Consider the following 69,092-nt stretch of genomic DNA (forward strand, 5'->3'; position numbering starts at 1 on the left):
GGCCTTCCTGGGAGCAAACCAGACATGGTCTCTGCCCTCCTGGCTTCACTGTTTAGTAGGGGAGATACAAATGTTCACCATTTTAAATGTCTACTAGAAAATGGAAAACACACTGTGAAGGAAAAGTATAGGCCTCTGGGAGTACTGAGCAGTTGGGAAGAGCTTTCCCCAAAGAAGCTACAGTGGCACCGAGGAACGATCTAGAGTAAGGGGAGGGAAGTGGAGAAAAGTTCCACACTGAGGGAAAAGCAAGTGCAAAGGGCCTGTGAGGGGTGGTCTGGGGGTAGCTGCAGGCCTGTGGCCCCCAGAATGCAGAGAGCAGGCGATGGGTCTTGTCTGTGACTAAGGTGATGAATGTGGAGTCTGTCCTTGCAGCATGACGTCTCTGGAGCTTGTGAGCAAGGCTGAGAGGCACCATCAGGCCACCCAGGATGCTGGGAAAGGCACAGGGGTGGGGTCAGAAATATAGTATGGGAGGGCCAGCAAGGGGAAGTGACTGACATTCCAGCAGGAGACCAAGGTGGCAGCCTCACTGGAGGGAACTTGGAGAGAAATGGAGGGCTCTGAGGTAGCAAGGGACAAAGAGAGCCCAGAGGGGGAGGCTGGTCCCCACCTGCTGCTGCGTTTTGATTCCTTTGATGATTCATCTGCGAGTCATCACCCCCCCCAGTCTCGCTGTTTATCCCTTTAACAATAAACTTGTTTTTAATCACTGAGCAATTATGTTAAGGGCCAATGACTTTCATGTGAGGCGCTTTCCCAGCCACAGTCCCAAGGAGACTGTAAAAGCAGATTCTCCTCTCTGTGGCTCTCACCACCTCGGCTATGCGCAAGGCCCTTGCGTGGCTGGGGGCCAGTGGATGACCCTCCCCCCCGCCCTAACTCTGGAGCTGAACGCCCTGGCATGACTCCCTGGGTCCCAGAGGAAGAGAGCTGGCCTCGAGTGCCTTCTCCACATGGATCCTGAGACATCTCGGCAAGCCCAGCTCTGCCTAGGACAGAGGGCCACAGGCCAGCTTCCCCTGGCCAGCGCAGGCTTTCATCTTTGTTGATGACCTTGGGGCACTCACCAGCCCCTAACATGATGCCCTAGGAGCCTGAAATCTGAGGATCTGCTCTGAAGTCAGGTAGGGAAAGATAAGACACCCTGTTTTTATGCACTCCCCATCCTCAAATCAGAAACTGGCTCATTCCCACATCAGTGAAATCCCAGCTTCCCAATCACCTCCTGAGTATCCTGGAGCCATGGTGGCCTTTCCAGCCCTCTTCCCAGTTCCATCCGCCTGGAAGACCAAGCCGGCCTCCCTGTCCCCAGTCCCTGCGCCACACCCTGGTGCTGTTGCAGGATAAGACTGCTTACACCTGTGTCCCCAAGTACCCTCTCCTCCTCCCTTTTTCCTCTATCTGGCTGACATTTGCCTCTCAAGACTCAGCCAGAAGCCGCTCCTGTGAACCCCCACGGGCCCTGCCTCCTGGGGATCCGCCCAGCAGCCCCAGCTGGGCTTCACAGCCTTCACCCCCCCACCAGAGGTGTGCTCAGTCCGACTCAGCAGCCAAGCCCACGGTACAGTGGTGGGTGAGAGCAGCTCCTTGGCGCCTTTGGGGACTGTTCAGAAAAGGGGTTGTTGGGGAATCGGGGCATCACTAGGGCTGTGCCCCAACTAGTTAGCAGGTTCCAGCACTAAGGAACAGACAGCTGTGGGGCCCCAGGACACACAAAAGCCTGGGGCAACTCCTGCTCTTGGCTGATCCTCTGGCCCTGGGTTGGCTTGTTCATGTTTTCATTCAGCTACCCCCAGTGGGCCCCTCTTCCTCCCACCATATCCCTCCTGGGACAAACCCCAAGCCAGGCATCCCAGACTTCAAGGTCCTCAGGTCCAGCACTAGAGCTGGGTCTGGACAGGACAGTAGGCAGAGGGCTCTGTGGGGTGATGGTGATGGCGGCTAGGCCCCCTTCAATTCCCAGTTACCAAGGGGACTTGGGCCCCAAAACAGCATTTCAAAAGGACGTGCTCAAAGGGGCTGGCTGACCCTCCCAGAGTCCACCCGGACACCAGGGTGGCTGCTCACTGCATCTGCATCTGCTTCTGTCCATATCTAGAGGGGGTCTGTGGTGGTCAGAGGTGCTGGCAGGGTTGGGGAGTGACCACCAGTGACCACCAGTGACCAGTGTTTCATGGGTTCTGAAAGCAAAGACTCTCCTGAAGTGTTTGCCTGGGAAGGAGCTTCCTAAATCCACAGAAGCTCAGTTACTGGGGGGCTTCCTGGCCCTGCAACATCAGTGGGCTTCTCTGAGGTCCATCAGGAGATGGGGCAACTTCAAAGGACAATTAGGGCTAGCCCTCAGGGGGACAGGCTCAGCGTAGCCCTTGGGGCTGAACCTGCATGTAAAAAACTCCTCTCCCCAGACATCATGGGCACCAATCTGCGAAAGGAGTCAGATTCCATTTATTTACTTCCAAAGAGGGTGGGGGCCGTGTAAAGTTGCAGGGTCCTAATAGCCTGGTGCTGGGGGTCAGTGGACAAAGATTGACACACTGGTCGCCAAGCCTCTGCTTCCCCACGCAGAAAATGCCGGCAGCTGTGCAGATTAAACGGCACACAGTAGGTGCTCAGAGGGAGGCATAACTGTTTTGACAGAGGTGAGGTTAGGGACTGACCTCCAGAGACCCCGCTGAGTAGGGAAGGCCTTAAGACATCAGGTCATCACCCAGCGGGAGCTCACGCCAACAGCGACCCTCTGGTCTGTGAAGAGCAGTGCGCATGCGCATGGGTCATGTGGCTGCAGCGCTGCAGCCCCCCCATGTGGCCAAAATGAGAACTATGGCTTAGGGGCCTCACGGACGCTGGCGAGGGGTAGTCTGATCTGTCTTCCCTAGTGGTGGGGGGCTCCGGACCCCAGAGTGCCCACTGTGGTGGCTGGTGTGATATTGGCGGCATGTGACAATGGGAGGGTGTGACAGCCTCCCCAAAGTCACAGGTCCCATCTGGACAGTGATCACCTGAGGCCCAGGGCTGTGAGATTCCCAAGGTGAGGACTATGCTGGAGGCCTCTTAACAGTGTGGCACACAGCAGGTGCTTGATGAATGTGAGTGAATGAGTGAGCCATCTGTATGTGCATGGGGGTGGAAAATGGTGGCCAGAGACAGAGAGCTGTGCCCAAGGACAGTGGAGGTGCCTCTGACACAGGCGGGCCAGGGAGGCTCAGGTCTCGTATACCCCATGCTGGATCAGCCCAGTTCGCTGGTGCAGGACAGAGGCAAGACCCCCTGCAGGCCTCATCCTGGGACCTGGAAACTTCCATTAGGGTGGCCTCTCCACATGCCTCCAGTTTGCTTGCAGGAAGCCAGGCAGCACAGAGCAGAGGCAGAGGTGGGGGACCATAACCAGCCTGACCACACCCCTCCCCAAACCCTCCTGAGTGCAACATTGGTTTCCTAGAGAGGTAGGAGTGGGAAAGCCCAAGGCCAGGCCACTGGTGCACTGGGGAGGGGTGTGGGGTGCAAGGGCTTACCCTCCCCCTCCCCCATATACACCCTACTGCCCCAGCCCCAGGCACAGATAAGGCTAAGGGCTGAGGCTGGGAAGGGGGTCCAGGCCAGGCTCGCAGCCCACAGGCAGAGTGGCGGCTTCACTGGGCGGGATGTGGTGGGTCATGTAGCGCTTCCCCATGAAGGAGCCGATCCGAAGCTGTTCCGGGACCTCCTCAGGCCACCATAGGCTTGAGCTGGACAGGGAGAAGAGGAGGGGCTGAGTCCCTGCTGGGTGGGCAGGCTGCCAATTCAGGGCCTTCTCCCCCTCCCCGGCCCTCCTCTCCTCTGCTCTCCTCTTCTGCCCTTCTAGAGCCAGCCAGAGGCCTATCTTCTCCAGGTGGCCACCCTGACTACCCTGGTGTCCATTCTCTGAAATGACAGAGGGCATTCTGGAGAGAAGACGAGGTCTGAGGAGAGAGGGCCTACGCCAGACCTCCTGATGGGGCAGAGCATGGTGCTCCTTCCCTGAACCTACCAGAAAACCTCCCAGGGGCTCAGGGGGGTGCTGACACTCACAAGCGCGTGGTGGAGGCTGCCAGGAAGGCCAGGAGCAGGAGGCCAGCCAGAGAGGAGAGAATGGAGGCAATGACGATCATGTCCCCACTTCGCCGTCCTGGCCAAGTGTCGATGGAGTGTGGGGACTTCCCTACATCACAGTGGCTGCTCAGAGGCTGACATGGGATGCAGGGCAGTCCCCCTCCACCCATGAGTGCACAAAGGCCGGCTGCCTCATGTTCCCAGGCAGCCTCCTGAAACACCCAACCACCATGTCAGCCATGAGACCGCACTTTGCTCCGGCTTCTACCATGGTCTCACCTTCCAGACTATTCACCCCTATGCCTGCAGACAGATGTCTAAACCAACCATGTTGCTGCCCTGCTCCCTGGGGCCTGCTGTTCAAGGGCTTCAGACCCCAAGCCTCCCTTCACCCCCCACCCCGGGCACTCTGACCTGGTAAGTCACTGGGAACCTCTGGGCCTTAAAGAGAACAGACCCACAGAAGTCACAGCCCCTTCTCCTCCCATCTGGCAGTGCCTGGCACAGGGCTGACTCCCTGGAGGAGGGGAAGGGCTGTTTTTCTCCATGGCCTGGACACCCAAGGCCTGGCAAACAGACATTTGCGGATGGATGGAGCCAGTGCCTGTGCCGAGGAGGCTGGGTGCCCCCTGCCCAGTGTAAAGTTCTATTATAGGGGCAGCCTCGACTTGACACTACCTCCAGGTCCCCAGTTCTATGGCAGCAGGGTAAGGGGCAGCTGCGCATGGCCATTTTGCAGAGGCTGACCGCACAGAAGCATAGTAGGGCCAGTGCCCCTCTCCCAGCCTACCTAGATGCAGAGTGATGGGAGTGGACCACCTCGTCTCGGCCTGGGGTGAGCCCTTGGCATCCATAAGAAGAAACTTCACCCTAGAGAGAGGTGGAGTGGTGAGGTTTCGCTGCCCTCGGCAGAGTGACCACTGCTGGCTGGCCCTGCTGAGGGCCCTCTGAGGCCTCTCAGGTTACAGTGACCCTATCAGTTGCCCCAGTTCATCAGAGCTGCCCACCTCCAGACACTCCTTCTGGTTTCGGGGGCCCCAGGCCTCCCAGAGGAGACCCATGACTGCCTGGAGTCTGTGGGGGCTGTGGAAGCACCCCACTCAGGGCCAGATCCAGGGTAGAGCCCCAGAGAGGGGTGTGGTCGGGGTACCAAGATGGTTAGGACAGGCTCCGGTTATACCTGTGCAGGGGGAGGTCTCTGGACAGTTTCTGGGCCAGCGGTCAGGGAGGCAGTCGGCTCCAGTGGCTGACAGGGGTGGGGCAGGAGGTGCCCCTGGAGGCCGAGCGAGGGCATGGCCGCAGGCAAGGCTAGGTGAGAGGTCGGGGAGGTGGGTGGATGGGGAGCTGGTTCTGCCAGCTGGGTTTGGTGCTCGAGGACACCTACCCTGGTCTGAGCAGCCCTGTTCTGAACTTGCGCTCTCCCACCCAGCTGCGTTCTGACCGTGATGCACCACTTAATGTTCTGTGCCTCAGTTTTCTCACCTGAGTTTCCTCATCTCAGCAAGGGAGTCTTCTCTCCTGCTTTCTTACTTCATGCCCTCCTGACTGGATCCCCAGGCTGTTTCCCACCAGATCCACCCATGGGAGGGACCAGTGGGCCCCAGGTTTACATCCCAGCAGCCCCATACGCTGGGCCTACAGACACCCTCCCCGCCAGCGCCAGACCTTGCTGGCTTCTGTCCCGGAGCTGGGATGATGGCCCGACCCACAGAGGAAGCTAAGGCTTGTAAAGTGGCTGCTAAGAAGGGCAGAGGACAAAGCCATGATAAGGGACAGCCCTGGCCCCCAAGCCCTGCCTCTCCCAGCACAGCCCTCATCCTAGCCTCCAGACGATGACCCACCTGTAAGGGCCTGGGCCAGGGAGAGGCGCGTTGCAGAAGGGTGACTGGTCAGGAAGGCAGCTGGGGTCATTGCCCACCCGCAGCACGGGGGCAATCCTGCCACCACGCACTCGGTCCTCACAGGGCAGCTGGTCCAGGGACAGTGGCATGGTCATATAGTGGCCATAGATCCGTAGCTGCGGGTATGTTGGTATCTCGGCCAGCGTCCGTGGGTTCTGGAATCCCGTGGAGGCTGGGGGAGGGAAGGAAGGTAGGGCTGGGTCCAACCCCGGCCTTCCATGCCTCAGGGTCCAGACAGCCCCTCTAGACAAAGTACAATTGGTCACCCTGTAGAATTGCTCAGGATGAAGCTCAGGATCTCCCAAGGGAATTCCCTCAGGATAAATTCCCTTAGATAAATCCCACGCCCAGCTGACAGTGAGAGACTGCTCAGACCCTCAGTCCTACCCCACCCAGACCTGACGGTGAGGTGAAGACTCACCGTTGCTGAAGGCCACTACCAGCCAGATGGTGTCGGCAGCACTGGCATGTCTGTCCAGGACACAGCGCGGCTGCTCCAGGGAGAACGTGGAGGCTGTGACCTTCCCTTCCAGGTCCCAGGCCGTTATCTGTGGCGTGTAGGGGATCAGCTCTGCAGCCATGGAGACAGGGTGAGGGCCCTGGGGCCGATGCCCCTGGGCTGCCCCTCCCAATCTGATGGGTTGGGTTCCCAGGCTCAATCACTGCAGCAGGTGCCCCAGCCCCTTAAGTCCATCCATCGTGGGACTCCCACTCACCCAGGCTCCTGCAGAGCTGGGACCAGGCCAGTACCACCACAGGGAGCAGCATCCACGGCAGAGGCCACCTCAGGGGCAACCCCATGATGGCCTTCTTCCACAGCCACAGTGAGCTTGGCCACCTCCTGCTGCACCCCTCCCCCAACACCTTGGGCCTGGAGGAGCTGGTTAGTCAGGCTGGTCAAAAGCTGGAAAGACCTGAAAATGTAAGTTTACCTTCTCCTCCCCCAGCCCAGCCCACCTCTGGGAGGGCACTGGCTGGCTGGGGTTCTAGTTGGGGGGCAGGTCCCAGAGCTGAGGGACAGGGGCCATTGCACTCCCATGCCGATGGGCCCCACAGCTCAGGGCTGCATGCCTGGGATTCCTGTACCCCAAGTGCCAGGAGCCGCCCAGTGAGTGACCTTCCGTCCCTACCCAGGGAGCTGCAGCCGAGCAGGCGGCCCCACCCTGTCCAGCTCCAGCCCCATCAAGGCATCCTGGCCTGCTGCCAGCTGTGTGCTGCCCGCCCTGTGCAAGGCCACACCCTCTCCCACTTCTGCTTTCCTTCACCCTAGAACTTGGAGTCAGAGCCAGGATTGCCCACCCTTGCAATGGACAGCCCTTGCCTTTACATTCTCCCCTTGGTTCTCTTTAAAATAAGATATTCACATGCCCTTGTGCTGGGGTTCCATCAAGTGTGATTCTTGGGTTCCTCTGAGAACCATTTCAGCAGAGCCCCCATTCAGAGACAGACTGCAGTTCTATTAAGGAGAGTAACTGCAGAGACAAAGAGCAAGGAGCTGCGTTTGAAAGGGGCACAGGTGGGCAGCGTATGGCAAGGTCTGCATTTCGCCAGAGCAAGGGGTATCCTTTTGTAGTGTTCCTTGGGGGGAAGATTCATTGCTTTGGGGATTTTATCTATTGTGGAATTTTTCGCGACTGAGTTCTGACTGGCATCGGACAAAGGCTGGAGCTCCTCTTTATAATGACCCACCACTTGCCACAGCCCCACCTTATTTCTGTCCTGTGGACCCCCATGGCCATGCTAATGGTGCGTTAATCAGTTGTAGCCCCACTCTGGTTTCTGACCTTGGGGAAGATCCATCCTAGTGTTCTACTCTAAACTTGCATCACTAAGATCCATCCTCTTCAAGTCTGCAAACAGCTCTGTGGTTTACTCACAAGACCCTGCAACCATCACCACTAGTTCCAGACCTTTTCATCACCCCAGAAGGAAACTGTTACCCAGGAAGCCACTCCCCCCCCACCCCCTCCCAGCAGCGACTTGCCTACTTTCCGCCTCTGCGGACTTGCCTGCTGGTCTAGACATCCGGGTAAATGGAACCACACTATGTGTCCTGTCTGTCTGGCTCCTCTGCCTGCATGTGCCCGTGTGTAAGCCTTTCCCTTTCTGGTGGAATATTCCACTGTCTGGATGCACCACATCTTGTTTATCCACTCACCAGCTGATGGATTTGGGCTGTTTCCCCTTTTGGGTTATTATGAGTAACTTTGGGGTGAATATTTGGTACAAGTTTGTGTGAGGACATGTTTTTAGGATGTGTACCTAGAAGCGGAATTGCTGAGTCACATGATGGCTATTTTCTGCAGAACCACCGAAGAAGTAGCTGTTTCGCATTCTCTGTGCCTGGGGGAGGGTTCCGACCTCCCCACATCCTAACCATCTACTTTCCTTTCTTTTTCAGTAATAGCTACCCTGAGTGTAAAGTGGTATTGCTGAGGTTTTGTGCTTCCCTGACGACACCCCGCAGTTTGCTTGTGCTTGTCAGCCATTTGTAAGTCTTCTTTAGGAGAAGCTGTTTGAGTGCTTTACCCATTTTTCATTTTGCTGAATTAGAGTCCTTTCTGCATTGTGGATATCAGAGCCTTATCAGGTGCACAACCTGCAAATGTTTCCTGTTCTGATTCTTGCCAGACTTTAACTGAGCCAACGGTGGTGGGGCCCAGGGTTGCACCCCAACTCCTGTGCTGTCAGTATCATATCTCATGGTGGGACCCAGTGAGGTTCCTATCTAGACCTGCCTACCTCCTTAGGGAGGTAGAGTGGGCACGGTGCCCAGAAGCCACAACATTTTAGTTTCTTTTGGAATCAGAAGGAAAATTTAGATGAGCAAAAAGAAAAAAACTCTTACAGTCACCTTTATACCAATAAATCATAAAATAGAATTTTTAGTTTTTTCTCTTATGGAGAGAGGGTCCAGGCATAACTTGGCCCTGTGTCCCTCCAGCCCCAGGCAGAAAGCAAATCTGAGAGTACTTGATCCTCTTTCTGAAGGGTCGAGAACGACGGCTTTGAGGATGGCCTCAGACAGTCCCAGCTCGGCTTCCAGCCTTAACTCCACCCAAGCCTGGAACCTGAATTCCTCCAGCTGCGAAATGGAGAGAGGTGCTTCCGGTCCATGTGGCACTATCTAGACCAATATAGACCAGACCCCTGGGGAGGCCAGAGGAACCGCAGGGGAGATGGGGGTAGAGGTGGGAGCAGCTCAAGTCAGTGCCCAGGGCTCTGTGACCCTCACCACAGCCACAACTTCATTTAGGAAATGGGTCAAGTGGGCAGCCATGAGGCCCCCTTCCTGCTCCAATGTAGCAGGATATGCGTGTGCTGGCCTTCACACACCAGATCACAGACACACCCCAGAGAACATGTACCCCAGTTCCCTCTCACACACACAACCTGGATCCAACACAGTCTCCACTGACAGACACACCAGGGACTGGTGACTTTGGCTAGAGGGCATTTATTGCAAACAGAACATCTGAGGTATAAGAAGCTGATCCAGACCCAAACCTGCCCCTGGCTGGGGAGGGAGCAGTTTCTCCTGGCCCCACGCCAGGCCCCCGGCACTGAGGGCCCAGGCCGCCCACTGAAGACAGAAGGCTGTGACTGAGGTAGCTGCTCTTAAGCCCAAGTACAACTCCCTAGTCTTGCCCAGTTCCCACAAGATCTAGGCCTGAAGGGGGCGGTGGAGGAAAGGCAGGCAGGAGAAGCTCCAGCTTTCAGTGGTGCGTGCCTGTGTCCCTGACAAACATCCCAACCCCTCACAAAAGGCACCTTCCCGCCGGCCCATCCCAGGGGCAGCCCTGCCCTGGTGGTGCCAGAGGCAAGCATGACAGTGGGGAACGGGGCCAGCCAGGTAGTCACTGCTGCTCCAGGCAGTCCTCTGTTACCCCCTGAGCGGCCAGCTCTGCCAGAACGTTCTGCAGGTAGTTGGGGTCAGGGTAGCCATGACCTGTGACATTTCGGTCCATCTCTGTCTTGTGGTGGATCTCGTTCCACACCACTGTGTCCGTCTCGCCCGTGGTACTAGATGTCCCCACTGTGAATATGAGTCTCCTCTTCCAGGCCACCTTCAGCAGTTCCAGAACCTGGCAGTGGTGGTGGCGGCGAGTGGCAGTGTTGGAAGAGGAGGAGAGGATGGAAAAGGAGAGGAGGAAGAAAGGGAAGGTCGGTGAATATGCTGGCTGTGTCTTCTTTGGCTTTCACCCCTGGAGCAGAGGGTGGGGGCATCCACTGTCCCCCCATGTAAGACTGCTGTGGAGGTGAGGATTGCCCGGAGGTCAGGGACAGCAGCCACAAGCATCCGCCAGATAGCAGCGGTGGGCAGTGTAGCACTGGGCACTCACCTCGCATCCATACACCTGCGCTGCTAACCGTGGGCAGGACTGGGGTGTGGGGTCATTCTCTCTCCACTTTAATTCCTGCTAGAAGATCTCATCTATAGCCCCTGGGCCTGAAACCCCATCAGTGAGGGTCCTCAGCCTTGAACTCCAGCTCTGACTCCCTGGAACCCCAACTGCCACCCTAATAGCCTGGCAGGACATCCCCTGACTTGCCTGTGACTTGTCTTGCCTCCCATGTGCAGGCCTCTCACCTCAGCATGCTGCCAGCTCCTCCAGCCAAACCCCAAGCCATCTTGGTTCCGCCCCACTTCTGAAAACACCTTAGGCAAGCTCCTCCCTCCTCCTTTCTGCTCTCCACCTCTCCACCAGGCCACCTGTGGCCCTGCAGCCCAAGGGAGATTTTCAAACCCAATCAGCAGCTCTTGCTCCTGGACTGACAGAGTGCTCTTAAAAAGCTCTGTTCTAGGGGTGGAGTGGAGAACGGGATCAAAAATGGGGGGCGAGGGGGAAGTGCACTGGACTATGGTGATGGCACATGGGTGATCTGGTGATGGGAAGCCCACGGGGATTACAACTGAGATGGAAAAAGGCACAAAATGATGTAAAAATAAACTATTACTTAAAAGAAAAAGCCCTGTTCCCACAATGAGCTGCCTTCACTCCACCCACAGGCCTGGTCCTTCCTCTTTCACACCGGAGCCATTTCCATTTCCAAGTCAAAAGTTAGCTGTTTTCTCTGGAATGTTCTTCCCTGCCTTCTCAAAAGTTGGAAAGTCTTAACTCAGGTGTGAGTGCAAAGGCAGCCCCCAGCTCACCTGACTGAAAAGCACATGACCCAACCCAATAGCCAGTGAGTGCTGGGCACACCAGATCCTATTTCCTTGTATCCCCGGCACCTGAGGCTGCCTGACCCATAGAGGCCTCCAGAAGAACCGGTAATGCCCCAGTCAGTCCCCAGGGACCACCCCCCAACCCCTGCAGCAGTAAGAAGGTGCACAGGGGGAGATGTGAGTGTGGTCACCAGGTCTCCAGTGCCAGGCCAGCCGCACCCACCCTTCCGCCTGGCATTCCACTTGGCAGCCAGGTGCAGTCCCACTGGCCCAGGGGCCCTCCCCACAGTCAGCGGCCAGACCTTTACCTTGCGCCCCTGGGCATTGTCAGGAAGGTAGCACTGGCGAGGAAACCCTCTGGCGGTGAATGGCTTTCCAGGGTTGGGGTGTTCTGGGCCCTGAAGAAAGAACACAGACCTCAGGAATGAGAGTGCCAGAGAGGAACTCCCTCTGGTTCCTGAGGTGCCCTGCTAAAGCCTGGCACTAGACAGGACAGCCCTCTGTTTTGCTGAATCATATGCTCTTGCCTGGTTTCCCTATACTTCTTTCGCAGGACAGTCAAATTTAGAAAACATTCCAGATGGGAGTGAAGCCACAGGTGAGTGGAACATGGAGTTGCAAGTGGTTATGTTACAGAGATCTGGCCCTGCTGCCTAACCTAGCCCTGTATCTCTCAAGGACAGGAGTCCTCCCGACCCCGACTCTGCCCCAGGAAGCTGTCATGGGGCTGCCCACTTATCCAGCCCCTAACAAAGAGTTCTTGCCCTTAACACATAGTTCTTCCTGCTTACAAATGTGGTCTTCTGCCAAGAAGAAGTTCAGTTAGGATGTCTCCACCTCCAGGAAGCCCTCCCTTCAGGAAAGAACCGAGGGCCACCTCTCTGCCTCCACAGCTCTAAGAGATTACTCCTAGGCCCCAGCACTAGTGTCTCCTGTTTCTGGGAAACCGAGCCTAGCAGTCTGGGAATTCTCACAGGGAACAGGGTCCCTTACCTGAATGCCACTGGGAATGTTGTAAACTATGAGTATTGTTCCGCAGTCCTCATGGCCAGGGAGGGAAACTTGGAACTGGAACACATCCATCTTCCCCCTGGGTTGGGTCCCAGTTTTCTCTCCATAGATGGTTTTGCAGGCTGGACACTGCAAACTTCCATCCTGAGACAAGGCATAATGTAGACTGAGCCAGCAGTTGTGAGAGACCACGGAAGCACAACCACCTGCCTTCTAAATGGGAAAGAGGCCCACCAGGAAGTCGGTCAACTGCTGTCATCAGCAGGGACAGGGAGTGGGTCCTGTCACCACAGGAACCTCAGGCCACCTCCCCTCACAGAAATTCAATTCCAATCACTTCCTTTGAAAGGCAAGCTTTGCACTGGAAACTCATGAAGACATTTTCATTAATGGGTGAAGTAGCTAGAGACTGGTATCAGGGAGGGAAGTCAGGTTTGAGTAAATCTCTACAGAATAATCACATTTAAAATCAAACAAAACCCTCTACCAGATTACCTAGTGATGCTGGCACCCTGGCTAGTACAGGGTGGCACAGGGACACCAGTGGGGGATACAAAGCGGCCTAACAGCCTGCCGCGTGACTCCGTTCTCTGCACCCCCAGCCCTGTCCATTCTGACTAAACTCCACTGAAAGAGGAGCAGTCAGGCGTCGTATGCCACCCCAGCTGCTGACCCCCACCCGGGGGGGCAAGGGCTAGGAGCCTCTCGGGGCTGCCTCCAAGCCTGCCCCAGATCCTCACGTGGCAGCCCCCACCCTGGGCCAGTGGCATGGGCACCTTGTTCCCGCTGCAGTACATGGCCAGCAGGCAGAGCAGGTGGAAGGCATGGCTGCACCTGGCAAGGCGGCCCACGGTCACGGGACCAATGGCCTTGCTGTCAGCCACATCACTGTACCCTGACACCGCAGACAGCTTCTCCATGCAGATGATGCAGTCCTGGAGGGGACCAAACAGAGAACGCTCGTCAACGGCCGGCTGTGCCCAGCAAGACGAGTCTCCTAGGAAAAGGCCTTCGTTTGCTGAAATGCTGGAATTACAGTCAAAGTCAATTCAACAGTCAGTTCCTGAGCCTGGGAACACAGATGAGTCACAGTGAGCTGTGTCCTCCAAGGACTGAGTGAAGAGGCGTGACAGGCAGCCCTGCGTGCGGGCCACTGCCGGAGCAGCACAGACACGGGCAGCAGGGAGCAAAGCGCAGGAGGCGCCGCAGAGCTGGCTCCACAAGAGAAGGCCTGTCAGGTGGACAAGCGTGGAACAGCGCTCCAGGTAGAGGAAAGAATGTTCTGAAGCATGAAATAGTAACCTGAGGAGGAACACTGGCACCTACAGAGGGCAGGGGGGAAGGGGCATAGGAGATGAGAAGACACAGGGGAGAGGACTAGATTCTGGAAGATCTGGTCACCAGGCTCCAAAGTCAGAGTTTTAGCTTCCCTGTCAGGGGCCCACTGAGGGGCATTAAGCAGGGGGTGCCCTCACGGTCACTGCTGTTACCTGTGTAGATGCCGGCCCGGTGAGGAGCCTTTTGAGGCACAGCTGCCCAGCTGTGCTGGGTGAACACAGGGGTCCAGAGAAAGAAGCAGATTAAGTGCTATCAAGTGGGAGGACAAACAGGACTTGAGGAAGCCTGGGGGATCTGAGCATGACAGCCAAGGTTTTGTTCAAACCTCTGCCAACCAGATTTTTCTTAAGTGCTAGACTTGAACAAGAGAGACAAGTGAAGACTGCTTCTGTGCCGGCCGAATGAGCTTAACCCACCTGCTCTAGATTCTCCTGGTCTCGAGCTGGAGTAAAGTGGCCCTATAGTCCCCCACACTGGCCAGCAGCAATTCAGGTCCTACCGAAGCTGACACGACACGGGGTTCTAGCAGGTGCTATCACCACAGCAGCAAAGCACAGTTCTGCCACCTGGACAAGGTCCTTCCACTTCGACCTGCCCCAGTGTCAGCACAGGGAGGGAGGCAGGCTCTTCAGTCTCGTGTTTCCAGGACACTTGGCCTGGACAGCACAGGGTGCAGGGGAGGCAGAGGCCTGTGTGAGAGAAGCTTTGCTTGGGACCACAGCTCGCTAGCGGCAGAGTTAAGATGGGAATTGTGGGTCTCAGACGCCATGGCTGAAGCGTCTCAGCAATGCCTGCCTCCTACGGGAGACTGAGAGGTTAAACCCAAGGGTCCAGGCCTGGCGCCTGGCACTCAGCGGCACCTGGGGAAGTAGCCTTCCATCAGGACAGGTGAGTGTGCTCCTCATCTGGAGTTACCCCTCGTTTCCAAAGCAACCTACTGCCCATGACACATACCTCATCTGGGGGCGTTTTCAGCTCTTCAGTGTAGTTTTTTATCACCTGCTCTGGCTCTGGCTTTGTGGTCACTCCTAGAAGACAGAAGAACATAACTGGTGTTCCAAGGAGTACTAACTGGAGATACTGAAATCAGAGAGGAAGGAGGCCAAGGAAAGTCCAAGTTGCCACGAGAGATGTTAGAGGGTTGAGAAGGGAGGGTTAGTGTGCAAGAGATGCCAGACAAGGAATACTCCAGAGCTCTGACTGGCGAAAGCTCTCTGTGGGCCCCCCCACTGGAGGCCCATCCAGCCCAGGCCAGGAGCGCTGGGGAAGGCAAGCAGCAGTCACAGCCCCCAGGAGCCAGTGGTGGGCCCAGCCTCGTCCCTGGGCACAGTTAGTCAGGAAACTAGACCCCGGTTCCTGGGAAGACACAAAATTGTCAAACTGCAGTTTCCAAAAAGAACTATTCAGTTGCATACTCTGGCAGTGTTACTTTATTCAACTTTCATCATTCTGCACGAATGTCTCATTAAGAGAAATTTTACTAGCTGAGTGCATAGCGCTCACTGTGCCTGCTCACTGCAGAGAAAGATCACTCTGACAATGGTGGTAAACTGTAGTCTTCTCATACCTGTCCCTGGACTGTGGGTCAGTTACATGCCTCTTCCGCTCCCAGCATGAGCAACAGCTGGAAGCAGCGGAGATGTAGTAGGAAGGACTCCCTGCCTACCCTGCTCCTCTGCATACTACTCAGGCATGAATCTGGGCGGGTAGGTCCTGCACTGAACAGGCCCCACCCCAGAGAGAGCTGGGCTTTCTCCAGGAGGGGCAACAGCAGGACCAGAGGAAGGCGGCAAAACCTGTGCAGGAGCCAAGGAGAGGTCAGAGCCCAGCATGCCTGAGAAAGCCACCCTTGGAGCGCCTCATCCTGCCACAAGGTCATTGCTGACTTTCATTTTAACCCAAACTTAAAGTCACCAGCCTGCGCTGTGAGACTTCAGGCCAAAGGCTCAATGGCTGAGCTCCCTCTAGACCAGAGAAGGCCTGGAGCAGAGCAGTGGTTGGTGCTCACCGACAGCACCAAATCATGTGACCAAACCCTTCATCTAAAATGGGGAGGCCTCACACTGACCAAGGTGGTAATGGACATAAAGAAGTATCAGATGCCCCACAACACCCTCCCATATATACAAATACCCCCCCAACACCACCTCTGTACACGCACCCATTCACAAATCTACCAAATACACACGCACACACCTGTATCACACCCCGTAATAACACACATCCCCACATTCTGCCTTTACTACCCTCCCCATATACACACACACATGCCCACACTATTCCCACCTCCACACTCCCCAAATACATTCTTCTAGAACCCCAACTCTGGTCACTGTGGTGAGAAAGCCAGTGACCAGGCTAAAGCACAATGACCACTGGCACTGGGTGGCTGGGACTCTCCTCAGAATGAACAGAGATTGGAGACCACAAGTCAGTCTCCAGATGGACACCAGGCACCATCTGCTGAGGCCAGTTCCTGGCCCATCTCTGGTGAGTCCAGCTTTCTGTGAGCACTTTCCTCAAAGGGGGCCAGTCAGTGGCCATCAACCCCAGAGGGTCTGAAAGGTCAATGGGTCTCTGGTGAGCATAGGCCCCACCCCACCCCCACCCCCACCCCGGATAAGCTCAAAAGGCTCAGGTGGCTGGAGGCCGGCTCTGCCCAGAGTCCATCTCTTCCGCCCAGGCCAGGGGCTCCAAGGGCCGCCCTGACTGCTGGGGCTGGGAGGGGGTCTGGGTGGGCCTCCCTCCGGTGCAGTGACGGTGCCCATGACGAGAGCAGCCCCACCTGTGTTCGTCCTTTCCCTCCCACGCCAATCTGCTGAGTAGGAAGCACGGTGCGTGAAGAGTGACACGGGTGAGATCACAAAGCTGCCGAGCACAGGAGCTGAAACCGAAATGCAGCAGGGGCTGAGCCAAAGCTGGACTCCCGGCTCGCAGGCTGTCCGCACGATGACAGGGCACAGCTGGCTTCACAAACAGCAGTTTCAGAATGTACCACCCACAGACCCCGCCACACAGTCCTGTTAAAACTCTACATCTCCCATGGTTCTGAAACCCTTCCTCCCTGGGTGAGCAGTGACCACAAGAGACTAAGTAGCCCTACGTGGGCTAAAGGCCTTTCCTGAAGCACACATTGGTCCTAGTGGAAGAGACAGTCACCCCCTCATCCTGAGCCAGGCCTCTGCCACACCTGTGTGTTCACAAAGTCACAGAGGCCTCAAGACAAGCCCTCTCATTCCAACTGTGCCAGAAAAACAGGACCTGGTCTTACTCAGAAAGTGGATTCCCAGGGGGCCACCTCTGCTTCTGCTGCCCAGGGCAGGGAGAAGGGCCACTGAGCCAATCCCCCAGCAGGGAAAGGAAGCAGAGAAGGACCATGGGGGTCCAGAGAAGAGGCTCGATGCGGGACAGTCAGAAGCAGCAAGACTTGGAGGAGGCTTAGCAGAGGCCAGAGAGGATTTGTGAGTAGGAACTACCTTTCACGGACATTTTCCTCAATCTCTTAACTGAGCTGTGACTTTTAGAGGCCAGACAGGAGGCGGGAGGGCTGGTGGGCTGGGGTGCGCGGCTAAGACACACAGGGAGTCCAATGGCTGACATCAGAATACTCGTCATGCCTACACGGGGTGCGAGATCAGACATGCAGAGAGGGGAGAAACGTTAGCAGGAGTCATACAGCACATGACATCCACAAACCTTGGCCACATCCAGGTGGCGGCACTTGAACAGCCTCAGGACCCACCGATCTCCCACAGACTCCAACCACCAGGGGCTGTCTGGGCCCAGCCAGGCCAGTTGGACTAAGCTTCTGGTCAGGAACAGTGAAATGCCTGGCTCCTCAGAACCTTGCCCCAAGTCCTGCAAGTGTCCATATGTGCAACCCACTGGCCCACCACCCAGAGCATGTTGGCTTCAAGAGGGCAGAAGGGAGAGCCACTCAGGAGGCCCCTAAGCAGTTTCAGGGGTGTCTCCCTGTGCCAGGCACAGGAAGGAGAGCAAAAGGGGTGACATGGAAGGGCACAGCCAAGCTATGAAGACCTGGACAGGTCTCCACTCACAGCTCTAGGCCCTGCTCCCCTGACTGTACCCTCTTGACTCTGGTCACCCTGTCTCCAGCACTGTGCTATCCAGGTGCCTTCGAGGCCATCCCTGGGTTGGGCAAACAGGAATGCTGCTCCTGGGCCTGCTCCCCAAAGGTGTCTCTGCAACCACTCCTCTGGAACAGCAGAGGTCCTGGAATACACCTTCCTTCACTGATGCCTTCAGAGCAGGTTCAAGCCGCTCTGCCTTAGGGTGGGCATGTGTGCCCGCAGGGGCTGAAAGAAGCAGCAGGTAGCCACGGTGAGATGATCCATTTTCCCAGTGCCCACAGGCCATATTTCTCAGCCTGGCCAGTCCTCACCCCATGCTGCTGCCCTGGAACTTTGAGGATAATGGTTCCTTGAACACAGCAAGTAAAACTACCAGAGTTCCTCCTCCTGCTCCTTCTCCACCCTGACCAGCCTGCCCTGCTGTCCACAGCACCTACTCAAACCTCCCTGTCCCTAGTCTGGCTCGAAAGCACCTCCTCCCAAAGCTTTGTGCCATGGAGTGTGGCTTTCCAGGCAGAGTGGGCAGCGTGGGGCAGGAAGCAGCAACCCTGGCTCTATGGGGCTCTATGATCCACCCAGGACAAGCCAAGCAGAGAGCTGCCCCTTCCAAAGGTGACTAAGAAAGGGAAGGGAAGTCTAGACTTGGGGACTTGGGATCCATCTAGGCCAGAAGAACAAGGGCACTCTGATGGCAAATGTGCCCAGTCAGGGGAGAAGCACAAACCAGCCAACATCTTGGGCAACACAACCGTGCTGGACAGGGCAAGCTGTGCCTCCGAAGGCCGAGCCTTGCAGCTATCCCTAAACCCAGATGCAAGTTCCCTTGGGAATTAAGTGTCAGGAGGACAGAATGAAAAGCAGGAAAAAGGAGCAGAAAGATGGGGAGAAGGAAACAGGAAGAATTTTCCTTAGGAGAACCTGGGACTTCATGCTGACCTCCGCCCCATACCCATTTGCTCACTTCTCCAGACTCCTCCCACAAGACCCACTTCCCCGATGACCCTACCGAAAAGGCCTCATTCTTCTCCAAGCTTTTCTCCTTTATGCCTGTGATATCCTTACCCCAAGAAGAGCTCACATCTGTTTTCTGTGACTGTCACCCCCATGCCCACCCCACCGAACCCTAGGGCAGCACCTGAGCACAGTAGGTACAGACTCTCATTTTGGGGGAATGAAGATATCCCCAAGGAAGATATCCCAAGAAGCCTGCCACTGTCCATGCAACACCTGTTTCCCTGAATTCGGGGCACAGACACAGTACCTCAACTTGGAAGCGTGCAGAGAAGCAGCCAGTCTTTGGTCCTCCTTGTGGGTTCTGGATTCCTCATACCCAACACTTCTCAGAAGCAATGCTCAGTGGACAGAGTGAGAGGGGGGGCACCAAGAATGCACCATCACATCTTCCCCAGCAGCAAAGGGTAAAGAACAGCCCTCTAAACTCCTAAGACCCCCTGTCACAGTAGAGGGGCCTGTTCTCATTGCAGTAAATTCTCACTTTATCTATGAGAGCCCAAGAGCGTGAAGTCCCTGCAAGACACCTTTCTGACACTGCAGTTTGGCCTGCTGTCTAGTGCCCGGGGCTCAGATCCAAGAAGCTCCTCCTTTGGCACTGGCCTTATCAAGCTGGGTTCCAGCCAGCACAGCCCTTCCCTGCTGACACAGCTTTAACAGGTTATAGCAATGTAAAATGCAGAGCTCCCCCTCCCTTGAAGCTGAGGAACCCAGCCAAGCCTGTGGGCTGTCCCACCACCACGTCCACAAAGGAGTGAGCCAGGCCAGGCCACTGGAGGCATGGAGGTGGCGCCCCATAGACCTCCTCTGCCAGCACAGAAGGGTACACAGTCCCTCCTCAGCACAACCAGCCACTTGTAAGCCTAACAGCGAGTCCCGCCTCAGTGCAGTCATGCACTTTCTAGAAGGAACCCATGTACATCGCCCAGGTCCTGCTCCTTGAGGGGTGTCCCAGGAGCCCTAGACAACAATCCCAACACCAGGTACAACCAGAGCCCTGTGCTCAGAAGTGGCAGATGGTCATGGGCTACAGAATCTAATCTGTCTGGGCTGGGGCCAAGTTTCTGAACTTTGGGGGTCATTTTCCCCAATGAGCAAAATAGAGATTAAAATGCCCGTCTGCCTCCAGGATTGCTCTGTGAACCAAGAAAGGGACACTGAGGACAATCTGGGACACAGCCTCGAGTGTCCTCAGCCTTAAGAGCAGAGGAAAGGGAGCAAGAACTACTCAGTCCCCAGACTGTTTGAGATGTGTTTAGACGTTAATTTAAGATCTGTGGTGGAGCCCTAGTGATAAGGGTTGAGCAAAGCTGGGTCATGTGCAGGCCGGCCTGCTTCTCTATAATCTTTCTCTATCAAGACCACTGCCACACATATTAAATGCAAGCACACACATGTGTGCACATGTTTGCACCCACACACGCAGCGGTCTGACTCACCTATGTTATCTGATGCCACAACAACTAAACTAGGCAGGTACTTTCTAGTCATGTATTTGCTTACTGTTCTCTTGGCCCTAGCAGAGGCTGAGGGCTGAGCAGCTGAAGCAGGTTCCAGAGGACCTGCTGGGCAGGGTCTCCCCTGTGGGATCTCCTGGCCTCACCACCTATCTTTACCACCTCTCTGGCCCTTCCATTTCCTTCAAGGCCTCCTCTTCCCATTCCCACACTGTCCCTGTGAACACACACTCACATGGGGGAAGGCCACCCCGTTCCACCCCAGACTGCTCGTCTGAGCTGCGCACCCGAACTCTCAAGGCCTTGGGCCAGCTCTGCCTGTTGACACCTCACTCCTTCAAATGCCCACCTCCAAGACACAGAAGGGCAATGTGTGATGAGGAAAAGTCCAGATTCTGAAGCCAAATCCCAGCTCTCCAAGGACTGCTGACCCTGGAGAAATGTTGGAATTCTTTCTGCTTCAGTTTCCTCAGAGGTGAAATATAAATAAATGTTCCTCCCTCACAGAGTTGTTGCTGGAATGAAATGAGTTAACAAACATGCAAAGTCTCTAGCTATCTAGTCAGTTCTCATTACTAACGATTTATTATGGTACCACCATCGAAAATTGGATAGCCTCCTCCTACTCCTCCTATCTTCACAGGAAGCCATTCACAAAATATGAAGCTCTTCCCTCCAGTCTGCTGCCATCAGGCCTCTCTGGCTTACTTGAGAAATGAAGTCAGGCTCCATAGGCAGCTCCCTGCCTCAAGGCCTATACCTGCCCCCACCCCCGTCCTCCTGTACTCCAAAGCCACTCACCTAACACAGGAACTCTAGTTAATCTTATTCTCTCACTTCAACTAAAAATGACGAGGTTCACTAGCACTCTTTAGTCTTAACTTTCTGTGTATTTTACATTTCCCATAAGTTAAAAAGAAACCTTTCGTAGTTACTCTGGGTAACTATGAGATCACAGAGGTAATAAGGCCTCCAGCCCCACAATCTTCCCCCCTTTCCCCACCATCCTTCTGCATCATCCCCTTCCCTCTCCCCTCCTCAAGATTGTTCTGGAACAGGAGCCTACCTGCAAGGGCTTGCTGGACCCTGCTGGGCTTCGACATCTGCACGGGCACAGTGGTGGGGACACTCCCAGGGCTGCTTGAAGGGCCGCTGGGAAGGGAGGCACTTGGGAAGAAAAGAGAGCAAAGCTTAACGTGCGCAAGGCTCTCTGCGGGAACAGGAGCCAGAGAAACACCCAGTTAGGAATACACCAGAGCTGCCGAGACCCGTGAACGACTTTGCCCTCACGCCGCCCTTGTGAGCGAGAGCTTTGGCTTTTTCTGTTTTTTAAATTAAAGAGCCTGCTAAATATCCAGAAAGAGCCCAGCTGTCTGAATTTCACCACGCAGGCCCAAGCTAACCTAGAGAACCTGAACACTTCAGATGTTAACGCAGAGCCTGAGCCACCATCTAAGAAAATCCAGGGAGGAAAGTCAAACTTGCAGCCAGCACAGGGGGCTGGCAGGACAGAGATGCCTTCTGGATGGACCAGTGACAAGAAGGCACACTGTGGTGCTAGGAGTCTCGTCTTTTCACAAGTTATCAGGAATAAAACTTTGTGAGGTCAAAGAAATGTTATCCTGGGCCATCTAGGAGACTCTGAAGACAATCCTAAAAGTCTGAGTATACAAGCTCCCTTCAAATGAAGACTCTACTCCCTGCACAGAAGGGAAATGGGCAGAAACCACTCCCACCACAGTCAAGACAACATCACCAGTAACAGGACAAATCATATCAGGAACCTCAAGCAACGAAACTTCAAGGAGGACAGAGCTGTTTTTGTGGCGTCTGCCCAGACTACATAACCTTAGCTCAATCAGGAGAAAGTATCTGACAAGGAAATTAAGGCACATTTGACGAAGTAACTCTTCAAAGTATCAAAGTTAAAAAAGACACGGTACTGTTACTAATGAAGGAAAGGAGAAATGACAAGTGCAGAATGGGATTCCAGATAGGATCCCAGGACAGGAGAACAACAGCAGGGGAAATGCTGAAAGCTGGAAACCAATTAGTGAGGATCAGTTTACTAGCTTAACTAAACTGGACGCCTTGGTAATTTCCTGGCTCTGACAACTGTGGTCATGAAAGAGGTTAACATTAGAAGCTGGGGGAGGACGACATGGAAACCATATTACTTTTGCAACTCTTTAGGATACCTCAAATTAGTTTGAAAATAAAGGTTTGACTCCTACAGTGATACCATCTGCACCATTCCTTTGGTCTTAAGTCCAATTTTTAACATGGTAACAAATTCACATCCTTATGGCTTGAGAGGATTCCTGTACTGGAGAAAAATTGGCGGAGATGGCCTGAAAAACCTGCCAGCTCTCTTTTTTCTCATTCCTGTGCCTCCCCCACCCCATGCCCCCCATGGAAGCATGTCTACAACGGAGTTCCCCAAGGCGAGGGTTGGAGTACACTCATCTTTGTTCCACTGGGCCCAGCCTGGAGCCAGGAATTGGGAAAGTCCTTATGAAATGCTGGACAGCTCCGGTCCACTATGCTGACCTTACAGCTGCCAGCAACCCAACAACTTAGAGCAAATGTTTCTGGAAGCTACCCCAGATTTCTTCCCTCCCACCAACCGCAGGTCACAGATCCCATGGTGGAAACTAAAAGGACCTGAAGCAGCAACCTCATACTCAGCTGATGCTGAAGACAGGAGGGCCTTGAGCATTGCACATTCACCACTGTCTGTCTGAGTGGAAAAAGAGATTCACATATTCTCATTTATGAACTGCTCTCCCCTACAGAATAACCTGTGTGGAAGTGCTACTCAAACACGAGCTTCTTGCCCTTCTCATCTCCTCTGAACTCCGATGATGCCATGGAAGAAGGGCTGGATGTTCAGGACACCTGGGAGAAGGTTCTGGCCCCAGTACACTGCTCAATATGGAGCAACCCCGCCGATGCCTCCTGAGCCTGTTTCTCCTTTTGTTTTTGTTTTGTTTTAAGAAAGGTAAATCATCTCTAATGTTCACGCAGGGAATTCTCAGGTTCTGAAAGTAAGGTATCAGATACGGCCTATTCAAGCATCCTTCACCTCCCAAGTCAACTCATGGGGAGCATTGAACATGAGCTTTTAGCTGGGAAGTCAGGAAACTAAAACTTGACTCTACAACACTACAAAATTAATTGCTCCTCTGTGGGCTGGGCATCAGTGATCAGAGGGTCTAGGAAGTAGGGAAGAGAAATGTATCTGAGGGAAAAGGCCTAGTTTTAGGCCCACCACCAACAAGCAATGAGGCTTCCCAAAGTGCACAGGCTTGTCACAATGTTACCACAGCTCCTAAGACATATCCCAGCCCCCTCCCAAACATTGCCCTGTTGTGGTCAGGACTTTCAGGGTAGACAGAAACTCAGATATCACTGACTCCTCTCTATCATTCTCTGTGGGATTGGACTGCAGAATGTTCCCCTGTATGGGGCACTGTTTGCCCCAGAAAGTACCTTTTCTTGAGAATTCCCTATAGTCATTCATAGTTTTGGGTACCCCTCCTGCTTTCCCTGTTCCTGGGTCTACCTACTAGATCCCACTTGGCTGTCCCATCTGGGATCATCCTGGAACTCCCTACTCCTCAGATGGGATTTGACAGTCCCAGGTAAAGGGCAGAGATAGGAGGCTACAAAGTGAAGAAGTTCAAAGCCTCCCCCTCCCCCGGCACCTTCCTCCCCATAACCTCAGGATTCAGGATGGATAGCCAGCATGACCTGGAAGACTCTGAGAGCTTGTGCAGTACAAGAGAGGCCCCACTTTCTAGTGTTCTTGGGCATAGTCAAGTCCCCTTTCTGAGTTTCCATTTCTCGATCGATAAAATGAGAATAATTTCAAAAGCCCCCCAGAGTGGTTGTAAGGTTCAATGTAAAGCAGAATGGAGTGCAGGAAAGTCTGAAGAGCCAGCAGACACCATCCCACCAGGCCCTCATTAAATCCTCCAAACCACAGCAAAATGGCAGCCCAACTCCCACATCTTAGGAGAAAAGAAAGATGGAGAGGCATGAAGAGCTGACCCAAGGGATGACATAGTGGTCAGGCGGAAAGCCCACTGGAACCCAGGACCCCCATCATGATGCTGCTGGTGGAGGCAGGTGCTTTTAAAGGCAGGGAGAACAGAGCAGCAAGAACAGCTCCGGTGAAAGCACACTGGGACAGCAATTTCCTAGGTTTGTCATTAGGGGCAAGGTGCAGGTTCGTGGCAGAGCCACATGGAACTGCCACAGGCTGCTGGTCATACTCATCACCCCCTCCCCATTGTCAAAGCACCAACTGGGTTCGCACACCCTTCTATTAAAGATGACGAGAATGTGCATGACACATTTGGGGAAATTTTTCATTCAACATCATTAAACACGAGTTTTGGTGCTTAGAGGGATAGACTTCAGCTATCAGAAATTTACTTAAACCCAGCAGCTCAGCGACAGATGTCACACCTTCCCTGTGTTGTCACTGCCTACTCAGAAAGTCTCCCAGGCACAAGGAAATCAATCACCCAGGTTTTACCCAGATTGAGCAAGAAGTGATGTGAAACCACATGGGTTCCCCAAAACAACCCCACATGGGTTCCACCAATTTTTATGTCACTGGCTCACATGTTATTTCTAGTGGTTACCCGTAAACACTAAAGCACAAGGTTCCCAGACTCTCCTAGCCCCTGGCCCTGCAGGGCCCACAACTCCTGTATACAATGGTAACTTTCACCTAATGCTGCTGACTTTCACTTGGCTTCAGAAAGAAACCACAGCCCCTAGGGAGATCAAGAAGCAGAGTGTCCTCATCCTCCCAGCCCTGCTGGTTAAGAGGTCAGGGATTTATTAAGCCATGCCTGGCTCTATAACACCCATCATAGACAAGCTAAGTGGAGAGGGTCCACCACAAATGAGACATGGAGAACCCTGTTTTTCAAAGCCAGGATAGGCCCATGCAAGTGAATTACACCCCTCCCAGCTCCTGAAAAGCTGGAGGAGAACAAGATGAACAACCACCTCAGGAAGCAGGCCCCTTTGAGGCTGTTTCAACTAACAGAGCCGGCTGGCCTGGTTCCCCTAGCTCATAACGCAGGGCGAGCAGCAACATGCACAGGCAAGAAGGTAGGAATGGCTGCCCAGCCTCCCTCCCCCCTTCCTGCAACTTGCCTGGCCTGTGCCCCAAGGCCCACATCAGCAGTCTCTTGGGCCCACAGGCTGGGAAAGGGGGACCCCAGGGGAATATCCAAGAGACTAATGGGAGCCTTGTATTAGAAAAAAGAAACAAAGCCCACTAAGTTATCTGGCTCCATCCTAGTTCTCAGTTCCAGAACTTCCTGAAAATCTGCCTCAAGATCCTTTGCAAGAACTGAAGTCCATGAGGCCAGGTGATACAGACTGAATATAAGCTCCAGTCCTGTTGATAACCATTCTGGGCAGAAAGAAATAGCACATTTTTCTCTGAGAGACTGGCCTAAAGATTGGAGAGGACTGGACAGAGTCCTGCTTACTTATGCCTTGCCAAAAGTCTACAGCATGCCAACAGGGAATCTCCATATACTCTCAATTCCCAGAAAGATCTCAGATCCACCTGCCCCAATTCCCAGAAGAGGCCCTGACCAGTCTAGAGTCCTTCATCCTCCTGTCTATATGACTCCTCCCTCAGCACACTCCCTCCCTCTTCTCACTTGCCTTCAAAAGAGCTTCAGGAACTCCCATGCGTTTTGGGTTGAATCCCAGATCTGCCACTTGACTGTTGCCAGCCTCATCAGCCTCAGTGAGCTTACCTGTAAGTTGAGGAAACCACCTACCATGTGGTTGTTATGAGGCTTAATGAACTCACTTAGGCAGGCTGCTCAACAAGGGCTAGCTGTAACGTGTGCCCAGTGAATGGCAGTTCTGCTAATAGGTCATCTAGAAGCTGACAGGTGCTCTGAAACCTACCTTGGAAAAAATAACTAGAGGCCCAAGAAGCTACCAAGGAAGTCTCAGTCACCTTGGGAATCTTCAGCCCTTAATGTGGCCAAGTGGGCAGGGATGATGCTAATGAACAAGGTGGCACTAAGATGCTAACTCACCAACCCAAACTAAGTGACTCCAGGGAACAGGGCAACCATAGGCCTACCTGTCCAGTCACTACCTGCCCAGGTATCCCTCTCCCAGAAGCAGCCCCCAGTCCAGCGTACAGTCTGAATTTCCAAGTGTTACCCAAGCCACTCTGCATGTCAGCGGCGGGTCTCCAAGAACTCACAAGTCCCCACTCACATGCCAGTCTCACTTTTGAGTGTCACCCACTCTGGACAAGCCCTATTCATCATCTCTCTTATCGCTCTGAGACACTGGACTAGACCATGCCACCCAGCACACCCAGCCTTCTAGGCTCTCCCAACCAACCTCTAAGCACCAAACTGGGCTCACATCCGTCCCCTAGACAAGACCACAAGGGCTCAAGAGAAGGACTGAATCTTCTTAGTGCTTAGTACACAGGAGGAGTCTGCCAAATGTTGCTAGGTACGTGGCACCAGGTATGTGGCACACCCACACAGCCAAAGGTTTGTAACTTTGCTCTATACATTCTGTCCCCCTAAGTAATAAAAAGATTACTGTTTTTAACCTATGTGGCATCTGTTGGCACTCAGTACCACATCTGGTGGGGCCATAAGGCTGTCTGACACCCCAGCATCATGTGGCACAAGCGATTGAGACAATACAGCAGAATAACCAAAGGGCAGGTGCCAGGCCTGCAGGTATGTGGGTGAGGCCTCCAGCTACATAAAAGCAGAAACCCAGGGCTGCTGACAAAACCACCCTCAATCACACACAAGATACCTGGCTCCACCGGCAGTGGACGATCCTGGGGGTAGGTGCTGCAGTCCCAGATGGGAGAGGCTGGAGTGGTAGAGGGGCTGGTTCCCCAACGAGGGCGGTGCCCCACCCCAGGGGTTGGTGGTGTTCAGCCTGGGAGCAGACCTCGCCCCAGAAAGTGAGGGCTTGTTGTACGGGGCGAAGGCCTGGTGGGCCCCAAAGACAATGGTGGTCCTGTGGGGGGGCTGAGGGACAGGGTATGCAGGGAGGTTGGTCATGGAGTGGCGGTAGCGACCTGACACAGGGCCAGTTCCGCTGCCGCTGAGGCACTGGTGGCAAGAGCAGGCGACTCCCATGTGGCCCGGCGGAGCAATGACGGTGGTCACCGGATAAGGGGGTCCTGCCTGGCGCCGAACTCTACGGCAGAAACTGGAAGTCTTGTTGGTCTGCGTGTGGGTGGTGTAGTTGACAGTGTAGTTGTACCCAAGGGGAGCCAAGTCCACGAGCTGGTTACCCCGGGCCACCTGCTGCTCCAGATAGTCACAGACACTGGCTTCGTAGGCCGTCCAGGAGCCGTCATCACTCAGCCACTCCCAGGTGATCCCCAGGCCTGGGGCTGAATGCTGGGGGAACAGGTGCCTCCTCACAGCCCGCATGGTACCTGAGTACAGGAGTATAACACATAAATGGTTAATCTGCCAGTCTCCTCAGTTTAAAAATTCCTTTATGCACAACCAAAATAAACCAGTGTGATCACAGTGGATATAGGATCACACTGCTATCTGACCTATACAGTGGCTTTGGTGTTCTTTCCTAACTGTGAATGAAAGGGAAAGAGTTCTCTCTAGGTAAAGAAACTTCAGCCTAAAGGGACCAAGGAGCAAAAGGGATCAGGGCACCTCAGCAGAAATACAGTACAAAGAATAGCTGAGTTTCAAACTGGATCAGGCTTTTCAAAATCTTTCTAATGATAAACCAATGTTAGATTCACTTAAAAACAATGAAAATAAGAAAGTAAAAAGAAAATGAAACCACTCATATTGCAACCACCAAGAGGAAAGCACGACACTGGCATGCAACAGTCTCCCCCGTCTTCCAGTCTTGTGAGTTCAGTTATCTGACAGTAGACTGAAAAAGGGTCCTGCTACTCTCACGTTCTTGCCAGGAGCACTTCTTATCTCAAAATTTCATAAAATGCATTATTAATGGTTACTTAATTCTCTCATATGACTATACCATTCGCTCTGACTTCTTAAGTAGCAACTACTGGCAATCACCATGTGGTTAGCTTATATTTTTAAATAGCCAAACCTGAAGATTAAGAAAAATCTATTTGCACCAGGTTCCTAAGAGCACTTGCTGGAAGACAATTACTGCAATTACCTTCTACTAGTCTCAAGGTCTCAGCCCTTGCCTCCATCCACAGAAGCCACGGGGTAACTTTTAATCCCCTAATCAGATTCAGATTCTGACATCTTTGCTCAAATCCTCCTGCTCAACCTGCCCTCCCCCCCCCCTCCTCTCCAGTCTCACCTTCCTGGTGAAGTGGTCACCTGACCTCAAATTTCACATGGACCCTCCCCACACTTCCTGCTTCCTCTCCCTGAGCTGAGCACTGTTGCCATCTAATACACACACAGTTCCAAGTCACTTGTCTGATCGACTTCATCCCAGTGGACTAAAACATCACGAAGGCAGGGACCTTTATCTGCGAGCAAATGACTGGGAGCTTTCATCTTCACACACCCAGGGAGTGTGCTCACAGGGATGAGAGCAGGGAGACACTCTGGGCCATCACCCTTTGTTGCAGAGCTAGCCTGGTGCGCTGTAGGATCATTTAGCGGCATCCCTGGTCACAGTGACTAGATGCCAATGGTAACCTTCCTTCGCCAAGTCATGATGATCAAAAATATCTCCAAACATAACCAAATGTTCTGGGGGACAAAATCCTCCCAGTTGAGAACCACTGGGTTAGAGGGGCAAGGCACAGCTTTGGGAGGAAGCTGGTGGCTGGCCCCATTCTCAAAAATCCAAGGATGAGTGCAATGAAGAAAGTAAAATTTGCCTGTGTCGCAGAGCTACTGAAGTGCAACCAGAACTTATCACTTGCAGGATGTACCACCTGCATGAAAACTTACCTACCAGAAGAACTCCTGGAACTCTGCAGGTGGAGGCAGGCTCTTTTGGTTTGGGAGACCCGGGGGAAAGGGCAGGGAAGGACCTTGTGTTGTGGTCCATGGAGCTTTCTATGCAAAGAGGTTTACTTCACACTATATGGTACAGCACCCACGGCCTGATCATGAGTGTGTCTCAGGATGGAGTTCTATTTTATATCCCCAACATGATACATACTGGAGGCAGAAAGCATCTTACCAGTGTCCTGGCGGAACTGAGTCCAGCTGGGAAGGTCAATGATATAAGGGGCCAGGGACGGGTCAGCCTGGCCCAAAGGGATGCTATGGGCCAGGCTTCCTAGCCCAAAACGCTGGCCCTTCTGCTGGACAAATTGCTGTTCAATATAGCTGCAGACAGTGGCACTGTAGGGGTGCCAGGTACCCAGTCCATCCTGCCATTCCCACACAGCCACTGCCACGGGGTTGGTGTACACTTGAGGCAGGGAAGGACTAGGGGCCATGGCCATCTTCTCCAGAACTTCCTCTACTTCCCCAAATGCCTCAGACCACTCTGGCCTGGAGTGTCAGGTTCATTGCCCAGCACATGTAGCAGACCTGTAAATAGGACAAACAAGCAGTTATCAACCACACAGCAGTCCACCAGAAGCAGTCTTAGTGCAGGGGGGGAAAGCAAGCATTTCCACATTTCACCTTATACTCTGAGGGTATCGTGAATCAAGTACCTGATTCTGCCTCTCTGCTCAGTTAGGAAGCATTCAGTCAATCAAACAGCCTACCTCCTTACAAATATTCTAGAAGATACAGTGAATTTTGAGTGCTAATTACCAGCCCAGCTTCTACCTTCTTACCCATCATTCTGTGACCAAGGACTTAACAAATCCTTCTATACTGTATGTATGAGTTACCCCAAATCCTTCGGGGATGAGGCCATGATGATCCCTTATATCTTTCAGGTTTCTAAGGTTTCCAAAGCAGGTCTGTCTGTGAGACACTAACAATACCCAATATGCTATACCTCTGGGGGTAGGAGAGAGTATGTTTCAGAAAAGACCAATGGTGGAACTGGGACTCAAAGCATAGGTCTGGCCCTAGACACTAAAATCCAGAGATGCCAAAGCCCTCTCCCCACCCTACTCCCTGTGCCTGGAGCTTGCTGACTAAAGTCACAGAGAGCTGTTGTAAACTACTCATCCTTCAAGTCCAATCTGTCTGTCCCTCAGGAACACTTTACCTGGCCACCTTGCACATGAACTTCTCCACAGGGCCAGTCAGCACTGTTAAGGACCACATGCACCGATGAATATGGTGAGTCCTATAACCTGACCCACACACTAGGTAATAGCAACCCAGGAGAGGGTCTGGTCCACAGAAGTATGACCAGCTCTCAACACGGACATTGTCACATGGCTGACTGAAAGTGGATGATACACCTGCAGCTGTAAAAGGGAAAAGAGGCTGTATCTTGGTATCCTCAGGCTGCCAGCTCAAGCATGCCAGGTGAATGAGAACCAATGTTTAGTGACAAACACCAAATGCACAGGTCTCATTGAAGCCTAGCAAGCAAACAAAATAACATTTCTCCTACTTTATGGACAGGAAGCCAAGGCTCAGAAGGTCAAGGTCTTACTGGAGAACACACTTTTACTAACAAGGGGCACACACAGAGCAAACCCAAATGAATCCAGCTCTGAACACCTGTTTTCTTAGAAAGGAACTCAGTCTGAACTCTACTGTGGGCTCCATTTATAGGTCCTGCTTAAAGGAAGAAATAGGAAGGCAGAGAGAACAGCCAGCTCCGAGCACCTTCCAGTGTCATGCCATGTCCATGAAGGGCCCTGGTGCTAACCGTGTTCCTCATCAGACCATCTGTTCTGATTCCAACCGCCCCTCCCCGCCGAAGAATATACATCAAATTTGATTCTTACTTGATTCTTACTTTGCAGATGAGGAAACCAAGGCCCAGGCAGTTATAACAACTTACTTACTTAAACAGTTAATCATAAAGCTGGGACACTGGACTTTTGCTGTTGTACTACGTACTACACCATCAAGATTTTAATGAGGGGACCAAGGACATCTACCCCAAAAGAAAGAAAGATCTGGAGTGTCACAGAAAAGGTGCCAAAATGCTACTTACTCAAATCCATTCACTACCATCTGATGGTGGCCTCTCTGACCAGGTTCCTTTCACTGGAAATGGAGACACCACATCTATCCTAAGTGCTTTTCATGGGGGTTAAGACAGGCATGTCTAAAGCACCCAGCACGGCACCAGGTACACAGCAGATACTGAGCAAATCTTGGCCTCCCTTCCTCTCCCTGCCCCCTCAGCCCCACACCTACCCACCCAAGTATGGTGAGGAGTGGTGGCCCAGGGCGGCGCTGAACTGCACAGCATGGGAATGCAGGGGGTGAGTCAGGCCTGCAATAACTCTGAACACCTGCCACTGCTCCAGTTGAAGAGCACCAACTGCTCCAACAAAAGCACATATACCGCCCCAGAGGATTAGACCGAGATGCCCTTGGGAAGGCTGGCTTAGCTCAGAGCCTGCAATTAGAAGTCTCTGTAACCACATCCAGGTACAAATCACAGGACTGGTTTCAGTGCCAACTACTTCTAAACCGGGACTTCCCTCCTGGCCCCTCCTGACAGGCATCACTCATTTCTCAGGCATCCAGGTCTCCCATATATCAGCACATGGGGATGCTCCAGCAAGTCCACACAGCCCCAGATGAACCAACTCACAGATTTCTGGCAGACAACCTCAGAAACAGAGTCAAGAAATTCAGTTACGGGCCTCCCTGGTGGTGCAGGAGTTAAAGTCTCAGCGCTATCAAGCTATCACTCAGGCTGGCCAGAGAGATGACCTACAAAGCACAGCAGACCTTTTCTGTCTCACCTGCTGCTCTCTTCAGCAGTGTATTTCAGTAGCTCTGCCTGTTCTGCAACCCATTCTGTCTCTGGGGAATCCTCTCACCTCTATACCTCTGGCCTACACCACAATTCTTGTATGCATAAATAATTCTTTTTAGAAGAAAAAGAGGGCCCTCCCTGGTGGCAGAATGGGTTAGGACGCAGCACTGCAAGCTAGCCACAGTCACCTCAGTGAGTTCGATCCCCACCCTAGAGGTGATCCACATGGCCCAGCAGACCTCTCCTGTCTCATCCACTGCTCCCCTCAGCAGTGTACTTTGTCAATCTGCCTGTTCTGCTCCCCACTCTGTCTTTGGTGAATCTTCTCATGGCCCCTGCTCCTCTGACCTATACCCCAGTTCTATGCATAAATTTAAAAAATCTTAAAAAAAGAAGAAATTCAGTTAAAGCTTTCACAAACATCTTCAGCTTCCACAGACAATGGGCCTATGAGGCCCCCTGAGGTAACGGAGACCCAGAGATGAGGAAGTCATGGCCCTCCAAGATCACCACTGTCCCATTCAAATGCCTTCAGTAGCTATGTCTAGTCACATCAAATTCTAGTGCTATTTTTCATCTCCCAGTCATCAGTCCCATTGGTGCATGTGTCCAGACTCCAGTCCTCTCGCCACACAAGGTCCCAAGCAAACCTGTCCATTTTTCCAGACTCAGTCACTGCACTCCCTATCCTGAGTCCTTTGACCCACACCCTCACCAGAAAGAAAGAGTGGACTCCACCCTCCTGGGTGGCTTCATCACATATTCTACTCTCTGAACTCAACTGCATTTATTGGTTTCAGTGCCTGCCTCCCCACTAGAACAGGAACCCCCTGAAGGCAGAGCTTATGCTGACCCAGATAAAGTCTACAGCTCCTCAAATCCCAGAGGGATTTCCAGAGAGTATGAGTATCTCAGAAGGTTTGAAACACCAGAGGACAAGAGAGGAGAACCTTCTGCTCTGAGGGCCTGGGGCACATTTGAAGAAATGCCTAGAAATGCCCAGTGGGTATCTGCTTGACCACAGCAATTATACACAGCCAGCAGCCTCTCAAGGCACACATTCTCTGCAACAAGCTAAGCTTTCAAGAAACTACAGTTCAAAAACCTAATTTGTTTCAGTTCCTAATGAGAAGCTATTTAAGGTGTTCTTAATTATGAGAATTATTACTATTATAATTGGCCACGAAAAAAAACTTCAATATGGAGGCAACCTAAACATCTTATAAGAGTTCTTAAATAAATTATAGTACATCCTCCTAATGATGGAATGCAGAGAGCTTAAGGACTCTTAAGACAATGTTTGTGTTAAGTTAAAAATATAGGCTATGTTGCTGCAGACTGTACTCTCAGGCAGTGAGTGTGCCGTGCACTGAGTACCAATATGTGCCAGGTATTCTAGTGCTTTCACCAGTTTTCTCACTCCTTGACTGGCATCAAATACAGGGTTTATCCACCCATGTTACAGATGATGGAACTGCTTGCTTTGGCAATACATACCCTAAATGGAACCCCACAGGGAAGATTAACATGGCCCCTGCACAAAGATGACATGCAAATTCATGAAATGTTTCCCATTTTTGTCTGTAATCTGAGTGATTATTGTCTGCCTCTTTTTCTTCCATGAGAAATCTTTGCTGTGAACTGCCTAAAAATATTTGTCCAAGGTCTAGCAGCCAGTCTGTGAAACCATCAAATCTGTGTTCTTTCTACCTCATATAACCTTATCTTTTATTTTTAAAAGATTTATTTATGCACAAAAGAACTGGGGTGCAGGCCAGAGGTGTGGAAGGTGAGAGGATTCACCAGAGACAGAGTGGGGAGCAGAGGAGGCAGATCGACACTGCTGAGGGGAGCCACAGATGTGACAGGAGAGGTCTGCTGCACCCTATGGGTCAGCTCCCTGGCCAGGGATTGAACTCATGCTGCAGTGGCTGCAGATTGCTTCATAGAGCTGAGACTTAATTCCTTATGCTACTGGGAGGCCCTAACCTAATTTTTTAAAGTCTGGAAAGAACAACTCTAAAATGAAATGTTTACTGGAGTGACGAAACCATAGGCTATTTTATCTTTACCTTTGTTTTAGTAAATGCTGTACACTGATCACAATGATGGTCAGTCCAAAGTGGTTTTTTTGTTGTTGTTTTAATATCAACAACTTTGACCACAAAAGGGGGAAGAAAAAAAAAACACTCCTGCTGTCCTTTGCATTCTCTGGTCAAATTTAGTTGTAAAGTCCTGTTTTTAACTTTTTTAAAACTGTGCCAGGCAGGGTGTTGAAGGGCAGGGTGCACTATGCCTCACAACCAGAGATGTTTTCACACAAAAGAAACAAGTTACATGTGTACAAGAGTTTTTCTATTCCCAGAGGATTTACAAAAGCTTTACAACAAGATCTGAGCTGGCACAGGAATCTGAGTGAAAAGTATCCTGCCTAATTACGAGCCTCCGGGTGGGTGAGCCATACAAATGGATCCCAGTAGTGCTGCAGCCTCCGGGAAGAAGGCCTCTGTGTTTTTAATGGATGTTCAGACTGTCAACTTGCCAGCACAGGAGAAGCCCATCCCACTAAAGCCCACCAAAATCGGGGCGAGGCTTGGCCTTAACCAGAGTTAGCCCACAGCATGGCAGAGCTGCACTTCCTTTGGTGCTGGAGGTGATGAAGACCATCCATCAGGCCCCTCCCCTGGGGCTTGATGCAGGCTTGATGTTTCTCTTAGTCCTGCACAAACTGACCTTGGGAAAGTCACCTCCCCTTCTCTGGGCCCACCTGCTGAGGTGGTTGGATGGGTCTTCTGGTCTTTTATGAAACATAAAACCTTTTCCAAATGTGATCCTATAATGCCCATTGATGTAGAAATGCAGAAACGGAGTGCTCTTTTTGACCTAGAGGTAGCCTCCATTCTTATTTGTTGAGAGTTCCTGAATTTTGCAGAGCAAAAGAGTTCCACAGAACATGGATGGGAGATCAGTAAGGTCTCAAGTCCTATTTTCTAAGCTCTCTCTCACAGGTGCTTTCCAAGAAGCATGGGCCAGAAACTCCACACCCTACCAGCTGACATGGGAATCATGACCTTCAAAGACTTCTTACAGTGCAACTGGCCACCCTGGCCTCCCTCCAGAAGCCTTCCCAAAGCCCTGGGAAAGTTGAAACCTGTGCACAAACACTTCAAAGAAATGCTCTACTTTACTAGAAAAAAAAATTTTTAATACATATTAGAAACAATGGAATACCATTTTTTGGCTATCAAAAGTCAAAACAACTTAATTTCAACATTCAGTGCTGGCAAAGAGTACACTGTAACTTCATACTGCTGGGAGGATAAAACTTTTCCAGAAAAGTGTTTGGTAATATGTATCAAGAGATTTGCAGAAAGTTCACTTCCTTTATCCCAATAATTAAGATTCTAACTTAAGAAGATTATAAGGAAACAGCAGCAGATATTCACAACACTATTTTAACTAAAAGAGGAGCATGAAGAAACCCAGGAAGACACTATCAATGCTAACAACACTGCCTTTCAGCAGAGAAACTACAGAACTTTTGTTCAGCTTTCTTATATATCTGAACTTTCCAGTTTCTAGAGAGACAGTATCATTGTTGTTATGGGGGGGGGTGGATCTTTTAGATGCCCTACACTTTCAAAGATCATATAAAGTAAACCACCGCCACTGACCATTATTACTTTCAATGTCTGCTATTATCCCAGTGGTTTCTCTTATAGCAGGCTTTGTCAAGGCAGGCCGACAGCCCTCAGACAAGAAACACATCCCTTGTCCTCAGGTTCCAAGAAAATATGTAAAACACACCAACAGGCGCTACAACTATGAGCTCAGCAAGACCGAGGATTTGTTCTGAAAAGAGATGGCTCAAGCCAGTGCTACTCACACTGCACACTGTACTCGGTACCTAAGAAATGGGAGGAGCTAACATACCTGTCCCCTGCACACTGAGCTTCTGGAAGGAAACGTGACAATGTCTCATAAGACTGCTACCCACCCTGAGGCCTCCAGGTCAGAGCAGAACCATCCAAACAGTGCTCAGAAAACCACAGGTGACCAGGGTGCAAGCTGGAGTAACCCTTGCTTCCTTTGTGAGTAGTCTCTTCCACCAACACCAAGAACTTGCTGCTCTTTATTCACCAGGAGCAACCTGATGACCGCAGGTACTCAGGGCAGAGCCTTGGATTCCAGACCTACCCTGAAGCCAAACTGGGGGTGAACAGAGAACAGTGGCAGATGCAGTAGCAATTAATAGCAGTATTCACTACCGAGAGCTCACAATGCAGCAGGCACCTTCAGTTGTTCTCGTTTAGTCTGCACAATTGTGGGAGGCAGGTAGTTATACCACCTTATTTTTTTTAAGACTTATTTATTCATGCATACAAGAGGTGAAGTGTAGGCCAGAGGTGTGTGTGGGGGTGGAGGGTGGGGTGAAAGTATTCACCCTAGGGGGTATGAATTCACCCAGTGGGGAGGAAAACAGGTGGGCTGACTGAAATTCACTGCTGAGGGGAGCAGGAGGCAGGTCAGAAGAGGTCTGTTGCCCTATGTGGATCAGCTCCCTGACCAGGGATTGAACTCATGCTTGCTTCATAGTGCTGAGACTTTTTTTTTTTAAGATTTATTTATTTATGCATACAAAACTGGGGTACAAGCCAAAGGTGCAGGGGTGGTAAGAGGATTCACCAGAGACATAGTGGGGAATAGAGCAGGCAGATCAATGAGATGTTTACTGCTGAGGGGAGCAGTGGGCCAGACAGGAGAGGTCTGCTATGTCATGTGGCTTACCTCCAGGGCCAGGGATGGAACCTGTACTGAAGTGGCTGCAGCTAACTTGCAGTGCTGTGTCCCAACCAGTTGCACCACCAAGAAGGGCCCAGTGCTGAGACTTAACCCCTTGTACCACACCAGGGTGGCCCAGGTGATACCTCTATTTTGAATGAGAAAAGTGAGGCCAAAAAAGACAAGCAATGTGCCTAAGAATGCAGAGATATAAGGAAATCCAAATCTGTTTCCAGAGTCTAAGGACAGAGAATCAAACTAATGCTGTACAAATCAGCCAGCCAGACATGTTTTGCTTGGCTGACAGTTTTCAGCTTTTTTTTAAACTAAGCTTCCATTTTAAAACTGGGATATTAGCCTTTTTTTTTAAAATCCAGATTTCAAAACATATACCTGAAGAGGTGTGATCCTGTATCTCTGACTCATACAGTGTTGTAAACCAATGCTAAATTCAATTAAAAAAAAAAATCCGTATTTCCAGCTTCTCAAAACCCAGAAAAGTTAGCAACGTTTTCAGATCTGACCTAGATTTATTATCCACCGAGCAACAGCAACAACTGTGGGGGCTGGCAGATTACCAGTTACCTTGACTTGCCATGGTACAGGTGAGCACTTTCTTGCAATGGGCCAGAAAGTACGTATTTTAGGCTTTGCAGAAGAGAAGGTGTCTATTGCAACTACGCAATAGACTCCCGCTTTAGCTAGAAAATAACCATAAACAATGTGCAACTAACCAGAATGGATATGATTCAATAATACTTTATTACAAACAGGAAGTGGGCTAGATTTGGTCTTCAGGCCCTGGTTTGCCCACTGCTGCTATACTGCCATCCCAAAAGCTATCATTGTGCTCCTGCTGTCCTAGAATAAGAACACTTCTCTGAACCTACTTCCCACCAAAAAGTGGGAGAGTGCTTATACCTCTAGCTAGACTCCCCAATGCCATGCCCTGCACTCCTCAGAAATGTCAGTGTTTGCTCAGCAGCTGAAGATGAATTATAACATCCAACAGCACAGCAGCTAGTATGATCTCAGGATCACCCCACAAAAAACCCTAAAGCTTCCAAGTCACACCTGACATTGATATCATTGTCCAAATCAAGAAATCAGGTCCTGGCTGCTGTCTCCTCTCTCTCCACACTCCCCTGAACCTACTTATCTGTCCCCAAGGCTTCAAGAGCCCATGCTTCATCTTCAGATGCCTTTCAGAGCCCCTCAAGTTCCAGTTACAGGATCTCAGTAGCTGGGGGTGGGGAAGAATTGGCCAGGCTATTTCATGCCCCTCACCATCCACTGAACATGTTCATCGCAACTGCCCACTCACTTATCTCTTAAGTCCCAGTTTGAGAATCTCTGCCCTGTGAAATTTTTTTAAGATTTATTTTTATTTATTTATGCATACAAGAACTGGGGTGTAAGCCAGAGGTGTGGGGGTGAGAGGATTCACCAGAGACAGAGTGGGGAGCAGAACGGGTGGATCTACTGAGGTACACTGCTAAAGGGAGCAGCAGGCAAGATAGGAAAGACGTCTGTTGCACCATGTGGGTTAGCAGCTCTCTGGCTGGGGATGTAACTTAAGCTACAGTGGCTGCCATAGCACTGAGTCTTCATAGCACTGAGACTTTAATCCCTGCGCCACCAGGAGGCCCTGACCTATGAAATTTTCCTACATGTACTCCTGGCATGTAGGGAGAAACAGCAACTTTGAATGATCAGTGCACTGAGTGCAATTACCAACCATTCCTTTCACTAGGCAAAGCTCCTTCAAGGCAAGGATGATAGTCAGAAGATTAAAACAAGACACAGAAAACTGACTATAAATAAATTAAAAAAAAATTTCACTATGTTAAGATTAAGAACGACTGTTCAACAAAAGAAGTCTTAAAGTAGAAAGATAAACTACAACTTGGAAGAATATATTCACAGCATGTATAATATGCAAGAAGACAAGCAATGTGCCCAAGAATACACATGTATGATAAAGCCAAAGTCTGTTTCCAGAGTCCAAACATTTGAGGATTTTCTTGATAAAATCAAAAATATTAAAGAACTCTCACTACAAATCAACTAAATAGAAAAAGAGCACCAAGAACCTCAGAAGATGTAACAAAAGATGTGAACAAATATTTTATTTTTTAAACAAATATTTCATAGGCAACACAAATGCCTATAAACATATAAAGAGATGGTCAACACGGGCTCAGAAACAGAAATCAAGATCCCAAAGATCTCACTTCACACGTACTAGATTGGCAGAAATAAAAATGTCTGTCTGTACCAAGTATTGGCAAGAGTGTGGAACAAGTGAAGTACCACGTACTATGTTGGAAGGGTATAAAGTGGCAAAAACCACATCAGAAACTAGTTTACTAATATCTGTGTAAGTTGAACACTTTACCCTTGTACCCCGCAAAATACCAAAAATACCTAAGAAACCTGTGCGCATGTACCACAGGAAGAAAGGTCTGGGAGTGTTCACATAGCATGTCCACAAAAGCAAAATCCTGACCACAACTAAGTGCCTATTCATGGAAGAGATCAGATACATAAACAGAGGTATGTTCACACCAACTATTTCCTTAGAAACCTACAGATAGAGTAAAATTACATAAAAATAAAAGCAACAGGATAGTGATTAGAATGGAAGGGGAAAGAAAGGTTAAATGATGAGGTGTATTCTTTTGTCGAGGTACTAGCTTTCGTTTTCAGTGGCTGGACCACAGGAGCTTACTACATTCATTAAAAATAACTTAGAAAATACATAAAAGTAGGTCAGACACGAACAATTATGTCTATTAATCTAGGTCTCTGTTCAGCTGGAGTAACAATTAAAACAAGCACACAACAGGCTTTCATTCGTCTTTGTCCACCAAAGTGCCAAGACTGCTCAATGCACAGTTTCTATAGGCATGTGTGAGATGAGTGAGGGATTTCCCCCAGACCAGTCTCATTCCTGTTGGAACCATCTCCTAGGTACTTTCTGTATGTCAGAAGTCAGACTCAACCTTCCTTCCTAATTCTACCTTTCCTCCTTGATACTCAGGCTCCTGGGATTCTTGCTTTTCCTCAACATTCATCCAACAGCCCGACACTCCCCTCCCTCCTCGGCCCATGGCCAGCATCTCATTGGGACCTTCATGCCTCTCATCTTGGTAAGGAATCTCTCAACTAGCTTCTCCCACTCTTGTCACCCCAGTTCACCTCAGAGACTAGACTGAGTTTTCTGAAGTATAGCTCTATCGCATCTCTTCTACAACTCCCCTGGATATGCAGAATAAAATTAATAATTGTTCCAATTTCTTCCACTGACAATGGAAGTCCATCACAGTCAGCTCCCTCTCCCTTCAGCAGTATTTGCCAGTGCACTTCCCTTCAGTAACCTGCTACCCCCATAGCCCTCCTGTTTCCCACCTTCAAGCCTCAGCTCTGACCACCGTTCTCACCTTACCCACACTCGGAAGACCCATTTTCTCCATGATGCTCCGACGTGCCCCATTGAAAAAAAAAAACTTAACCAACATCTACAGCATCCTTCCCATCCTTTACCGTTCCTTATGTCCACTCTATCCTTTCAATGAGGATGTGGGCAGAATCTCAAGTCTATCTCAGAACCTGGTGTGATGTATTTCTACACTTGAAAATGGCCCAAAGGGAATTCTGCTAAAATCCTGCTATTCCTCAAGCTTGGCATAGTCCACAAAACCGGCTACACACAGTCCTCTGCCTACTTTGCCAGCCTTCTCTCTCCCATCCCCCACACTTATAGTTCCAGCCACACTGAGATACTTACAGTGGCCCAGACACAACATGAAGCTTCACAACTTTGCATATGCTAATTCCTGCACAGGCTACTCCCCATACTTTCCACTTCTCCCTCACAACTGTCTCAGCTGTCACTTTCTGCAAATCTTCCCGACCTTCCCTCCTATCCCCTCCTGGAGGAGTTGGGTGGAGGGGCTCAGCCCTTCTCAACACATATCACACTGACAACACTTTGCTGTTGTCTATGGTTTGTCTGTCTAGTCTACCAAAAAAATGAGTTCCCAGAAAACAGAATTCTTGCTGTGTATCACTGTACCCCCAGCACTGAGCATAGGAAGGAAGCACACATAAAGGTTCATGCAACGAAATTAAAAATTTATAGTTTAAATGCAGAAATCATGACTTGTGTCCTTCACCCCATACATCAGTGTGAACCATGTGGAAAGCATACTCAAAGACTAGTTAAACAAAAGAAGCTGTTGGCAAGAGGCCACTTGAATTTGAGACAGTTGGCAATCAACAATTAACTCCCTAGGCCCATTTTCATTCAGGAGTCCTCAATTCCACCCTCCCCAGTCCCCACTTTTTCTACTGCAAGCCAGACTGTGAAGGCCTCAATGTAAAGTCCCTACAGCAGCACTCACCTCTTCTCTGGAGAGCTGGCACAAACAGTCCCTTCTTGATGGAGACACCAGATCCTTAAGAGGAATGACTTGTTTGAGTTCCCATCTTGATAGAAAACGCAAACAACAAAAACTGGGCAAATCTGAAAGCCTTGCTGACTCAGCGACACAAATTCCAAGGCACCTTTGCCAACAAGGAAGAAGATGATCAGGTTTTAAATTGAGAAACAGCAGTTGGTGAAAATGAATGCACAGATGTTGGGTTGTGTGCTGTGGCTGGGGATTGGAAACCACGAAATTTATTTTCCAATAGCCTGGGCAGAGCATAAGGTACAGTACTCTCCCTCGGCCCACTGAATAATCAAGGGGGTAGTTACAAATACCTTGAGCCATTTCACAGAAAGACCTAAAAGGCCTTCAGAAGCCAGACTGCAGTGTAGGCATCCAGAAAATCGACTCACTAAAGAGGGTAATAGTCTGGCCAAGGTCACCCAGCAAATGAACAAAAGGCCTAATTACCTGATGATTTAAGTAAAGCCTGGCTTTGGCTACCAGAAAGCCTCTTCTAGAACTCTAGAGGAGCTAGGATGGCACGCAGAAACAGTCTGAGTTTCTTAATGGCCAGTGTCTGTACACACCCTATTTCCATGAGGTTGGCTCTTAGGGAAGTGGAACCAGGGTGGAGGGCAGTGGCTGGCTGAGAGACAGGATGAACAGATCACTACAGAAAAAGGAAGTCTTCTCAGTGTTATTCAGCGTACACCATGTACCCCCAAAAGTGACCCAAGGCCCCAAGAAACAGGAGCTTCCTGGAAGGGAGACCATCCTTGAGAAGGGGGGAAGGGGAGTTAGCAGGCAAACTCCTCCAAGTGCAGCCCTAGGGTCCTGTGAGTCCTTCACCTGGAGACAGACCCAGCAGAACCCCCGCCCAGTTATAACTGCCCGGTGGCAAGGTCGCCAGCACCTCCTTCACGTCCTGTGGGAGGGGTACGCGCCTTCCGACTCACCCAAACTGCCAGGGTCTGCGCCCCTCCCCCAATTAGACTGGGGCTCTCACCCTCTCACCCAGCGCCCAGTTCTGTCTCAAGTTCCCAGAGCCTCCCAGTTTCCCCCAACTCTAGCCTCCGGGAGTGCGAAGGCGAGTGTTCCCAATCCCCCACACACACACCCCTCACACTTCACCCCGGACTCCTCTCTGGCCCGGCCCTGCCCTCCCTCACTCCCATGCCCGCCCCCTTCCGGCCCCTGCTCAGCTGCCCCCCTGGCCCTCGGCGCCCTCGGGACTCAAGTAATAGCGAAGAGCAGGTGGTGTGCCCGCCTCTCTCACCGAGGCTGAGGAGGGCGAGGGGGCAGGCTGAGGGCACCGCCAAGCTCGGGCTGCAGCTCCGGCTCGGCCTGGGCACAGCTTCGGCTGTGGCTCCGACTCTGAGGAGGAGGCAGCTGGAGTGAAACTCGGCGTCGCAGCTTCCGAACGCTCCGCTGCGCGTGCCCAGGACGCGATGCCTTGTGGGAAATGTAGTTCGGACCGGGCAGGAGGGTCGGGTAGGACCGCAGAGGGCTGGACTGGGCACCTGTGCAGGTGAAGCTCTTCTTCCTTGGCCTGTTGGTTTTAGACTTACTCCTTCCTTAATTTACTAACTCATTTGAAATAGTTTTTACCTAAACACACATGGTGCCAGGCCCTGTGCTAGAAACTAGTACCGAGTTTCCCTCCTGGGAGAGCTTTGGAAATCTAGTTGATAAAACACACAAACTCACTGTGTAGGTCCATAGATGTGATAAAGGAGTAAGAACACAGAGGGTCGAGTCTGGTTTTCAGGAGGTTAAGAAGTAATGTTAGCGTCGGATTTTAAAGCTATTATGGGGGGTTTGCTAGCTGGAGTACAGGGAAGTCTTTGAAAAGGAAAAAAAGAGATGTGAAAATGCCAGACGTTTTCAGGAAGCACTGAAATGTTCCCTACGGCCAGGGTAAAGAGTACATAGAGAGGGTGAGAGCATAGAAAATAGATTTGAAAGTGAGAGGATATGCATATGAGGAGAAAGTTGGGTAAGATATGCTGGACTTGCAATGCCATGCGGGGAATTTAGGCAACTGGAGCCAAAGAAGAACTTAAGTAGGGGAACAACAGTACCAGCGCTGTACTTTAAAGATTTAGCTCGTGTGGTGGGTGGAGGATCAATTAAAAGGGCAAAGAAATGAGTAGAGAGATCAGAGGTGGCTGTTGCTATAGTTGCTGTAATCCAGATCAAAGGTGATGAACCAGGCTGAAGACTAATCTTTGAGGATCAAAGATCTCCTATATACAGCTAAGCAAGCTACTCCCAGAATAATGCTCAGCTCTCAGAGTCCATACTCATGTACTACACACATGTACAACCTTTCGTGTGGTGATAGTGGGCTGAGTCCTCTGATCTTAGAGTCTGGTTAAGCTTTCTTAAACAATCTAAAGTCATTTATACTTTATCAGGGATTTGAGGGTGACTCAGAAACTTTTGGAGATGAAGGAAGAGAATTACCCCATCATTCACTTCAAACATTTTATTTCGGGCTCTCCCTAGTGGTGCAATGGGTTAAAGCACCACATGATGAAGCTATCCAAAGCCACTGCGGCCTGAGTTCGATCCCTGGCCAGGGAGCTGAACTTCATGGCACAGCAGGCTTCCCCTGACCCGCCCATTGGTCCCCTCAGCAGTGTACTTTGCCAGTCTGCCTGTTCTATTCCCCACTCTGTCTCTGGCAAATCTTCTTACCCACCACACCTCTTGGCCTGTACCCCAGTTCTGTAAGCATAAATTAAAAAATCTTTTAAAAAATAAAAACATTTCATTTCATAGAAGAAGCCCAGGAGAGAAGGAGTAACCCACCCAGAGTTAGTGAAGAAGGTGGATGAAAGTCCGTTGTCGGGTTCTCCCTGGTGGCACAGCGGGTTAAAGCACACCACAGAGAAGCTAAAGCCATTGCAACATGAGTTTGATCCCCGGCCCCAGAGGTGACCCACATGGCGCGGCAGACCTCTCCTAACCCTCCTGCTGCTCCCCTCAGCGGTGTACTTCATCCATTTGTCTGTTCTGCTCCCCACTCAGTCTCTGGTGAATCCTCTCACCGCTCCTGCACCTCTGGCTTGTACCCCAGTTCTGTACGCATAAATAAAAATCTTAAAAAAAAAAAAAAAGTCCATTGTCAGCCCAGCCTCTGGTACCCTAAGTCAAGACTTTTACAATTGGGAAGTTCACTTAGAGGATACAAGTTTTGAGTCTGGACCTCATTGTCAGATTCTTCCAGTTATACCCAAAACCAGAAAAATGGAGGGTAGCATTCTACCTGTGACTTGTACTGGACACTTACAGTGTCACTGATCAAGATGGGAACTTTCCCCTCCCCTCTCCGGAGCAGCTTTCTCAGCCATCACCATGTTTAACCTTTCTAAGCGCCTAGGATGTGCCAAGCACTTGACATATCTCACTTGGAATCCTCTTGAGGTAGGAGCTATTGTCACCCGCACTTTAAAAATGAGGACCCTACGGCACAGAGCATAGGTAATATTGGCTAATGCCACACAGGTGGCAACTGGCAGAGCTGACCTTAAATCCAGGTATTGGCTAATTCTGGACATGAGCACCCCCATATAACTGGCCTCGTGGTGGAAGTTACAGAGATAATGGATGGAGAATTAGAAAAATCTTTCAATATTCAAAAGATATTTTCTCAAACGTTTCCTTTCTCCTCAGGGAAACTCTTGAATGATAGCTAGTGTCCAACACACACACACACACACACACTCATTCCTGCACATACCCCTATACCTGGAGACTCAAACAAAACAGTAGCGGAGGTTGGCTGGGAATGTTCTGGAAGATAGGCTGTGGAGAGGGGAGGACCTCTAAACCCAGAGAACTGGAGGAGCTGATGCTCCGGGGGAGATTTGCTAGGGCCAGTAGGGTTGGGGACCACTATGGGAGTCAGAGGGAAGGTCTGAGTAGAGAAGCTAAACAAGGACAGGAATCAGGGCCTGGCCTGGAAGACAGGGCACATGGAAGTGCCATCCATGAGGCAGAAAATGCTAGAATGGACTTCAGCAATGTGATGAATAGAAGGTCAAGGAAGGAAAGAATAGTCCAAGTGTCTCAGCTAGAGATAGGGGTTTTGGAGTCACAGGCATTTATAAAATCACCTGTGAACACCACAGAAGATACCATGATTTCAGTGACCAGGAACTTTTAAAAAACAGGTAAGAGATGGAAGTGGGGAAGAAGGAAGGAGAGAGCAAGAAGCTGGAAGGCTGGACTCAGGAACATGGGGTTAAGTACAGTGGCAAGGAAGGGTCCTATGGTGGAGATGCTTGGTGGTGACAGACACTCCTCAGAGGCCTCCTCTGAGAGAGGAGTCTCAATCAGAACCCAAGGCCCCCGCCAACCTGTTCTCGGCTCTCTCATTTTTCCAGTTTTTCAACCGACTTCAAGAAAGTTGTCAAATTTTTAATGAGCTATTCATTAGCTATTTCATGTTGAGTGTTTTCCACGAAAATCTAGGGGCTGGGGCAGCTGTCTATGGTTATGAACCTAGGAATGGTGATCAGGAGTAGACAACACTTCCAAGCACAACCTGTGTGTTGCATATATTGGGGACAGAGAGTGAGGAAGAGCAATAGAGGGCAAATCCACCTATGTGGAATGATGCCAGTTACAGAAGGGTGCCCAGGGCGCCTGGCACCTGGAAGGACACTAACCACAAAGAGATCTCCATGGGTGGGATTGCAGGTGATTGCACCTTCTTTGTACTTTTCACATGTTACTGAGTGTGTCCCAATGAATAGCTTCCATTTTTATAACCTGAAAAGAATGACTATTTTTATTTAGGGAAAACAGAGTTCTGGTCATGTAAAGAAGCAAAGTAGGGCAGCAGCAAAGGAAAATAGGGGGCAGGACTGCTCGTTTTCAGACTGCAGCGTGTGAGTGTGGTAGGCTCTGAGGCTGCAGCAGGATGCCCCTGGGGGACCTGCAAATGAGGCAAACAGGACTGGCCACTTCTAAACTGCTCTTAGCAAAGGACCCAAAACAACCCAACTCCCCCGCCCTGCAGAAGGGGCCTGATTAAATAACCCTGAAACACTGGGTAGAAAGAATGAGGAAAACTCACAAGTGCTGATGGAGGTTGAGGCCGAGATCTATTGTTTAGTAAAAAAAAAAAAAAAAGGAACTTCCAGAGCAGAGGGCAAAGCTGAATCTGTACCTGTTTTGTGTTGAAAAAAAAAAAAAAAAAGGCACCCATGGGCCTCAAGGCACAGAGAGTTTCTGGGAGGAAACCTAAGCACATCCCTTCCTCCCCCCACCCCAGTCCCATGTATAAACAGTAGGGCTGGTTAACTTTGCATCTCGCAAAGCCACACAGGCCAGGTGGGAGTGGGAGCTGAAACAGCCTAAGTTGTCTGCCCAGAAGGGAAACTTTTTTTAAAGGCTTTATTTATTTTTGCATATCTGGAGTTAGTGCCCTCCATCTGTCCAGAGCCTTACATGGTTTCCAAGCACCTGAGAATAAATAACACAGCCCAAGAATGTGGCTTGTTAACTGAAATAAAACCTCAAGAATAGTTAGGCAGAGTTTATAAGGTAATCAAAGTGAGGATTTGAACTAGGGAAGCAATCCAAACTGATCTTACTCCATGAAGGCTGTTCCAAGTAAGCATAAATTTGAATGTAGTTTATATAGCTAGGAATAGTGAGTCACTGACATTAAGAATGTAATTATTCTTCATAGGAGGGGCTGCTGGTTCTAAATTGTTCTTATCTAGAGATACTCTGAGAAGCAGGCCCAGCAGTCTACAGAAAGGACTGTGGGTGCTTTGCTGGTGGGGGTGGGGTGATGACCTATATTCTAGGAGGTGTGAACCTACTCCTCTAAATCTTGTACACTGTTGTACACACATGTTACATCAATTAAATAAGTTTTTTTGAAGACATGCAGATACTAGAGGAACAATTTAATCTTTTTTGAATAATGCCTTACAACATGCAAAGGCGAGGTTCCCATTGGTAAATCCTTATCTGAAGACATCTTTAGACAGGAGATTTCTGTATACAAGATGGAGCCTGTGAAGATAAGATGGCTTGCTGTTTGTCCACCAGAGGGGGCAGAAATATTTACATATGTTCACAGGCTGTTGGCCATGGAATGGGGAGGGATGATGGTCAAAGATTTTTTTTAGATTAAAAAAAAAGTTCTTCAGCTTCACTACAAGTGTCAAAGCTTACTGTTTTGGAAGAGTCCAATCCTGGAATCAGCCCCCTGCTTGCCCGGGAGCAAGAAAAGATCAACCAAACCTGAGAAAAGGCCTCCTACCGGCGTGGGTCACGGCTAAGGGGCAGGAGTACTTTCTGATGTTTTGCTGGCAGAGGCAGAATTTTGTTGCTTAGTACCCCAGCTAATTGGCCTCCACATGACACTCTGGAGAAATTGTCTGCTGAGAAGCTACAGCTGCCTCACTCATTATTTCTGATTAATAGACAACACCTGGCATTTCCAGGCCATGCTAGCAGTTCAGGACCCAGGTGTGACCTACACGACCAATAAGAATGACATGCTTTCAGCCTTGAGGATGCTGTCCCCCCAAATGGCATTGCCTAAAGTCCTGCCCCCTCAGAGTGTGTTTTGAACTGGCTCCACCTCCTTGCCACTTCCCTTGCTGCAGGTCCGAGTGAGTTACTTGCAGTTAATTTAGAGAAATTTGTCTTAATACTAAACAATCAGTCAACCTGTACACCCCTCCCCCCCACAATCGCACACACAGTTATTGTTCTCATTGTAAATGAATACTCCAGCAGTCTGGTTTGGGTTCCCTGTGTGTTGCCAAATCAGCCTTCCTAGTCCAAAGGCTGGGAACAAGACTGTTGAGGGTACCTACCCTCCCCCGCAAATTTGCCTGAGTTTCTTGGAGCTGCTTAGAATGTATTGCTTAAATAGCTGATAAATATAACACTTGTCAGGAAACATTGTGAAAGACTTATAAGTAAGCAAAAAGATAACTGCATGTTCTCAAGGCTGATCCAGATGATTCAATTCCAGAAGACTCTCCTAGCTTTACTAAGGAATTCTGCAATCCTATAAATTGTAGAAAACTGATAGTAATATAAATGACTCTTGCCTTTAAGAGATGCAATTGATTTCTTCTCTATAGAATTGGTCATTTTTGTATCAGCAACTTCATTTCTGCATTCCTGATTACCTTTATAGAAGTTTATTCTTTGCACTCTCCTTTGAACCAGTCTTCCATCTTAGTTTCCCTCAGTCAGTTGAAACTGTTAGGGGGAAAAGATGTCCTGAATGAACTCTACAGACAGGTTTTGTGGACTCCACCTCACCCCAGACCAAAGAGCTACAAATCTCATCACCACTGATGGGAGAATTACTGGGACCTGAGACTGGAGTTAGGCATCCTGATTTGTTATAAAACCAGACATGTTGGGCCTCGGGGGTCTCTTGACCTCTTGGTTTGACTCTTGGCTTTCACCAGCTCTCAGTGTGCCATCAGGATGCCAGCTAAGTGGAGATGCATTAACCAATTTATCTCTCTCTCTCCCTGAGTTATTCATTTCTTTTTCTTTTTTTTGTAAATAAACCCTTTTTAACCTTTTTGTATGTGCCTGCAGTAAGCACATGGGTGAGGACCCACAGTCAGGCAGCCCATTTCACATTGGGGTTGCCTTGTAACAGAATAAGATCTTTTACATCTTGTATTCAGATGATCACGGTTTACTTTTCAAAACTGTCCTTTGTCATACATCTACCTTTTCCCCCTGGCTACCAAGAAGTACAAAGTCTTAAAACTTACAAAGTATCACAGGATAGAATAGAAAGCTGCTCCAGACACAGAGAGTGAGACCACAGTAAGCAAGGGAAGTTGAGACAGCCTTGAGCTACCTGCCATCCCTCTTCCTTTCCCACTCAAACTCCACCTTGAATCTGGAAAGCCACTCTGATGTTACTGCTGGAGGCTGTCTTTCCTTTCCTCCTCAGGGGGCCAGATTACACTGAGCCGAGACCCATCTGAAACTAAGACTGATATTTAGGGTCACATCCTTGTCACACTTCCTCCCCACATCAGACACAGTCACTTCCTCTTTCTGCTGAGAACAGAAGTTGAATGAAAGATGAATTCCCAGGATGTTGCAACACCCAAGAACATAAGGGCAAGTGACAGATGGGCGTTGGCAGCAGAGACAGTCCTCCAGGGTGTCTTGGGAGTACCTGAGCTTACAGGGCAGCGCCAGCTGAGCACAGGCAGGATCCCAAGCTCCACAGGAACCTGCACAATGATCCGAAGTCAAGGACGTGCCCTCTGAAATGGGGAGGAGGAAGCAGGTTCCAGCCTTCGTGGGTGGGTGGGATGTGAGACAGTGCCGCCGCCGCATGAACCAGGACTCTCTCCTTTCCCTCCCGTTTGCAGCCTCACAGTCCCTCTTCCATCGGAGGGACCTGCCAGGTCAGAGGGCAAAGGAGCCTGGCTTTTTCTCTACCTCCTGATCCCGCCATGGCTGTTCAGTTCACCCTGCTGGCAGGAAACGTCCACTCGTGCAGGCATGCAGTCCTTCCGTGTCACTTCCCCAGACACCTCCCAGCCCACTCCTACACACCAAGTCCTTCCATTTCCCTAGAGTACAGGTTGATCCCACTCTCCCCTCCATGGCGCCCACCTCTCCCACATTGCAGGCCATTCTTTGAGGACTCGCTCTAAGAAGCTCTCTTCCTAGCCTTTACTTCTGTACCCAGCTCATTGTAACTTGCTTGAAAGGCATGATTCTGATGCTTTCTTTATGCAAGTCTCTGCCCAGTGCTCAACACACATCTGATGTTAAGATCAAACCGTTCAGGCTGGGGGCTGGGTGACACCAGATGTGTTTGCAGGCCACATTTGAAAAGGTGAGGACCTAGGTCAAGGGTCTCCCTATACTTCAGACCCAGAATCACACAAAGCCTTGCTCTGAATGAATTTTAGACACCTGCCTCCACTCAGCCAGATTCTATGAAACCATTTCTGATGCTGCATTTAAATGCCTTTTGGTTCTGATCAGTTTGTGTCTAATAACCCTGCCTGAGAGGTACCACCCCCATTTTGCCCACAAGGACCCTTGTGATCACAAAAGGGAACTAGTAAAGGGGGAACTGTAAAGTTTTACAGTGAAGGGAAACTGCTCAGTTAGGACAGGAGTCAAGTTGGGAGTGAGGCTGGAACCAGCTGAGGGCCAGCCTGCAGTGAAGGACTTCATGACCCTCAGGTGAAATGTGACCACCTGCCCCTGGCCCTCATCCCTTGGTCACCCCCAGAACTGTGGCCAGGATGGGAAGGCAACGGATGTGGGAAAAATGAAGTGGGGGGGACACCAAGAGGATGCTCCCCTCAGTGAGGTAAATCCCAAACTCAATCCCAGTTCTCTAGATAACCAGCTCAGAGTCATCACCTAGCCCCAGTATGCTTGCAGGTCCTTCCTCCCCGACCTCTACAGCAGCTTCAGGCCCAAGGTGACTATTGCCCAGACCCCAGTCCCCTCTGGCCCCCAGCCCACTGCCTCCAAGTAAGGACTAAGTTCCTTTCCTCCCTGTGACCAGAATCAGGGCCTGGGGACCAGACACACAAGACCTTTTGCTAGTCTGGAAGTGGAGCTGGTAGGGCTCACCTGACTTCTAGCCTCAACAGCTTTCATCTTCCTAGGATGCTGGAGGGTGCAGCATCCTAGCCTGAATGGAAGGACATGCCACCCGGAAGTGTCTGGCCTCCCCACCCCAGACAGACTCAGGTGTATCCACACTCGAGCGTGTGATCTGAACATGCAGCCTCCTCCAACAGTCTGCCCCTTCCCAGGTCACCCGCCTGTAGTCACCAGTCCGAGATCACTTTCTGCTTTTATTGGGAAGCACACACAGGACACACCACAGGGTGGGAAGCAGCATGTCGTCTCCGGGCAAAACTCAGGGCAAGGCTAGTCAGGGTCAAGGCCACCACCGTGACCAGGCCAAAGCTCAGTGCCGCAGCTGTGTGGGAAGTTGACTCCTCCACACCGTGGTCCTCAGCTTTTCCCAAGAAGATCAGTGGCCCCACGGTGACATCTGCTTCTTCTGACGCTGAAAGTCAAGATACAAGAGTCACCTAGCCCTCACTGGGAAGCAGGCCGGGCGTTTTACCCTACTGAACTGGCAGGCTTTGTCTTTTGCCTATGCCCCCCATTATGTGTCAGTAGAACACCAGGTGACAGCCCTGTGACACTTGCTGGAGAAGTCTTGGAGTTCAGTAGGAGAGGTTCTAAGATTTCTATGTCAAAAAACAGAAGACCACATTCCCCTGGGGATAAGCATCCTGAAATGGGGAGCAGGGGAGCAGTGGAGGGGCAATGGCCGCTGGCTGCCAGGCCTACCGTGGTCGTGGATCTCACGCCGCTGCCGCCGCGTGGGGCTCGCCTGCCCCAGGTGGCTGGGAGAGCCACAGTCCCCCGTGTTACAGCAGTGACAGATGTCAGCGGTGCCTTCTACTGGGTACCAGCTGTGGGAAAGACAAAGGCTTAGAGGGACAAGTTGGACTGGGTGAAAGGACGGGTGTTTGTTTTTTTTGTTTTTTAAACCACAGAGAGATCAAACCTGGTCTCCTCACCTTTCTGAGGACTTGCTGAAGGAACAGGCTTTGTTTAGTTGGTCCGGGACTTGGTCAATCGGTGTGACCTTCAGGTGGCAGGTGATGTATATCTGGGCATAAAAACAATTTCAAGTGCTAGGTCTAGGCTGTACCAGTGACTTTGGAAAGCCAGTTTTAACATGGCCCTTGCATAAGATGAGGGAGCAGGAGAACATGATTGTGGACATGGGGACAATAGAGACCTGAAGGTTAACGCACTCAACACTTCCAAGCCAGAGTTTAGCTTGGAACCTACCGTCTTTATTCCCACCACCTTTCTCAGACTTAGCCCATCAACTAGCATCTACACATTGGTATAGACTAGCATATATCAGAACCTCAGACAAGCAAGGGATCAAGACCCAAAAGGCCAATATCCTCTTCTGTCATCAGGGGCCGGGGGCATTTTGGCAAAGTTGACCCCGGTCTCTTGGCAGAGGACGCCTGCAGGTCAGAGGTCCTCTCTTAAACTCCAGGTAGGGCGTCACAGCCTCCCTGCCGCAGCTGCATGAAGTTTCCAGCTGAACCCTTCTGCAGAGCCACAAGCCTTGACCACCACCTAGTGGCCAAGGGCACTAGCAAGGAAACCATTTTGGTAATGGGCCCAGACGCATTGCTGGCCACCCATCTGCTTGCTATCTGCCCCACCAGAGAAGACTTTAGGGTCCTTCTGTGTTCCCTCCTACTCCAGGAAAGGAAACAGGAATAGCATCTGAAGAACATACTAGGAAGAAGCCGACCGGGCCTTAGGTCCCAGGGTGCTAGTGAGTGACCAGGCAGGCAGCCTCAACAGCCTGACAGAGGTCAGTCTTTTTTCAGAAGCTATTACCGTGTTTCTGGAGTCATTAGCAAAGTAGAACATGTCCACTGTGAACTGCAGAGTCGCTGGCCCAGGTCTGGGGGCTTTGAAAGCAGAAGAAGCATCAGAGAGACCATCCACAAGGCAACTTTAGAGAGAAATGAGTAAAGAATGGAGTCAAAGGCAGAGGATATGACCAGAGATGATGCTAGGAGGGTCATCTTAGCCCAGCCCTCACCCATGGGAGTTCACGATGGTGTGAGAAAGGGTGCTGTTCCCATCTGGCGTAGGTGTGGCCATGCAGTGGTCCACAAACAGTCGCAGTGGCATATGGCTGCCCGTGTGAACCTGGGCCTGGAAGTGGGCTGTGTCTCCCAGCTGGAAGGCAGGGGACTTCCTCTCCGTCTTCCAGTCCTCTGGAAGACAGTCAGGGGTGAGAACCATGCCCTGACAGCTCCCACCCCCAGTCCCCCTTGCTTACCCTCCATCAGGAGCAGAGAGAAGGTCAGCTTCTCCACTGCAGAGATGGTGGTGCTGAAGGGCACCCAGGTGGGCAGGATGGCATGGCTGCTCACATTGCCCTGCCTGGGAGAACAGCAGCTGCTCACACCTGGCCCAGGGCGCCCCCATCTGGCTCTGCATTATTGAGGAGGGTCTCATTTCTTCCTTATTGCCAACTCTGCAGCTGTGGCCCAGCTAGGTAGCTAGTTCAAGAAAGCTGAGCCTGCCCCTCAACCCTCTGCTCTAGACCCCTGTGAGCGGGCCCTCCCTCCCAGCCACGAAGAGCTCAAGTGCCAGGTCTGCTTGCTAGATCACAACTGCTCCTCCTCTGAGAGGTTTAGGTCTGAGGCACACCCCTGCTCAGCACCCCTCGAGATCCAAAAGAGGGGTGTCCAGTGAAGGGACCCTCTAGTATAAGTACAAAGTGGCTTTTGGTTGAGGGGCCACTGTACAGCCTGTACTGGGACGAGAAATTTTGGAACCATCAGCTGTCTGGGCATCGGCGCCACTGACGCCACTCATCCTCAGGGAAGAAAGTCTACTTCAGGGGCTGCATCTGTTTGAAGCCTCAGGTGTCAGGAGCTAGGTGAGAGCAGGGAGCTTATGGCAGACCACCCCCCACAGCCCAGGTGAGCGGTAACAGTGGTTCCAGAATGGCTCGGTCAGCTCCTGCCCCCTCCCAGCCCAGCTCTCCCCTTCTAGCTTCCTCAGGAGACCTCTGACACCCCAGCTGCGGCAGCCTCTCTCCTTCCAACTCCCTCCCAGCCTCAGTTTCCACCTGTCTGTACCAGCTTCCACATGACCTTCTGTTGCCATCTTCAACCATTTGCTTGGTCCTCAGAGAGGGGTACCCTCTAGGTACCCTGAATACCTTCACTGTCCCCTCCCCTTATTGACTCTAGTCAGTTTTGCTCTCCCCACCTAACCCCCTTCCACCCCTACTAGTGACCCTTCCCCCTCCTCTAGGAGGTGCACCTGGCCCTGCCCAGACTGTCTCAGCCCTATCTAGAACCAGGATCTTGTTCTGGGAGTCGCAGCCCCAACCACCCCCACCTGGGAGGCTTATCACTGTGCTTTCACTGGTATCAGCACCTCCCAGTTCCCACCAGCACCATCCATCCCAGAACCCCTCCACTCAGGCCTGTGCACCTGCATTCAGTTCAGCAGAGGTCCCACATCTTCCTTGTCAGTCATGGTCACTCTCTCCCCACACCTCAACACTCAAGGTCAAAGGCACAAGATGAGACTGGGCGCTCAGGGGCCTCCTCATCCCGCGCACCCAGGAAGAAGTGGTAGAGAACAGGTGGTGACGGCCCAGCTCAACCCAGAGCCCAACCTGCACTGAATTCTGAGGGGGCCTGGGCTGTCCCCAACCCCCTTCAGGTCAGGGCTGCTTCTCCCAAGGGACTGCTGTGGCCCTGCTGCCTTTGAGGAACTCCGAGCAGGCCCAGCCCCTGCTGCTCTGGGGTGCAGAACAGTGACTACAGCCTCAAGCGCATCTGCCTTCTCTCAGCATACTGCCAGGAGGCTCTGGGGCCTCTGCACCAGGGGTAGACTCTGCCCCCGGCTGACCTGGGGTAGTGGCACTCGATGGGGACCATCACGTGGTTAGTCCTCAGGATGGACAGGTTTCCCCAAGGATGGGGGTCGTGAAGCAGGAAGGTTTTGTACACCAGCATATCATGAGTCACCTGAAAGGGAAGGGAGGGTTAGCTCTCCCGGAGTCACCAACCCAGGTGGGACTGGGTAGACTCTAGCTCCAGGGCAGCCTGACAGACTCACGCTCTGGATGCAAGCCTGCACCTGGAGGGGGAGTCGCCTGGGAATCTTAAGGGCATCCAGCTTCTACTTCCATGCTGACTTAGCACGGGATAAGAGCCTGGGGACTTTTGGACACTCCCCAGGTGATTCTCACTCTGAGTTTGGGAGTTACTAATTCTCGTAAATCACTCCTTCGGCTCTGGTCTCCATCTCCTTCCGGGAAAGAGTCCCAAGGGAGCCTAAGGACCACACCTAAGACCAGAGTTTGGCTAGTGGGCTCCAGGACCCAGCCTGTCCACCCAGCCAAGCTACTGAGCCCAGGGCCAGCCACGGCCACTCAACCTTCCTGTGTGGCCTCCTGCAGGAAGCTCCTCGCACTGGAACTAGCCGCCACCCCCACCCCAACCCCACCACCCCCGGCCCAGTTTGAGCCTTTAAGATCTTCTACTTGTCTATCAGGATGCCCCCTCGGCCCCCCCCAAAGGCCATTTTTAGTTCCTTTCACGTCATTCAACCGGGAGTGAGGGAAACCAAAATTGTCTTCCACACACAGCTCCAGCAAGAGCTGGCCTAGCTGCAGTTTTCCTGTCACACCCCAAAGGATCTTCATCTCCTGGACTCCTTCCAGGAGCTCATGCTGCCCCGGTAATCAAAGTGGGGGTGCCAGGTCTGACCCAAAGTGGATTGAACCTCTGGACTCCACTCTACCTCCCTCCTACCTATCTCCATGCCAGCGAAACCACCAATGCCCAGGCTTCACCTGCTCTGCCGATACACACACAAGTGAACACCCATCCCACCTACCGCCCACTGGCTTTGCATCCATACTCCCCAATACCAGCTGCCTCCCCTGCCCTCCCTTCGACACCCCCAAGCCAAGCCAGGGCCACTGCAGAGCCAGAGCCTCACCTGTAAGTGATTGCCACACTCATGCAGCCCCACCTCAAACCTGACCATATCATCCGTGTCCATGGAGACCAGAGGCTCACAGTTGTCAGGACCCAGGGTGAGGTCTGCTGGCCTGATGAGCTTTCCAGTGCCAAAGAGGTCTCTGCTGACAGTGACCACCAGCTGGGCCTCCAGACACTCAACCGACACTGGCTGTTCAGAGAGCAAGGAGCGGCGGGTCCAGTCCTTCCAGAAGGGCAGGAGGGAGCACAGCCCCGAGCCTCCCCAGAGCAGAAAGCAGACAAATAGCCAGTAGCTTGGCCCCATGGTGCCTACACCCCCTCTCCCACCCAGGAACTAGTAGGCAGTGGCCACCGGCCCTCTTATACCCTGGGTGAAGGCCAGCTCCACCTGGACTGCCAACCGCCTCCCTTCCCGAGCCAATCCCGTTGCCCAGACCCTTAGTCCTCAAGGTAGTCCACAAAGCAGCAGCCTTGGCTTCACCTGCGCTTGTTAGAAATGCAGGCTCTTCGCTCCACCCCAGCACCCATGGCTCACTATCTCCCCAAATGCTCTGTGTTCATGTTAATGTCAGTGAAGCTGGGGCAGCCTGGCCTGGCCTCATCATCTCTCATCACTTTCCCCCTCCTGTCCTCAGGCTTCTACGCTTTGTTGGACACGCCCTCAAGGTCACAGAAGCAGGGCTGGAGCAGGAGCCAAGAACTACCCCAAGTTGCTGGGTGAGACCAGGAGAAAGGCTTTGGCTGAAGGGCGGGAGAATTTAGCCAGGGGTGTCATAGAGCTCATTTCAAGTGGAGGGCTGGGGGAGATACCACCAAGAGAGCAGGGAATTTTATGGGAGTCAGATTTATGGGAGGCAGGAGGGGAGGTCAGTTGAGGCAGCAGCAGCTGGGTGAACAGAGAACAGAGGGCTAGAAGAGTGGGCTTCAGAAAAATCCCCAGGTGCTCAGTTTTTTAATCTCAGGCACTGGAGGGGTGTGGGGGGCAGGGCAGGACCAGTGAATGTGCCTGGCATGAGACGTTGGACTTTGCCAGTACTTAGGCCATGGAAGGGTGCTGAAGCTTGTAGTGATCTGACAGCAATGGCTGGGGTTGGGCAGGACTGGAGGCCAGAGCCAGGGGGCCATTGCAGAGTCCTAGCAGGAGAGTGTAGGGAGGGACAGACACGGTCCAAATTTCTGACAGCCTATTCCATGCCAAGCCTGGATGTAACTCTTTCAGGGAGGGAGAAAGATTCCAAAAATCTAATCTTAGGAGCAGAAGTGTGGACTTGCTTGCAAATGCTTGCTTTTGCTTCTAAAGTAATTGAACCATAGAGTTAAATCCTTGATGTTTTTTTGTTTGTTTTGTTTTGTTTGTTTGTTTGTTTGTTTTGGTACTTGTGGGAAAATAAATGGAGGGAAGAAATTACCCCACAACTTCCTCTGACCCAGTCAATGCAGAGGTAAGGCTGGAGGCAGCCAGCAGAAGGTCAGAGGTCAGAGCTCATGAGCAAACCCTCCCCTCTGGGTTTCCTGCCTCCCAGGCCAGAGGGAGGGAGCCTGCTGTGGGCTGAGGTCCCTGAGGGGCTGGAGCTGGGAGCCTGTACTAGGAGTGGGACCAGTTTGGGGAGGGCCCCCCCCATGCTTGTTAACCACAGCTGCGTTTGCAGATTTTGCTGGAAGGACAGTGAAGTAGGCTGGAGACCAGCTCCCTTGGCTCCCCTGAAGCCTAGCTGCTATGCCCCCTCCCACTCTGCCATGGGCCTAATCACTTTTTAAGAGGCGTCAGAAAAAAGATATGATGAAATTGGTGAGACTGGTGAGGGTGGGTGTCTGTATGAACATGGGCTGGTGGTGATCCCATGGGAGGGAGAAGACTAGGGACACCCCTGTTCGTGTGTCTTTTTTTTTTTTTTTAAGATTTATTCATACAGAACTGGGGTACAGGCCAGAGATGCGGAAGGTGAGAGGATTCACCAGGGACAGAGTGGGGAGCAGAACAGGCAGATGGAGGAAGTACACTGCTGAGGGGAGCAGCGGGCGGGTCAGGAGAGGTCTGCCGCGCCATGTGGTCACCTCCAGGGCAGGCGGGGATCAAACTCACGGGGAAGTGGCTTAAGCTTCTTAGTGCAGTGCTTTAACCCTCTGCGCCACCAGGGAGGGCCTGTTTATGTGTCTTCATCTAGAAAAAGTCTGGATGCCAGGTTACTTGCATTTTTCTGAGAAATGCTGCCCTCTTGTGGCCATAATTCCCTAAAGGCACCTCCACCAAGAGGTGGAGTATTTTCCTTAAAATTCCTTAGAATCCAAATAATAGTTTCTAAGTGCTATTCCTCTCTAAATGCAGACCCCAGGGCTCCTTGAAGAATAGACTGAATCCCAGGCTAGGACCAGGAAAGTGCAACGTCTTGTTATGCAAAAAAAAAAAAATGCTCAAAAAACGATTACTCAAAAGAACACAGGAGACAGTTTGAACAGCGAACAAGGATCTCAGAGCCTAATCAGGGACAAAAGCACTGTCCAAGCGAACAGGGACAATAAGGGATACCCACTGAATAAAGTAAGAATTCATGAGTGTCCGTGCTGATGACGGATAAGTACATACACCAAAATAAATAAAAGAGAAATAGCCTTACACCGAATGCCAACGAATAATTGCAGGAGTGAAAAACTTAGAAAACAGCCATTTGCAATCAGCATGATAATAATAGATCAAGGCAAGAATTTAGACAGAGCATGTTCAAAATTAGCAGCTTGGCGGCAGTGTCAGCTAACTACAGCCATCATCATTTTGCAGTCGTAAGAGTATCAAACAACACACTGAATGCTAAACTCACACAATGCTGTGTCCATTACATCCCAAAAAATAGGACGAGGAAGGGGGTTCTGGAGAAGAGTGGTGATGGCGGCACAGCCATGTGAGGGTGCCTGATACCACCAAACTACACCCTGAAACATGGTTGAAGTGGTCATTTTTGCTCTGTACATTTTGCCACTTTAAGGAAAAAATAACACCCAAGTCAATGGAAGCTTCAATAGAAACAGGACAATTACATAGTCTCAAGGCTTCTCAGTAAAGATTTCTTAGTAACTGCAAAGGAGTAAGTGGCTACTTTATAGTGGATAAACAGCTCTGACAGGTGCTAGTGGACAAGCATGATCCCATTGGGGGATAAAAAGCATCAGGTGCTTCCTGCTGTGAGGGGATGGTTTCCAGGAGTCAGGGACTCCCGGGGGTGTATGGGGATACATATATATATTGGGGGGGGAGGCAGTGAGTATATGTAACAAATGTTCCTATTTGTTGAGTCAGGGTAAGCAGGATTTCAAAATAAAAAGTAAGAAAAAAAACCCTCTCGTTCAGATCTAAAAGAAAGAGAAGATAATGGGATCCATTTTCAGATGAAAATTGTTAACCAGATGTAAGAGCAATTGCGGAAACTAAGTATGAGATTACTAGGAATTTTTTTTTTAAATGTGTAAGGTCTTTGAAAATAAAGTTACAAAACTGTATTGAAAGTTACCAAAGAATGTCTATGGGAGAGAGCCCATCTTCATGGACAGGACCCATAAAGAGATGGGTAAAGAGATCAATTCTTCCTAAATTAACCTGTAATTGCTATCAAAATCCCAACAGGTTTTTCATGTGTATGTGGGTGGAGCCTGACAAATTGATTATAAGAGAGGGAAGGCCTGAGGAAGCCGATACTTTAGAAGGAAGAGAGCAGTGTGAGATGCACCCTGTCAGGTATTACGACATATTTTAGAGCCAGGTAATTAAAACAGGGTGCTTTAGGGTGGGGAGGGGAGGGGGGGAAGAAAAGCAGTGGAGGAGATGCGGGAGCCCAGCAACAGCCACTCACATATGCGGAAATGTGATACTCGACAGAAGGAACAGATGGACTGCTGGGTAAAAGGAGCTGTGGCAATTATTATCCATATGGGAAAAACTGGATTTCTACTTCATACATAAAAATGAATTCTAGACAGATTAAAGACCTGAATGTGGAAAAAACAAAACTTGAAAACTTTTAGAAGAAAATCTAACCTCCTAGGACAGAGTGAGGTGGAGGGTGTTTACTAAAGATGACCCCCTAGTCTCTCTCCATGTCCCTCCCCCCACAAAAAAGAGCACAAATCTTAAAGGAAAAGTGCCATTTTAGGGCACTTTCATAAATAATCAGCATAGTTTAACAGTAATTATCTCTGGCTTATAATATTTCAGGAAGTGCCTCAATCTTTCCATCATTCAAAAGTGTCACCAACCCCATGTGACAAAAGAACAAACAAAAACTCAGGGAGTCAACAAGGACTCGAACCCAAGTTCAGCCCCAGGTCTGCTGGACCCCAGTTGCTGTGCGTTTGCCTCTACACCTGTCTCTTTAACATTGGTACTGGAGTCAACAACACACATTGTATGTGCCAGGGGGAGACATGCTTAAATAAATAATTCCCATAGAGACAAGTGCTAGGATTTACACTTCCTTCTCCCCACTTCATCTTAGGTGCTCCTGAAAACAATACTTCCCAGTGGGGGGAGGGAAATGCACTGGACTGTGGCACATGGGTGATTTGGTGAAGGGAAGCCCACAGGGATTACAACTGAGGTGGGAAAATGCACAAAATGATGAAAAAATAAACCATTATATTATTTTTTAAAAAGAGACTTTCCTGGCCCTCCCTGGTGGCGCAGCGGGTTAAAGCACAGCACTGAGAATCTAAAGCTGCTTCCGCATGAGTTCGATTCCCGCCTGCCCCAGAGGTGACCACATGGCGTGGCAGACCTCTCCTGACCTGCCCGCTGCTCTCCTCAGCAGTGTACTTCGTCGATCTGCCTGTTCTGCTCCCCACTCTGTCTCTGGTGAAGCCTCTCACTGCCCCTGCACCTCTGGCCTGTACCCCAGTTCTGTATGCACAAATAAATAAATCTTAAAAAAAAAAAAAAAAAGAGAGAGACTTTCCTTTCTGTTTGTCATCCTGTGAAGACAGAATAGCTGACTTGAGACAAAGAATAAGAATAGCCACGAATTGTAGAGCAGCTGGAATTTGCCAGATACATAAACTCATAGCTCCTGTCCCGACTGCCATTTTATTAATTGGTAACTAGACTTTAGCTGGACAGACTCCAAAGGCCTCAGATTGGGATATTTTTTATTCAGTGGGTGACATGAAAAGGAATTTGGGGAAAGCAGCTTCAGAGTGTGGGGGAAACAATTTCATTATAAAATGGCAAATAGTGTGTAAAATTCACCCTGAGGATGTGACCTTGAAAAAAAATTGATTATTTTACTCAATGTTTGGGCTTTTTATTATAGAATTTAAAATTACCTTAAAAAATAAAATATCTGGCCCTGCCTTGTGGCGTAGCAGGTTAAAGCACAGCACTAAGAAGCTTAAGCCACTTCCGCATGAGTTTGATCCCCGCCTGCCCCAGAGGTGACCACATGGCAGGGCAGACCTCTCCTGACCCGCCCCCTGCTCCCCTCAGCAGTGTACTTCGTCGATTTGCCTGTTCTGCTCCCCACTCTGTCTCTGGTGAATCCTCTCACCCTAAGCATCTCTGCCCTATACCCCAGTTCTATATGAATAAATAAATAAATCTTTAAAAAAAATATCTGGGGAGGGGGGAGGGAAGTGTACGGGACTATGGTAATGGCACACGGGCGACTCAGTGATGGGAAACCCACGGGGATTACAATTGAGATGGAAAAAAAATGTACAAACTGATGTAAAAATAAGCTATTATATTTGAAATAAAAAAGACATACTTGCACTATAAAAATAATAATAATAAAATAAAGTATCTAATATAAAGATGCAAACCATTGTTAACAATTTGTGGTAGATCCTCCTTAAAACAGCACTTTTCAGACTTCTTATCTATGAATATAAAATAATTTAAAAATACACTTATTAAATGCAAGGTGGTGTCTTGAATTAGATTCTGGAACAGAAAAAAGATGTTAATGAGAAAACTGGTACTATCCAAATAAAATTTGGAAATTGGTTACTATTAATGGACCAATGTTAATTTCTTGGTTTTGACAAATGCTGTGTAGTTGTGGAAGATTCTCTGTGGCATTAGGAGAAGCGGGAGTAGAACAAGAGAGGAATGCAGCACGATTTTTGCAACTTTTCTGTAAATCTAAAATTATTCCAAAAGAAAAAGTTTATTTTAAAAATACACTGTAAAATGGAGATCATCTTCTATACAGCAATGAAATTTTCTTTTGGCTGTAACAAGATGTTGGGGACAGCTCTTAGGCTGAAATTACTTCATTTTTCTTATTGGCTGAAGATCAGACCATTATCTGGGTGCACCACAAGTAATCCCATGGCTGCTTGCTGAACTGTTACTTAGGTGGTTGTATTTTCCCCAGCTACAAACTATTGGGCTGTTGGAAAAGTCATGATGTATTTTTTTCTATATTTAAACATCATGGCTTTTCCAACAATGCAATAGAACTTCTTTCTTTACATGTCTGCATGGAGATGTCTGTTGATCACATCTCAGAAGCAGATTTGTGGGTCAAACAGTATGTGTGTTTGCTCTGTTCACAGGTACTAATATTGAACCAGTTTCTGTTCCCATCACCCTTTATGGACATGTCTGTCTCCCCCATTGCTTGGTTTTTAGGCTCCTTGTTCCCAGTGTCTAAACCTACCCAGCAAGGGGGGCTATTATCCATATTATATACCCTACCCAGCTGGTGATTGTGTGGGATGCATTCTCTGTTTAAGCCATGGCCATCTTACACATCCTAAGCTTTTAGGTCTTCTTCAGAGCTCAAGCTTCAGAAACAAGAGACAATCTGACTACTTTCCAAGAGATGGTGTATGTTCTTGACCACCTGCTCACCTCCCGTGGCCAGGGGTGTGGTACTGAAGTCACAGAACCACCAGGCGTGTCAGACTGGACCAGAAAGATGAAGAATGACTGTGATTCTTAGGTTGGAAAGGGGGTTCAGGAAAGGACTTAGGAGGAGTTGACTTGAGCAGAGACTTTAATGCGGTGAGGGAGTGAGTCATGTAAATATCTGAAGCAAGCCTTTTCCAAGTCAAGGGAACAGCAAATGCCAAGACCCTGAGGCAGGAGTAGGTTTGTTTGTCCAAGAAATGAGGAGAAGCTCAGTGTAGGAAGTGAGCTCACAGAGGCACCAGGGACCACATCATGAAGGGCCTGGTGGGCTTTTAGATCATATTCTAATGGGGTTATAGTAGGATGTGATTTACCTTTAAAAGGATACCTGGTTGTGCATAGAATATAGTTTGAAAGACATGTGTGGAAGCAAGTAGGCTACCACTGGAGTCAGAGCAGAAGATATGATGGTGGTGATATAAGACAGTCCAGTCTGGTGGACACTTTAGGCCAGATGGACTGGGCAGCAGAGGCATGGACGTTACAGGGGGTTATGGGACATTTGACAGCATCTAGCCAGTAGTGATTTCCAAAAATCTACCCTTCTCAGTTGTTGACAGCAAAAATGTTTCCTGAAGTTGCTAAATGTCCACTAGGGAGTGAAATCACTGGAGACGAGAAATGTTTTCCTGTATTCAAGTGACATTGTGGAGGAAGAGAAGAGGTTGGGCTCTAGATAGATTTTGAAATTAAGGCTAAGAAGATTTGATGCTGGACACAAGAAAAAGCAGAACCAAGAATGACGTCAATGGATACGTAAAATGTGATCTAGCCATACTACAGAATAGTAGTCAGTCTTAAGAAGGAAGGGCAGGCTACCACCTGGATGAATCCTGAGGACATTATGCTGAGAGGAATAAGCCAGTCGCAGAAGGACAAATCCTGTACGATTCCATTGACATGAGATGCTCAGAGTCCTGAAAATCAGAGACAGAAAGTAGACTGATGATTGTCAAGGGCTGGGGAGAAGTATTTAGGGGCTTGTTTAACGGAGACAGATTTTGTTGAGTAAGATGATCTGTTGCACAACAATGTGAATATTGTTAACATTGTATGCTTAAAACTGATTAAGATGATAAATTTTATGGTATATTCATTTTACCACAATTAAAAATAAATGTTAAAGTTTAAATGTATTGTACTAAGAAAAAGATTTCTGTCCAACAAGGCTTTCCTTGATTCTCAGAAGGTGGCAGCTGTTGCCAGGAGTTTCCTCTGAGCCACAGGTTGCTCCATACAAGAGATCTTCCCTTGGGATATTTCTGTCTAGGCAGCCCTTAGGCCTTAGGCTTCTTTTGAAAGAAAGCCCTGAACAAACGTAATGCCCCCTGCTTCTGGTCACCCCAAACTCTCCTTCAATACCAGTGCTTCCCCAGACATGCTTCTTATAGTTGTCTGTGGAAGGATCAAGGAAGGAAGCTTCAATGACTGTCAGGGCAAATATTTGGGAAAATACTCTCCTCTAGCCCTGGCTTTCACTTCTTCATGTTCTGTGGGAAATGTGCTTGCAGGGTTTGACTTGGTCGGGAGGCTTCGGCCTTCCTCTATGGAAGGAACATGCTGCTGGTCAAGGCTTTATTCTGGCTCCCGGAATGAGAGACACTACAACAGACCTACAGCCAACCTCAGCCTGAAAGAGACCATCACAGCCAACTCACAGAACCACGAGAGAAAAGCGTTTGTTGCTGTAAATCATTGGGGTAAATCATTGGCACACGATGAGGCCAGAGCAGACAAATGCAGATTCTGTCTGTTATGGTGGAACTCAGTCTAACAAGAGCGAGGAGTCAACGGTGTCCTGGACTCTCCTGACCGGGAGGTCCCAGGTGGTGAGGTGCTAAAGAGCAGGGTAAGGGGGTGGAGTTGTGACCCTAGGGAGCTCTCCAGAGAAGTGCGGTTGTGATGGGGGGCAGAGTGGGGCTTCACCTGGAGCAGAGGAAGCGGGGTCCCAGGCAAGCAGGCTGATGCTCTGCTTAGACGTCCAGGGCAGAACGAGCTCACAGACCTGACAGCCTCCAAGGGCAGTTCGGTCAGCATCTGTTGCCACCTTTGCAGAGGGACATGCTCCCCCAGGACACCCCAGCCAGGCACCCAGCCCGGCAGGGTATAGGGCCTGCCCTTGCTCCCCCAGGACTCAAGAGACTCAGGGTGAAAGAGTTTTCTGTTGTTTGCTTTCAGTGGCACAAAGAATCCAGTTGGGAAAGAGCAGCTGAACCGGGAAGAGAGAAGCCCGGCAGATGGAGAGAAGGAGGTCCCTGAGAGGCGGAAGGAGATGGGGCCTGCACTGGGGGAGCCACTCCTCAGGCCAGGGGAGGAAGGATGCCTGGGTACAGACACGCAGGGTGTATAGGTCCGGGGGCGGGTGGTAACAGACCCCTCTCAGAGCCTTCTCTCTTTCTGAGTAGTAGGAAGAAAGGTCAGGCCAGAGAGTCAGGAAGCCAAGTCCCTCTGGCGTGCGAGCCCTGTGCGCTTTTTCTCTGAGGGTCTCAGTCTTCCATCCAGAGCCCATAAGTGACTTATACTAGAGGGCTGCCCCCCAAACTTGGTTAATGTCAGGAGCTTTACAAATATACACTTTTCGGGAGACCCCATGCCTGAACTACCAGACGGAACTCTTTGTAGCAGTAGAGACAAGAATCATAATTTTTTTTTAAGTCATATTTTTAAGTTATAAAGATGCACAGTCAGGATTGGGGACCCGCAAGGCCCCTCCAGCTCAGAGAATTGCAGTTCTAGCACAATGGTGCTGCATCCCAGGGGAGCACTTTAGTGGAGCTATAAACTGGGATAAGCCCCCGTCACTTCCCATCACCTATAACTACAAAAGCCCAAAAGGTACCAAATCAAAAGGAAGCACAATCAAGCAAAATTAGCAGCACCCAGGGAGGCCCTGCTCACATGGGGGTCCACATGGGTGTGCACACACTGGCTCCTGTGACCCAGTTTCCAAACCCCCACGTAGGAGCAGCGTCAGGACAAGGTCTAGGGGATTCCCCAGGCAACAGGGCTAAGTTAGATCAGGGATGCTTGGCTTCCCTACAAAGGGGTGGAGACCTACCCAGACCTTTCTGAAACCTGAGTCCTGGAATGGGGGGAGGGAGAAGGTGGGGCGCCTGGTCTGAGAGTCCAAGTCTCCCCCCCCCTAGCTCCTCCTCTGCCTGGGTGCCCCTTCTCTGGGGCTGCTCCAGACTGTGCAGGCCACCTCCACTCTCCCTTTGCTTCCTTCCTCTGCCCCTGAGTTCTGGTGGAGACAGGCTGGAGTCACCAGCCAGCTCCATGGCCGGCCCTTGGCCTCTGCTCACCTTCCAGCTTTGGAAAGAAAAGAAGAAAGGTTTGTGTTGATTTGCGTTCAGGGGATCCTTCCTCCTCCTAAATTTCTGGGTGCAGAAAAAGTGATTTTACCTCGGATTGACTGTAGAAGAAGGAACAAAGCGTCCAGAACATTCCCCCAGGTATGAATCCTTCACGTGTGTGTGTGTGTGTGTGTAAGTGATGAGTTTTTCACTGGCCAAATGTGGAATCATTCTTGATGATTCCCAGGCCTTTTCTGCCTGCTTCATTCTATGATTCTACAGCCCTAACTTTCATTTAGTCATTCGACAAATATTTTCTGAGTGCTCACCTATGCCAGGTGCTACCACTGAACAAGATCTGGTTTATATCCTTGAGGGTCCACAGTCTAGAGGGGAAACAGTAGTAATACAAATAGCTACTACATTTATTGTGGGTCAAGCAGTGTGCAATATGCCTTAGTTCATTTAACCCAGCAACACCTGTTTGAGGTAAGGTTAATACTCCATTGTATAGCACAGCGAGGTTTAGCAAGGTGACCTCACACAACTAGTGGCTTCTAACAGTATGTCCTGCTGACCGCCCTGCTATAAAGAGACAAACGGTGACTAGTCCAGGGTGGAGGGGGAACTGGAGGGCTCCTGAGAGCTATGTGAATGGCGGGCAGGAAACCAAGGTTTCCATGGGGTGAGGCAAAAGCAAGCCTGGGGGTGAGGTAAGCTTCAGGAGGCCTTCTGAGAGCTCTTGAGGCTTCTGGGACTTGAGGTCCGTGGGGGATCAGGATCAAGGTCTTTCTCCCACTTCTGGGTCTAGGTGGATGGCGATAGAGTAGAAGGATTTAAGGTTTCTCAGCTAGGTTTTCTGGAAGCTGTCTGCCCCATACTCACACAGTGGAGTGTGACCCCTGACCTGGGGGGCCAGTGTCCCAGCAGCCTGAAAGGTGGGAGGCCCTGAAGCCCGGGAGGAGGGGGAGGGCCCAGATCACTGTGGATTCCCCCTTCTCACAGCTCTCAACTGCCCATCTCCCAGCTGTCCCCAGGCCAGGCTGAGGGAAGACAAAAGCTGATTATTCCACTGGGGGCTGAGCTGGGCCCCATGAATGGGGTATTGAAAACCCTGTGCCCATATCCAGATAGGCTTTCATCCTCTCCCCAACCAGACTGTTTGTATGCCAGGGCGGAAAGAGGGAGGGATGGGGTGTAGGGGTCCTGCTGGGAAGGACACCTATGTCCCTCACTCTCCATATATCCCCATATATCTCTAAAGCAAGCCACTATCTCCCCCACCCATCCAGTCATTGTGCACCCACTCTGTTACTCACTACTGCTGAGAGCTTACAAGGAAAGAGGCCTTGGGGGCACTTTTGGGGTGCTAGATACACGACATGAACATTGAACATTCTTGTGTCTCTGCACTTATGATTTATGCATTTTCTTGTTTGTCTATATCTCCGTCCAAAATTTTTAAAAAATCTTCAAGGGTTTCCCACTCCAAACAGGCAGTGTCCCAAATGCCACTTAATCTCCCAGCCTTTACCATGTTTACCTGTTAGTGAGTCATGGGAATTATATTTCCTTGATGCTTTTTCTTTAAATTGATTATTTCTTCTGGTTTAAATTAATTTTACAGGGAAATTTTATATTGCTCCAATAAATAGAGAACCGATATCCTTTGCCATACATAGAAGACACTGTGGGGAAAAAAATCAATGAAAATAAAACAACAAATGTCCATCTGTCTCCCCTGAAAATTACGTGAGTGGCCACAGTGGCATCAACACCACCCTGTAGGATACGTTTGCCTAGAGGATGAACTCCGAGCTCTGGGCCAGCTGCACAGGCCTGTCTGGGTTTGGGCCCAGAGAACCCTCCAGCCCCACTCCCTCTACTTGGCTTTCATGCACCCTCTGCTTCAGCCAAGCCTAACTCCTCATTAGTTTCCTCCCTGCTCCCGTCTTTCTCATTTCCCAGCTGCTGCCTCCACTTGGGATGCCAACCCCTAGTGGAAATGTCACCTCCTCCTGAAGCTTTCACTGGACCCTTCCAGCTGGAAGAAGTGACTTGGGATTTTGAATTCCAGATGTCCCAGCTGTGACTTCTCCCCAGCCCCTTGATGGCAACTTCTGAAGGGCCACCCACTGGCTGGATGCACAAGGAAGCAGAGATGCAAACTGGTCCCCAGCCTGACGAGAAGGGCAGCGGGTGGAGGCTGGGACACGGAAGCATTGCCCCTCCTCCCTTCCCCCCAGCCCTGTCCTTCCTCTTCCTCTTGCCACTGGGTGAGTGCCCCCCACCCCACCCCACCCCCGCCTCAATTCTCTTTCCTGTAAAATTAGCATGGGAGGTGATTTTTGAAGTTGTTTCCAACTCTGACTTTTGCCCCTTGGTTAGTGAAAGTTGAGGATCTGAACTTGGAGAGTGGAGGGCTCAGGGTTGGAGATGAGGATTTAATGTAAACTAAAAATGGGTAGTTAGGGGACACTGGAGATAGGGAAGGGGGCAGTTAGCTCACTGATGGTGACTGGAAAAGCAACTGCAAGATGGGTGTGTAATACATGTCTCAGACTATTGCAAGGGTTCTATGAGGTGATGGATGTGAAAGTGTCATATCCTGTGCACAAATGAGGGACAATGATAGGGTTTTCAATTTCCCAGGGAGGCCAGGTTCCCTGTGTCCCGCCTATCCCTCAGGCCACATCCTCACAGTGTATGGTGAGGAGAATGTCTGGATTAGAGTCCCAGTTCTACTCTTTAATTGCTCTGTGCTCTTGATCAACTTGCCTAACCTCCCAGAACCTAAAGTTTCCCCATCTGCATAATCCTACCTACTTCATAAGTTGTCCTAATGATTAAATGAGCCAGCCTGCCATATACATACATGAGAGCCAAAGCAGGACTCATCTAGGTCAGTCTTTTGAGGAAATCATAATGAATCCACTTAGGGTGGAGCTGCTGAGTGTCGGCTGGAGGGGACTCTGGGGACGCTAATGAGAGATAGGCATGGTCGCATCACCAGGCAGAAGGGGCATGTCTGTAGTGGCCAGGAATTGAGAGGGAAGAGAGCTCTTCCAGCTGTGGGCTCCAGGAAGGCGGGGTCTCGAAGGAGCAGCAGAGCTATAAGGAACAGGGTTAGCCAGCACTGTCTAAGCAGAGGAGACTGCTTGGTTAAAGGCCTGGAGGTCAGGCTAATGGGAGATT

At 50.5% G+C, this 69,092-nt stretch overlaps 4 protein-coding genes across 6 annotated transcripts in view; 1 reads left to right on the forward strand and 3 right to left on the reverse strand.

The window, feature by feature from the left end:
- Nucleotides 1-2,442: 2,442 nt before the first annotated feature.
- On the reverse strand, nucleotides 2,443-6,807 carry LOC101629780 (uroplakin-3b). Its single transcript, XM_012729122.1, has 6 exons — nucleotides 6,689-6,807; nucleotides 6,394-6,543; nucleotides 5,913-6,144; nucleotides 4,862-4,941; nucleotides 4,051-4,180; nucleotides 2,443-3,728 (listed from the first exon to the last, which is right to left on the reverse strand). Exons 1-6 carry the CDS (start codon nucleotides 6,771-6,773, stop codon nucleotides 3,569-3,571), a joined length of 837 nt encoding a protein of 278 aa, XP_012584576.1. The 5' UTR covers nucleotides 6,774-6,807; the 3' UTR covers nucleotides 2,443-3,568.
- A 2,607-nt stretch (nucleotides 6,808-9,414) lies between these two features.
- Nucleotides 9,415-29,589, reverse strand: DTX2 (deltex 2, E3 ubiquitin ligase). 3 transcript variants are annotated; one of them, XM_012729118.1, is made up of 9 exons: nucleotides 29,234-29,589; nucleotides 26,885-27,521; nucleotides 21,117-21,217; nucleotides 16,968-17,108; nucleotides 14,446-14,519; nucleotides 12,930-13,088; nucleotides 12,136-12,297; nucleotides 11,451-11,540; nucleotides 9,415-10,057 (listed from the first exon to the last, which is right to left on the reverse strand). In XM_012729118.1, the coding sequence occupies exons 1-9, from the start codon at nucleotides 29,499-29,501 to the stop codon at nucleotides 9,830-9,832; spliced, it is 1,860 nt and encodes a 619-aa protein (XP_012584572.1). In that variant the 5' UTR covers nucleotides 29,502-29,589; the 3' UTR covers nucleotides 9,415-9,829. The 3 variants fall into 3 exon arrangements, with proteins under 3 accessions (XP_012584572.1, XP_012584573.1, XP_012584575.1); XM_012729119.1 differs by lacking the exon at nucleotides 16,968-17,108; XM_012729121.1 differs by lacking the exons at nucleotides 16,968-17,108; nucleotides 21,117-21,217 and having other exon boundaries at nucleotides 27,156-27,521.
- A 21,383-nt stretch (nucleotides 29,590-50,972) lies between these two features.
- Nucleotides 50,973-56,010, reverse strand: ZP3 (zona pellucida glycoprotein 3 (sperm receptor)). The gene is made up of 8 exons (XM_004688275.1): nucleotides 55,705-56,010; nucleotides 54,607-54,725; nucleotides 53,015-53,118; nucleotides 52,772-52,949; nucleotides 52,564-52,681; nucleotides 51,714-51,805; nucleotides 51,481-51,605; nucleotides 50,973-51,178 (listed from the first exon to the last, which is right to left on the reverse strand). Exons 1-8 carry the CDS (start codon nucleotides 56,008-56,010, stop codon nucleotides 50,973-50,975), a joined length of 1,248 nt encoding a protein of 415 aa, XP_004688332.1.
- An 11,997-nt stretch (nucleotides 56,011-68,007) lies between these two features.
- Nucleotides 68,008-69,092, forward strand: part of SSC4D (scavenger receptor cysteine rich family, 4 domains) — an 8,108-nt gene continuing 7,023 nt past the window's right edge. The window contains exon 1 of the mRNA XM_004688276.2: nucleotides 68,008-68,173. Within this exon, the coding sequence (XP_004688333.1) occupies nucleotides 68,008-68,173 (166 nt within the window). The remainder of the gene's footprint in view (nucleotides 68,174-69,092) is intronic.

The sequence above is a fragment of the Condylura cristata genome, unplaced genomic scaffold (genome assembly GCF_000260355.1).
Source record: "Condylura cristata isolate star-nosed mole 26May11 unplaced genomic scaffold, ConCri1.0 scaffold00024, whole genome shotgun sequence".
In the NCBI taxonomy this organism is placed as follows: Eukaryota; Metazoa; Chordata; class Mammalia; order Eulipotyphla; family Talpidae; genus Condylura; species Condylura cristata.

What these genes read in the sequence shown, in the direction of transcription:
- ZP3 (XM_004688275.1), bottom strand. Translation starts at nt 56,010, where the DNA reads ATGGGGCCAAGCTACTGGCTATTTGTCTGCTTTCTGCTCTGGGGAGGC. An exon ending in ATCGAGTGCCACTACCCCAG is followed by an intron (nt 53,119 to 54,606) that starts GTCAGCCGGGGG and finishes CTGTTCTCCCAG; the next exon opens with GCAGGGCAATGTGAGCAGCC. An exon ending in GCGTGAGATCCACGACCACG is followed by an intron (nt 51,179 to 51,480) that starts GTAGGCCTGGCA and finishes CGTCAGAAGAAG; the next exon opens with CAGATGTCACCGTGGGGCCA.
- DTX2 (XM_012729118.1), bottom strand. Translation starts at nt 29,501, where the DNA reads ATGGCCATGGCCCCTAGTCCTTCCCTGCCTCAAGTGTACACCAACCCC. An exon ending in TGTACTGCAGCGGGAACAAG is followed by an intron (nt 12,298 to 12,929) that starts GTGCCCATGCCA and finishes GCCTTGTCTCAG; the next exon opens with GATGGAAGTTTGCAGTGTCC. An exon ending in ACAATGCCCAGGGGCGCAAG is followed by an intron (nt 10,058 to 11,450) that starts GTAAAGGTCTGG and finishes CACCACTGCCAG; the next exon opens with GTTCTGGAACTGCTGAAGGT.
- LOC101629780 (XM_012729122.1), bottom strand. Translation starts at nt 6,773, where the DNA reads ATGGGGTTGCCCCTGAGGTGGCCTCTGCCGTGGATGCTGCTCCCTGTG. An exon ending in TCCCATCACTCTGCATCTAG is followed by an intron (nt 4,181 to 4,861) that starts GTAGGCTGGGAG and finishes ACTGTGATGTAG; the next exon opens with GGAAGTCCCCACACTCCATC. An exon ending in GCAGCCTCCACCACGCGCTT is followed by an intron (nt 3,729 to 4,050) that starts GTGAGTGTCAGC and finishes CTCCCTGTCCAG; the next exon opens with CTCAAGCCTATGGTGGCCTG.